Source organism: Brachyhypopomus gauderio, chromosome 6 (assembly GCF_052324685.1).
Source record: "Brachyhypopomus gauderio isolate BG-103 chromosome 6, BGAUD_0.2, whole genome shotgun sequence".
In the NCBI taxonomy this organism is placed as follows: domain Eukaryota; kingdom Metazoa; phylum Chordata; class Actinopteri; order Gymnotiformes; family Hypopomidae; genus Brachyhypopomus; species Brachyhypopomus gauderio.
The window spans coordinates 5,660,386-5,732,474 of record NC_135216.1 but is presented as its reverse complement, the minus strand read 5'-3'; the positions used below and the strand labels follow the sequence as shown (position 1 = coordinate 5,732,474).

Genomic DNA, 72,089 nt, shown 5'->3' with positions numbered 1-72,089 from the left:
CCAAGATTGTAGCACCCATACAATGGGGTATCGAAACCGAGGTTAAGCAAGCTCTTACGGGCAATCCTGGGCCTAGCGGGACTCCCCCTGGTCGCTTATATGTTCATCCTAATTTAAGGAAAAAAGTTATGAGTTGGGGGCATGACTCACCTTTCGCAGCCCATCCCGGAGTCCGTCGTACTCTTGAGCTCCTGAAAAGGAGATTTTGGTGGCCTGGGATGGACCAGGAAGTGGGCAGGTTTGTTGCTGCTTGTGAGACATGTGCAAAAAACAAAGCCTCCCATTCTAAACCCGCTGGGTTGTTGCGTCCACTTCCTATCCCGTCCAGACCATGGACGCACGTTGCCCTGGACTTTGTGACGGGCTTACCTCCCTCTCGTGGCAACACCACTATATTGGTTATTGTTGACCGGTTCTCTAAGACCGCCAGGTTTTTGGCCTTGCCTAAGCTCCCCTCGGCCCGTGATACTGCCTCCCTGTTTCTCCGTCACATTGTCCGGTACCACGGCTTCCCCTCCGACGTGGTGTCTGACAGGGGACCGCAATTTACCAGCCGCTTTTGGGGGGCCTTCCTGGGTCTCCTGGGAGCCAAGGCCAGTCTATCCTCAGGCTTTCATCCCCAGACCAACGGTCAAACCGAGCGAACTAACCAGGACTTGGAGCAGACGCTTCGGTGTCTGGCCTCCACCAATCCCTCCTCCTGGGCTGACCAACTCCTCTGGGCTGAGTACGCCCACAATACCTTGTGGCACTCCGCTCTAGGGATGTCACCCTTTGAGTGCCTTTATGGCTATGCCCCTCCTATGTTTGCCGACCAGGAAGAGGAGGTGGCAGTTCCAGGAGCTCGTGCCTTGGTGCGGCGGTGCCGGTTGGCATGGCGTAAGGCCCGTAAGGTCCTTTTGTCTGCCTCGGCCGGTTACCGTCGCAGTGCTGACAAGCACCGTCTTCCGGCCTTGTCTTTCCGCCCCGGGCAACGAGTCTGGCTTTCCGCCAAGGATCTGCCGGTCCGTGGCGGGACCAAGAAGTTGGCCCCTCGGTACTTGGGTCCCTTCAAGGTGGATAGGCGGATCAACCCCGTTTCCTACCGGCTGCTGCTTCCTCCTTCCATGCGTGTCCATCCGGTGTTCCACGTCTCGCGTCTCCGCCCGGTTTTGTGTCACATGCCCCGTGCTCCGGCCCCGCCGCCTCCCCGCATGGTTGACGGTGGTCCGGTGTACACGGTTACCCGGTTATTGGACCACCGCCGTGTTCGTGGTCGGGACCAATACCTCGTTGACTGGGCGGGTTACGGTCCCGAGGAACGTTCCTGGGTCCCCGCCTCTCGCATTGTCGACCGTTCTCTTTTACGCGACTTCCGTCGTGACAGGGCAGTCGCTCTGGGCCCGCGGGGTCTCGGGCCTAGAGGGGGGGGCTCTGTCAGGGCTGGCTCGGATTCCACACCATCTACCTCCACCAGGGGCACCCGAGTCAGCCCTAGACTACATCCATGCAATCAGCAATGATCCGTCTCACCTGTTGCCATGGCTTTTTAAGGAAGCTTTTGGAGACGGATCATTGCTGATTCGTTTTGGTTATGCCGGTACGTTCTCAGCCCTTTCTCTTGTCTCATTCTCAAGTTAAAGGTGTCTCGCCACCTTATTCTTTCTCTCTCCCTCTCTCTTGTTCTTTCACTTATTCGAGTCTCTGTCTCCTGCGCTGCTTTCTAGCCAATCTCAAGTTTTCCTCCTTCTGTTTCTCTTCCTATCCGTTATTCATTTATTTTGGGAAGGTTTTGTTTTGTTGCGGCATTTTTGCCAGTAGCCAGATTCTTCTCCTGGTGTTCTTATTTCGGTTTTACGCGACGAGTTTTTTCCGCGTCCTTTTAGTTGCCTTTATCATTTTTTCCACCCTCTCGCTACGAGTGAGTTTTGCTTTTCATGCGTCAGTCTTCCGCGTTGTTTTTGTTTCCTTTTTCTACCGAGTATCTACGGTTTAGTTTCATTTTGCGCGTTGTTTTTCCGCGTCGTTTTGTGTTGGTGTTTTTGCCACACTGTGTGTGTATGCATTAACTCCACATTTACTACTCTCGCATATTATTGTGCCAGACCGAGCCGGCACTTGGGTCCGCCTCTCAAGTATATTCACGCGGTGGTTACGTCACCATACCCGCCGCGTTACAATGACTACATGCAAGACAGCTTATTTTCACCTTCGAAACATCACTAAGGTCCGAGATACGCTCTCTCCTGCTGACAGTGACAAACCATCCATGCATTTATCACATCAAGGCTAGATTATTGTAATGCTGTTCTATCTGCTCTTCCAAAGAGCTCTATTTCTCTCCTACAGCGAGTTCAGAATGCTGCTGCAAGGGTCCTTACCCACAGGAGAAAGAGAGATCATATTACACCTGCACTCCACTCCACTCACTGCACTGGTTACCTGTCAGTTTTAGAATAGATTTTCAGGTTCTAGTGATGGTTTTAAATGTCTTCATAGTTTTGCTCCTCTTTGATGAAATGATGGTTAGATATGTTCCAGTCAGGTCTCTTAGGTCTTCAAAACCGATTGGCATGGGTGCTTTTAGCCACTATGGCCCAAAGCTCTGGAACTCTCTTCCTGAGGAGCTCAGAGGCATTTAATCCCTGCACAGCTTCAAGAAGAGTCTCAAAACCTTCCTGTTTAGATCTGCTTTTAGTTAGGAAACTCGAACTCTAAGTCTAACTTATTATTTTAATAGTTGTCCATCTTATTGTTATCTTATTTACTTTAAATACATTATTTTATTTAGTTACATTTTGTGTCTGTTCTAATCATTTTGTTTTCCCATCTTATTTACTTTATTACATTATGTTGTTTATTATTTTATAATTTGTCACTTTATTACATTATTTTATTATGTTTGTTTCCTTTTTATCTTTAATTTCTTTTAACATTTTCTTTTTGTCTTCTTATCTTTGCTTCCTTTTAATGTTTCTTTTTTATTTATTCTGTAAATCAGTTGCATGTATGTATTAAAGGTGCTATACAAATAAAGATTATTATTAAATACACACAAAAACATACAAATACATGCATGCGTGTATGCACACACACACACACACACACACACAAACACACACACACATGCACACCTAATTTGCTTCTACTTAGAATAAAATTTCATATGACTCAAGTAGCCTAGATACTGAGTAGTTGGGTCTTCACTTCAGCTCCAATATAAACCCACGTCAGTGTGTTCATTTATCATTCAGCTGTTCATTTGTCAGGTCATAAGAACGGCACTTGAGCTGTCATGTCCAAAATTGTAATGGATTTGAATGGGTTTCTTATGAACATCATTACAATCAACTACACCATTTTCAGATTCCTTGGAAAGGAACCTGTCCGTTAAACAGATGAGGTCTATATAGAAGCAGAAATTTTATGGAATACAAAGCTGTCTTTATTTAGTCTAATTTCCCTGTAAATGTCCCTCTTATTTATTGTTTTTTTGTCTTTCTAGCTCATATACACATATTCACAAATGCCTAGTTGTAAGGAATGCCACCTGATCTCCACCTAACCAGCCTCACCTGACGCTCATCACCACACCCCCCTGTATCTCTTCTTAAACGCCCACATTCCACTTCCTAGTCGCAAAGTATTGCCAACACATGCCGCGTACCAAGCCTTTCTATTACCTGTCTGCTCTCCTGTGTTCTGACCCTCGCTTACGTCCCCTGCCTAGTCCCTCTGTACCTCCTGACTTCTGCTCCCCTGGTATGACCCTGGACTGTCCTGACCACGCCAAGAAAACGCTGCTGCTACTTGTCCTAGTGCTCGTGATTCAGCTGCCTGTTTCTGTACCAGCGTCTCATTTCAATAAAAGCGGTGTTCTTCCGCATTTGGATCCCTCTCTGCCTGTTCAATACGTTACAGAAATACTTCGCCTTAACATGGATCCAGCAGAAGATACACTAAAGACACTCACCGGGACGGTCCAACAACTCATGGAAATCGTTTGAGACCAAGGACTCCAAGTTGCAGCACTCCAGGAAGCTGTTCATCTCGTCACAACGACAACCTCCACATCCGTGAGCGTCCCCGTAACCGTACCCGAACGTTACGACGGGTCTCCCGAACGATGCCGTAACTTCCTCATGCAGTGTTCAATATACTTCACTTATCACCACACTCGATTCCAAGCCAAGTTGCCAAGGGTCCATTTCATTCTCTCGTTCCTCACTGGTACAGCTGGTATTTGGGGCACCGCTGGTATTTGGGGCACCAAAGACCCAGCCCTCCAGTTTGAGAACCAGTTCACAGCATTGCTCAGAGCAGTCTTCGATCACCCTGCAGACGGTCGCGACATCGGAGACCGACTACGACATCCAGCAAGGACAACGGAGCACAGCTGATTATGCTAGGGAGTTACGCACACTGGCTGCAGGGAGTGGTTGGAGTGACTCAGCCTTGAGAACCGTATTTTGCCGTGGTCTGAGGACCGACGTACAGGTCGAACTCGCCTGCTGGGAAGAAACACTCTCTTTAGCTGAATTCGTTCAGGCAGTGATAAATGTAGATAAGTTGTTGAGGTCCTACCGTTCTGAAATAGACGACACTCCCGTTTCTCTGTCCTGTGCACCATCTCCCCGTGTATGTCAACAGAATCCCCATGGATCTGATGAGTCCTTGCGGCTAGGCAGGTCCCTGGTCACTTACCAACCCTTACTGGTTACCCAGAGGAAAAACCAAGTTAACCTACCAGTACAAATATTTTGGGGAGGCATAGACACGAACCTGTCGGCTTTGGTGGATTCAGGAGCGGCAGGCGATTTCATAGACCGGGACCTAGCCTACCACCTCCACCTTCCCACAGTACCTATGGATCCTCCCTTGAAAATTAACTCGCTAAACGGACAGCCTTTGGGCGAGGGTGTAATTTCCCTTCGTACCTGCCCCATAGAGCTACGAGTGGGCCTGTTCCACAGCAAGATGCGGGAGTTTTTCTTGATATCCACGCCCCGGGATCCCCTCATACTAGGCTTTCCCTGGCTATCAGCTCACGACCCGGAGATCTCCTGGAAGAGACGAGAGCTAGTGCGGTGGAAAACCAGTTGTCTTAGAAATTGTATTCACTTACCACTCCGGTCCTCCTCGGTAGAAAGTCCTGATTCACCCCTGTCTGATGTCATCCCCGTACAGCAGGGATGTCAAAGTCAAATACACCGAGGGCCAAAAAAACAAATTTGCTACAAGCCGAGGGCCGGACTGGTTCAATGTTTATTAAAACATATTTAAATGATTGCACATAGCCTATTGAACCAAGACCTAACACAGTGTATATTATTTAATGCTTAAATGAATAAAGCAATATTTTCTTATTTTCAAGTGAAAATATTTTTCAACAAGCAAACATGAATAAAGTAAAGGTTTGAAAAGTGCTGGAACTTAAGCTAAAGTACTTGAAAATGCTTGAAATTGTAACTACTTCGTTTCACAACAAATAACTATCTGACTGAACAGTTCTCTTGTATCTTGTAACTCCAGGACGAAACATGAGAGAACGTGAAGACGTTAATATTGGGCGTTTTGAAAATAAACAACCATTAAATAATGTGAATAAAAAGCGAATTATTTCGAATCATTTCGAATATATGTATAAATATTTAACTTAATTAAGTTTAACGTGCTGGGAAATATTGAAATGAACCTTGAAAGTGACGTACAAGTGCTTTAATTCCACCTTATAAAGATGTATGAACTGACTGTTCATTGCGCTGAGGCGCGGCGCGCGCAAAGTACAAAATTCGGGAGATGCACGACCTCGCGAATCGACAGCGCGCGAGACGCTCGCGCACGAGCTGAGCCACTGCGATTACGTTATTTTCGCCGCGCTGACCGCTTGTGCGCGCTGCAGTGACTTCGCGGGCTACCGTTGCATTGTGGGGAATGTAGTGTTTGTGCGTGCAAAACACCAGCGGGTGGCTGTGGCCTGCGGGCCGGTTCTAATAGTAATTAAATATCATCCAGGGGGCCATAGATAATCAATTCGCGGGCCGGATCTGGCCCGCGGGCCTTGACTTTGACATATGTGCCGTACAGTATCGTGGATTCGCTGATGTGTTCGACAAGGACAGCGCCTGTCGTCTGCCTCCCCATAGGCCATGTGATTGCGCAATTGACCTCCTCCCAGGAGCCCCCTTACCTCGTAGGACGAAACCTTACCCTCTCTCGCGTCCCGAAGACCAGGCGATGGAGTTCTACGTCACCGAGGCCTTACAGAAGGGGTTTATCCGACCATCCACTTCTCCGGTCGCAGCCGGCTTCTTCTTCATCGAGAAGAAAGGTGGGGGATTACATCCTTGTATTGATTACCGTGCCCTTAATGCAGTCACATCAAAGTACGCTTACCCTCTTCCCTTTATCACCGCCTCACAAGAGCGCCTGATGGGGGCGAACATATTTACAAAGTTAGATCTAAGGAGTGCGTACAACTTGATTCGGATAAGAGAGGGTGATGAGTGGAAGACCGCCTTTATAACCGCCAGGGGACACTATGAGTACCTCGTAATACCGTATGGACTAACAAATAGCCCCTCCGTGTTCCAGGCATTTATGGATGACATTTTCCGTGACATGATTGATGACTTCGTGTTTGTCTACATTGATGATATCCTGATTTATTCCCCGTCAGTCTCTGAACACGTCTGACACGTCTCAGCGGTGTTGCAGCGCCTACGGGAACACAACCTGTATGTAAAAGCAGAGAAATGTGAATTTCATCGTTCCACAGTGACCTTCCTCAGATGTACGCTCTCTCCTGGTAAAGTCTCCATGGATACCAATAAAGTCAAGGCAGTCACGGACTGGCCAACCCCCTGTTCTACTAAGGAACTACTGCGGTTCCTGGGTTTCGCCAACTTCTGTCGCCGTTTCATCCACGGATTCGGGGAGTTGGCAGCTCCTCTTACCAACCTCTTGAAAGGGGGAAAGTCACGGGAGTTCGTCTGGACTGCCGAGGAGGACCGGGCGTTTTTGCTCCTTAAGCGGGCATTTACGTCGGCTCCTGTGCTGCATCTCCCTGACCCCCTTCTCCAGTTTATCATGGAAGTCGATTCCTCGGAGGTGGGAGTAGGCGCTGTTCTTTTGCAACGACGGGTACCCACCGAAATTATACCCCTGTGCTTATTACTCAAAGAAACAAATCAGCTGCTGAAATGAATTACGACGTCGGTGACCGAGAGCTCCTGGCCATTAAACTTGCCCTCGAACAGTGGCGTCATTGGTTGGAGGGGGCAATACACCCCTTCTTAGTCTATACAGACCACAAGAATTTAGAATATCTGAAGTCTGCCAAACGACTGAACCCGCGGCAAGCCAGATGGGCGTTATTCTTCTCTCGGTTTCGTTTCACTGTAACTTACTGACCCAGATCAAAGAACGTCAAAGCGGATGCCCTTTCTCGACTGTATGAAAAGGACACTGTCGTTAAGGAACCTGAGTATATTCTGCAGGATTCCTGTTTCCTTGCAGTCATCAGGTGGGAGATTCAGGAGGAGTTGGACGAAGCCCTGCGCACTGATCCAGGTCCCGCAGAATGCCCCTAGGGTAAACAGTACGTCCCCGTACTCCTTAGGGGGCGTGTCCTCCAACTCGCTCACGACACGGCGGGCACGGGTCACCCAGGTATTTCACGTACACGACACCTCATCTCACAACGTTATTGGTGGCCATCCTGGGAAGATGACATCAGGGATTACGTGTTAGCGTGCTCTGTCTGCGCCCAATCCCGCACTCCCTGTACTCTCCCAGCAGGAAAACGCCTTCCTCTACCTGTTCCTCTCCGGCCCTGGACTCACTTCGCTGTGGATTTTGTCACGGATCTGCCCACTTCAGGAGGTAACACAGTTGTTATGGTTATCGTAGACCGATTCTCTAAAATGTCCCGCCTGATTCCTCGCAAACTACCTACTGCTATGGAATCCGCGCTGGATTTGTTTAATTATGTCTTTCGTATATAAGGCTTACCCGAAGATATTGTCTCAGACCGAGGGGCACAGTTCACATCTCGGGTCTGGAGGCAGTTCTGCAAGCTTCTAGGCATAACAGTTAGTCTGACTTCGGGTTACCACCCCCAATCTAACGGAGAAGTAGAATGATACAATCAAGAATTAGGGAGGTTTCTCTGTCAGTATTGTGCCTCCCAACATGACTGGCACAAATACCTCCTGTGGGCAGAATATGCCCGTAACTCCATCATACACTCCGCTACCAAACTCACACCCTTCCAATATGTCTATGGTTATCAACCTGCATTCTTCCCTTGGGACAAGACACCTGCTGACGTCCCGGCCCTGGACGAGTGGCTCAAGCGCAGTGCCCGCACCTGGGAGATGGCACATGTCCATTTGCGCCGTGCCCTGCATACACGCCGGCTCAGCGCGGACCGCCGTCGTCTTCCAGCCCTGATCTATCACCCAGGACAGAGGGTATGGCTGTCCACACAAAACCTGCATTTGAAACAACGTTGTAAGAAGCTTAGCCCACGGTATATCGGACAATTCAAAATACTCAGCAGAGTTAACGCTGTCTCATATAAACTCCTTATGCCGGCTCACTATCGTGTTAATCCTGTCTTCCATGTCTCTCTCCTGAAGCCGGTCCACTATAGTCCGTTCACCACTCCCCCTGTGTCCATTAGCCCTCCAGAACCCCTGGAAATCGACGGTCGGCCGGCGTACATCGTCCGAGAGCTCCTGGAGTCTCAACGTCGACGGGGCGGACTCCAGTACCTCGTAGACTGGGAGGGATATGGTCCCGAGGAGTGGGCCTGGAGTCCAGCGAGGGATGTTCTCTGCCCTACTATGTTGGCGGATTTCCACGCAGCACACCCCAACTTTCCCGCTCCCAGGCGCCGCGGTAGACCCCCGGCTCGTCGTAGAGCGTCTGGAGCCGCTCCTTTGAGGGGGGGTACTGTAAGGAATGCCACCTGATCTCCACCTAACCAGCCTCCCCTGACGCTCATCACCACACCCCCCTGTATCTCTTCTTAAACGCCCACATTCCATTTCCTAGTCGCGAAGTATTGCCGACACATGCCGCGTACCAAGCCTTTCTATTACCTGTATGCTCTCCTGTGTTCTGACCCTCGCTTACGTCCCCGACCTTGTCTCCTGCCTAGTCCCTCTGTACCTCCTGACTTCTGCTCCCCCGGTATGACCCTGGACTGTCCTGACCACGTCAAGAAAACGCTGCTGCTACTAGTCCTAGTGCTCGTGATTCACCTGCCTGTTTCTGTACCAGCGTCTCATTTCAATAAAAGCGGTGTTCTTCCGCATTTGGATCCCTCTCTGCCTGTTCAATACGTTACACTAGTCTTCCACCTTTTTTCCAGTATTTATACACCAAAAGTACACACACAGTGATCTGATCATACATGTCTGCAATGATAAACCAGTTTTGAAGAACTGAGTACTCATTCTACTTGCTTCAATCCTATTTGTGACTCAGTTCAGTTCCAAACAGTTCTGAAGAACTTTGGCACCACTTTTGATAATACATAGATTAGCAGGTATCTCTGCAAGTAAACATCTCTGCAGGTAAACATGGAAAAATAACAGTCACACCTTTCTTGGCTACATATACACATCACATAGGTGAACACATTGGAGTGGGAATCCTTTTTATGAATTGATAGTTTGAAAGTTCCTCAGATTGAGCACTCATATGAATGTTTACGCTGGCCACGCATAACCTCCATTGAATTAATGATTGGTTCAATACAGCAATTAGGTCACCCTACAATTATGGTAGCGCTGCATGAGCCTGTGCAGCATTCATGAGTTAAAGTCCTGTTCTCCATTTGGGAGTGTCTAAGTACTGCTGCTCACTCCATCACTGTGACATTATTACTCTCCACCAGATCAGGTGTGAAGCACCTCTTTTTTCCCTCTACTGGATCGTGTAACATGTAAGGAACACACAGTTCTTCCTCGTTCCACCGTGGCAGATTAGTAAATGCCACAAGACCACCTGATTTGACTTTCATTTTGTTAATTTTGGCAAGCTTAGAGATTAGGCTTTTGGAAAAGCAAGGTGTAGCCACAGACACAGGGTGAAGTTCATTGCATTCAAGTGCTTCAGAGCCACAGTAATTATTACAGTAATTAATAATAACTTCAGTGTCGCAGTAATTATTCCAGTAATTAATAATTACTCTGTGATTGCATTTAATTCAAATGTAATTTGATTGCATTTGATTCAAGATAAAAGACAAAGAAACATTGTCTACTCTGAATTTGGTTTCTAGTTTAGTTAGTTTTAAAGATATTTAATAGCAAATCTTTTAGAACTATATCTTCAATTTACCTTTGAATTTATTTAGATCTGTCCGTGCAACCTCTATGGATGGTTTACTTTAGGTGGTGATAAATGAATGCACATTCTGATGTCCCTGTGACAGTTTAATGACTGTGAAAGAGTGAAAAGAGAGTGAAAGAGAAAGGGGTTAGTGAAGCTTGGTTGAGTGAAAAGACAGATGTGATCTCTCTCTGCATGACTGTGGTCTCTAAAGGTGCCACTGAATCACAGAGTTCTCGCTGCAGAGCAGACAGGTATCTGCACAGACCTGTTCTGTTCTTTACCTCCCTTCACTCATTTGCACTGATCTCAGTGTGGGACATCACAGGCTTTCTCAGGGTGTTGGTGTGACAGGAACTTCTCATGTCCAGCATGACAAGCCTGGGGTTCCCAGCTCAGTGGACCTGCCCTCACACTCCACACACTTCACACTCCACAAAATCCTCACACTCCACAAAATCCTCACACTCCACAAACTCCACGCACGCACTCCCCACACTTCACAAACTCCACACACTCCACACACTTCTCAAACTCCACGCACTCACTCCACACACTTCTCAAACTCCACGCACTCACTCCACACACTTCTCACACTTCACACACTTCTCACAGTTGCTAAATTATTGCTCAATCTGGGCTTATATTAAACAAATGAGTCATGGGGTTTTCCAGCAAAAGATTTTTAGCAGTCTGAATCTGTCTGTTTAAAGATGTTTCTATTTATTGTAGTACAGGCAGTATCTTGTTACCACACTGTTACGACTCGCCCCTGTCTAGGGGTAGAGGGGGCAGAACAAAGAATGAAATGGTGGAGTGTAAGTGAATTGTGTGAAAACTAGGAGACAGATTACATAAAGGTGAGCCAGATTCTTTCTATAAGTGGACTGCAGACCGTGCCAAAGGAAAGAAATAATTAAAAACTGGTGTATTTAGCCATGCAGTATCCTACGTGGATGTAATAAGTCACATGGGCCCATCTAAACTGTCCACTTATTGGAGCAACAAACAAGAGAGAAAATAATGACAAAGACTAAAGAACCAAACTAAACACAATATTAAAGTGTCTCAGTCCAATATCTCAACAGTGTGCTTAAACATAACTAACAGTGTTTGACAAACACGTACACCTAATCATAATTACCTTAACGCGCCAACCCAGTACTCTCTAAATCTGTCTGCCAGTCTCAATTCTCTTTGCACGCTGTTCCAATTTAAAATAAAAGCCTCTTTTGTGCGATAGGCCACACAGCCATTGGCAGCCACAAAACGAGGAGAACTGCCAATCCCATGAAGAGTTAAATTATGTGGGTTCATACACAGATTCATTAAGGTATATGCAGTTGAGCTTAAGGGGCAGGTTAGTTAAGATTAACTTCATGTCTACCATACTATACATGTAAAGTAAGCAAGAGGAATCTAGAGTCAAGAAGAATCTTTAATTATAGTCTGTCACAATACTGTCAAAACTGTCATTCTTAAACCAAGTCATCCTATCGTATAACATTTTTATTTGGTTTGTAGAATGTATTACCCAAGAAGGCATCCACCCACCCAAATAAAATCCAGCTCATGTGCTTTGTCGGAAACTTTTTAAAAGGTCAACGAAAGGCCACAGTGCAGGGGAAGAAGGGCAGCAAGCTAGCAGATGACTTTTACCAAAATTGCAGAGTGCAGGTTTCCAGGGCTTAGAGGTCAGGCTTAGAGGTCAATGCTAGTTTCACTGGAATGAACTTTGAAACCAATGAAACCAATCCAGACAGGCATGGACCTGCTGTGTAATTTGGGGAAGGGAGTAGTGTGCTTGAAATGCAAGTCATTTTTATGCAGTACCTATATGAATTACACACACAATTCATCAACTTCTCCCTCTGAGTGTGGTGCCCACAGTGCCTGATCTCACAGTGATGTTGGAATCTCATATACCAAAATTGGTTTTCATGCAATTGTAAACATTCCTGGAGTTGTTGGTGCAGTGGACGGCACTCTGATCCCCATACACACTCCCAGCCTCTTGAGCGCAATCTACATCTGACGTAAGGGCTTCTCTGCTTTCAATATACAAGAAATATGCAACCACCAAGGCCTCTTTATGGACATTGTGGCCAAGTGGCCTAGGAGTACTCATGACTACTCATGATTCCACTACATGCACTGATATTCTTGGCAATATTGTCCCAATTTTGTTTTGTTTTTTTTTCTGCATTTGAGGAACTTCCTCGAGCTGTTGAAAACAGTATACTTTTGTTTTTGGCTCAGTTCATTCGACAGAAAGTTTCATTTTCTGTGCTTGTTTGCCATGGTTTTGAATAACGTGTGAAAGGTTAATTGTGTGCCCTATTTATAGCCTTGATATATGCCTACGATCGGTCAGAATTACAAAGGTAATAATTTTAGAGTTCTACTCATTTTTTTCTTATACTTGAAACTTCAACACTTATTAGTTGTTAGTTTTTATGATCGTCATTTTGCCAATGATACTTTTGTGTCGTAAAAATGTATGTCAATCGGTGGTTTGGTTTTCGACTAGCTGAGCTTTTCCAGTGCAGATGCAGAGTCAACAAAGAACTACTTAGAACTCATTCGTAAATCAGGAGACTAACAAGGCTTTTGCGGTCATTAAACCATTGATCAAGAAACCAAATCTTGATTCAACAGTACTATCTATAGACCCATTTCAAACCTATCATTTATATCCAAGACCATAGAAATAGCTGTGGCCCAACAATTATGTTTATATCTGCACAGGAATCACATATTTGAAAAGTAAAAGCTCTGGAATTCTGGATTTCTAATTCTGGATATAGGCCCAACCACAGTTCTGAAACACCCCTTAGTTAAAGTAAGAAATGATCTCCTTCTTGCCTCTGATCATGGTTATGTATCTATTAGTGCTTCTCAATCTTAGTGCAGTCTTTGACACAATAGATCACAAGATCCTGCAAGAAAGGTTAGAAAACTGGTTTGGCATACAGCCCTTTCATGGCTTAATTCTTACTTAACCACTCACTACCAGTTTGTAGAGCTCAATAATATTCCCTCCAAACAAACAAAAGTGAAATATGGAGTCCCCAAGGCTCCATCTTAGGAGTACTATTGTTTACAGTAGTTCAAAATGCTGTAGCTAGAGTTCTAACTATAACTAGAAATTTCAATCATATCAAGCCAATCTTATCAGCCCTGCATTGGCTCCCATTTAAATTCCGTATTGATTTTAAAATTCTTTTATTGACCTCTCCTGAGACCCAGCCATTCATTTTTGTCCTCTGTGGAGGACATTAGATTTGCAGTTATATAAAAAAAACTAATCATAATAGCATGATGATTGCTACTGTGCCTTTAAGAGCAGACCGTGGGCTTTAAAATAATGCAACATGTTTGGAGGTGGGATCTTGTGAATGTTTACTTTCTGGTCTTTCAAAATTGCTGACATCACAACTGGGACATTTTATGGACAAGGAAAAGGTAAGCCTGTAAATTTAATATTAAATTTAGATTTAATTTGAATTTTTAGATGCTTTAATTTAGATAAACATCTCTTTTACAGTTGTATCCATATTTTTGAATTGTGTAACATTTCTAAATGTAAAATAAAAGCCTATTTATACCATGTCCTCTGTAGAGGACGCCGGGACTAACTACCTATATTTTCCACAATTACTTACTTATGGGTCATTCCTGCACAGTGTTATATTCCTTACATGAAGTACACATTACACTTTTTGTATTGTTGATTCATTTCAAATTTGTTCATCTGTAAAATTTAAATAGTATGAGTAATATTTTATGTTCTGAGTCTGAATCTACTTTTATATTTATTATTCACTTGAATTGTTGATACATTTATGAATTGATGCAATTTTATGAATAACTGTATAAATATTTTACATGTATTTTATATGTGCATGTTACAATATATTATTATTTATATTTATTACATAGTCAATTTATATGTATTGAGTCCCGATGTCCTCTGTAGAGGACATGCTATAAAAAACAAATAAAAACATGTTTTCAGTTTCTAATTGATTTGATACATTTTTATGACTATTTAGGCTTAGAATATCATAGAAATAACAAAATATCAACAAGAAAAAAATTCTGGGTCTCAGGAGGATAAAGCACTGCACGGGCTTGCTCCTGACTAACTAACTATCACCCCCGCGTCCATTAAGATCACAGCGTGCTGGCCTCTTATGAGTTCCAACAATTAATAAGGTCTCTTCCATGAATCACCACCTTATCGTGGTAGAGGGGTTTGCATGCCTACATGATCCTAGGAGCTAGGTTGTCGGGGGCAATGCCCCTGGTACGGTCTCCCAAGACAAATGGGTCCTAGGTGATGGGCCAGACAAAGAGTGATCCAAAAACCCCTATGGAATTCATACATAAAAGGACCCAGTTACCCTCGCCTGGATTAGGGTTATCGGGGCCTCACCCTGGAGCCAGGTCAGGGGGAGGGGCTCCTTGACGAGAGCCTGGTGGCTGGGTTTCTACCCATGGAACCCGGCTGGGCACAGCCCAAAGGAGATACATGGGTTCACTCTCCCACCACCTGTGGGATAGGTAGTAGTAGGGGTTCGGTGCATTGTGGATTGGGCAGTGGCAGAAGGCAGGGGCCTTGGCGTACCAATCCTCGACTACTGAAGCTGGCTCTTGAGCTGGTGTGCGAGGCTGAGAGAAACCAACTAGATATAGTTGGGTTCACCTCGGCACACATTTTGGGTTCTGGAATCAATCCTCTCAAGAGAGGCTGGACTTTTCTGGAGTTGCCCAGGGTGAAAGGCGGAGGGCTGGAGTGAGGTTACTCATAGCTCCCCGACTCGCTGCCTGTGTTTTGGGGTTTTTCCTGGTAGAAAACAGGGTTGCTTCCCTGCGCCTTCGGGTTGCTGAACGGGCTCTGACTGTTGTGCTTATGCACCAAATGGCAGTTCGGAGTACCCGGCCTTCCTGGGGTCCTTGGAGGGGATACTGGAAGGTGCCCCTTCTGGGGATCCCATTGTTCTGCTGGGGGACTTCAATGCTTATGTGGGCAACAACAGTAAGACCTGGAGGGCATGATTGGGAGGAATGGCCTCTCCGATCTGAACCCGAGTAGTGTTTTGTTATTGGACTTTTGTGTTTGTCACAGTCTGTCCATAACAAACACCATATTCGAGCACAGAGGTGTCAATAAGTTCACATGACACCAGGACATCTTAGGTCGCAGCTCGATGATAGCTTTTGTAATCATGTTGTCTGACTTCCGACTGTGTGTCTTGGACACTCGGGTGAAGAGAGGAGCTGAGCTGTCAACCAATCACAACTTAGTGGCGAGTTGGATCACATGGCGGGTGAGGACAGGGTGAGGATACTGGACAGACCTGGCAGACCAAAATGTATCATGAGGGTTTGCTGGGAACGTCTGGCAGAGGAACCTGTCAGAAAGGTCTTAACTCCCACATCCAGCAGAGCTTTGACCGCATCCCGAGGGAGGCTGGAGACATTGAGTCCGAATGGGCCTTGTTCTGTGCCTCCATCGTCAATGCGGCGGACTGGAGCTGTGGCACAATGTTGTTGGTGCCTGTCGTGGCGGCAATCCCCGAACCCAATGGTGGACACCTCAGGTGAGGGAAGCTGTCATGCTGAAGAAAGAGTCCTATCGGGCCTGGTTGACTCATGGGACTCCGGAGGTAGCAGACGGGTACAGGAGGGCCAAGCAGATCGCGGCTTTTTCCGTCGTGGAGCAAAAACTCGGGTGTGGGAAGAGTTTTGTGAGATCATGGAAAGTGACTTTCAAATGGCTCCGAGAAGATTCTGGAAAACTGTCAGGCAACTCAGAAGGGGAAAGCTGTTCCTGACCAACACTGTATTCAGTGGGGATGGGGATCTGCTGACCTCAACTGGGGATGTCATTAGGCGGTGGAAGGAATACTTTGAGGAATACTTTGAGGATATTCTCAATCCCACCATCATGTCTTTCATAGAGCAAGCAGAGCTGGGAGACTCGGACGGGGGTTTGCTCAGGTGACCAAGGTAGTTGTGAAATTCCTTGACGGCAAAGCTCCAGGGGGTGGATGAGATCTGCCCTGAGTTCCTTAAGGATTTGGATGTTGTGGGACTATCTTGGCTGACGCGGCTTTGCAACATCACGTGTACATCTGGGGTAGTGCCTTTGGACTGGCAAACTAGGGTGGTGGTTCCCATTTTTAAGAAATGGGACTGGAGGATGTGCTCCAATTATCGGGGATCATACTCCTCAGCCTCCCCGGTAAGGTCTATGCAGGGGTTCTGGAGAAGAGGGTCCAGTCGATAGTCGAATCTCAGTTACAAAAGGTCCTGGTCGTGGAACACTGGACCAGCTTTTCACCCTTGCGAGGGTCTTAGAGGGTGCATGGGAGTTTGCTCAACCAGTCCACATGTGTTTTGTGGATTTGGAGAAAACATTTGAACATGTCCCTCTGGGATTCCTCTGGAGGTGCTCTGGGAGTATAGGGTATGGGGCCCGCTGCTATGGGCTATCCAGTCCCTGTACAAACGGAGCAGGAGCTTGCTTTGCATGGCTAGCAGTAAGTCAGACTGGTTCCCGGTGGGAGTTGAACTTTACCTGGACTGCCCTTTGTCACGATTCTGTTCATCTTCTGTTCAACTTTTATGGACAGAATTTCTTGGCGTAGCCAAGTGGTGAAGGGGGTTCGGTTTGGTGGCCTCAGGTTTCCACATCTCCTTTTTGCAGATGATGTGGTGTGATGTGGGCAGTCATGGTCTGGTGGTAGGGAACTGGTCTTGTGACCGGAGGGTCGTGGGTTTGATCCCCAGACCTGAGGCCATGACTGAGGTACCCCTGAGCAAGGCCTTTAACCCTCAACTGCTCACTTGTATAAAAAATTAGATAAAAATGTAAGTCGCTCTGGATAAGGGCGTCTGCCAAATGCCATAAATGTAAATGTAATGTGGTCCTGTTGGCATCATCGGGCCAGGACCTACAGGTCTCACTGGATCAGTTTGCACACTCAGTTTGCAGAGTGTGAGCCGGCCAGGATAAGAATCAGCACCTCTAAAACTGAGACCATGGTATTCAGTCGGAAAAGGATAGAGTGCCTTGAAAGAATGATATTGCAAATACAAGTGGCCGAAATTAATTTTCTCCATAGGGTGTCTAGGCTCTCCCTTAGAGATAAGGTACGGAGCACGGTCATCCAAGAGAGGCTCGGAGTATAGTTGGTCATTGCACTTAATCACTCAAATTTGTTGACAGAGTAGTGGGTGGATGCCAACATCTCAGGATGCTTCTAAGTCTGTATTACCTTCTGGTTCTGCCCTTTCAGCTAGGCTGTAATAATTTACTGCTGGAGTTGCTGCCACACTCCAAAAATGTTAAAATTTTCTCTGTCCCACATGTAGTCCCATACAGAGCTAATTGTCCCTTTTTTCCCCAAATGGCTTCCCTCCTACCCAAGAAATACTGAGACAAGCAGAGACAAGCCTTTCCTGCCTGGGCCAGCCACCTCCTGCCTAACCAGTTATGGATGAAGGATCAACCCACTGCCCTGGGTCCTCTCACCACCCCGAATTCTCCCCTGCTACAGCTGTATTTCCATGGCCCTGGACTACTATTACTGACCAAAAAGAAGCCTAGAACTCTTAAGAATAAGAATTACATAGAGAAAACAAATACTACAAATACACACAGAGATGAGAACTGTTCATCATTGTCATCACTTATTTATGTATCTCTTTAATTACTGATGTCATGGTGACCAGCGACACCCTGGGCTTGCTCACTGCAGGCTTGGACTTGAATACTTGTAAAGGTGCTTTGTGACAACAATTGTTGTAAAAAGCGCTATATCAATACATTTTCGTTGATTTGTTTATTCTTGATTGAATCCAGATGTTGTAGCGGAACCCAGTATACCTGGGGTGAGGTCACCTGGGTTCACTAATGCTATAGGATAAGAGAAGAAAAGGAATTTAAATGATCACTTAGTGAAGGACACACCCATGTACCTTATTTAGTACAACTACTCTACTCTATGGAAGGAGAACTGTTATTACTATCAACACCACGAGGTAGTATATTTGCGCAGCAGTATATGTTTACTGTTCACTTGTCATCTGGAAAACAGTGTCCTACAGCAAACTGAACAATAATTATAAATAATGGACACACACACACACACACACACACACACACACACACACACACACACACACACACAAACGACTCTATTACTCTATTATAGGTCCGAGATATGCTCTCTCCTGCTGACAGTGAAAAACTTGTCCATGCATTTATCACATCAAGGCTAGATTATTGTAACGCTGTTCTATCTGCTCTTCCAAAGAGCTCTATTTCGCACCTACAGCAAATTCAGAACGCGGCTGCAAGGGTTCTGACCTGCAGGAGAAAGAGAGATCATATTACACCTGCACTCCACTCACTGCACTGGTTACCTGTCAGCTTTAGAATAGATTTTAAGGTTCTAGTTATGGTTTTTAAATGGTCTTCATTGTCTTGCCCCTCTTTACCTCAGTGAAATGATGGTTAGATATGTTCCAGTCAGGTCTCTCAGGTCTTCAAACAGTAATCTACTGGTTATTCCTAAAAGCCGATTAAAGATTGGCGAGGGTGCTTTTAGCCACTATGGGCCAAAGCTCTGGAATTCTCTTCCTGAAGAGCTCAGAGGCATTTCATCCCTGCATAGTTTTAAGAACAGTCTCAAAACATTCCTGTTTAGAGCTGCTTTTAGTTAGAAACTCTCAATCTTATTTACTTTATTACATTATGTTGTCTATTATTTTCTAAATCTAATTATCTTAATAGTTTTATCTTATTTACTTTACTTTTTTATTATCTTTTTTACTTTACTTTTTTACTTTTTATGTTATTTTAATATTTTTATCTTTAATTTCTTTAATTTCTTCGTCACGTTGAGGACCCCGGCCCCTCCCTTTTGGGCGTGTGTTAACGTTGTCCACGTGCTTTGTCTGCGTCAGTGGATCTCCGTGGTTATGGTTATGTCATGTGATAATCCGTCTCACCTGTGAATCGTCTCGTAATCACATGGGGCTAATGTGGTTTGTCTATTTAATGTGCGTTCGCGCAGTGTCCTGTGCTCGTCGTAAGTCTACATGTTGCCGTGTCTGTTTATATACGTTACTCGTGCGCTATTGCGCAATACCAAGAGAAAATAAACGTGACGTCTGTGAGTAAAGGATTTCGTGTCTCGTCCTTCGTCCAGCCACCGAACGTCACACTTTTAACATTTTCTTTTTGTCTTTGTCTTTTTGTCTTATCTCCTTTTAATGTTTCTTTTTATTTATACTGTAAAGCACTTTGAGTTGCATGTATGTATGAAAGGTGCTATACAAATAAAGATTATTATTATTATTATTATTATTATTATTATTATTATTATTATTACGAAACCATCCTATTTGATCAATTTCAGTCTAGATCAGACATGGGCAAACTACGGCCCGCTGGCCATATACGACCCGTTAGGCTTTTTAATCTGGCCCGCCGAACTTGTCCAAATTACAGTATAAAAACGCAATCTATCTCTCAGGACAATCCGTCCATGATTTTGTGGGATTTAAAACAATGAGAAATTATTGAGCTTGAGTATTTTGTTGGATAATATGTTTTGAATGTTGAAGGTGTTCCATTGATCTTTTTCCAGTAAATGGTGATTTCATTAACTTTGCACCTTCAATTGAAATGTATAAAAATAATAAATTAAACTGCGTGTCCAAATGCTCCTGACACGACCCCTCCTCTAGATTGTAGAGCCTATGATTCTCACTGCCATCTACTGGCCACAGAAATAAACACTTGATTTGAAGTTGTAAGATGCTAAATGTTATAAATCTGTCACGTCCAGCCCCTCCCTCCTCCCTGGTCCCGCCTAGCTCCCCGCTCCCATTTGTTCCTCCCTCTGTCACGCCCTCATCGTTAGTCCCATACACCTGAGTCTCGTTTCACCATCTTGTTTCTGTGCATAAAAACCCCCTAGTGTTTTACTCCCATGTCAGTCATTCCTTGTTTGTAAGTGTATCCCGCTGTGTTTTCCTTGCTCTTTCCTGCTTGCTTATATTCATGCTATGTTCTTGTTCTTTGCCTGGTCTCTTCTGTTTATATGTGTCTGTTTTCTCATTGTCCTACCTCCCCCTCTGCGTATTCCGTCCCTGTTTAAAGTAGTGTGTTTGTGGTTACTCCTTGCCCTGCTCTCGATGTTAGTTCACTGTTTTATCCTGTTTAGTGGTCTTGACTAGCCCTGTGCCTTATGCTTCCCATTTCATGTTTCCTGGTTCAGTTCTTTAGTGTCCATTGCATGTTCTTATTTAGTTAACGTTGTCCTGTCCTGTCTAACTCCCGCTTACTTTTCTTTAGGGTTGTAGCCTTTGAATTCTTGTAGTCCCCTTGGTTAGTCTATATCATGTTGTATAGATGTTCCTGTCTGTAGCGTGTGTTTACTGTGCTTATGTATGTTGTTCCGTTTGAGTATACTACGTGTTCGATAGCTTCCGTATTGTTCTATTAGCTGTTTAGTTGCTTGTATGGTCCCCCTTGTTTACTTACTTCCTTGTTTATTAGCTCTCCTGTGTTTTGTGTCTTGTGTCCTTCTACTTAATAAATCTATTATATACCTGCGTTTGCGTCACAACTGCCCCTTGAATCGTTACAAAATGACCGACCAAAAGTATGACGCAGCAGGCAGAACCCGCTCTCGCCAGCAGCACGCTACCCCAGTTGAACAAACATTTTCAGGACAGACTAACAAATCTTCAGTCCTTCTTGGTAAGAGACTCCAGGGGCAATCCCGTGTGCCTGCCCTCCCTATCACTCTGCCCTGAGAGGTATAACGGGGAGAAGACTTCCGCTGGGATGTTTATTTTGCAGAGTACTGAGTACATCAGGCTACTCACTTGTCCTCCACCTCCTGATAACGTGCTAGTCCTGTTTTTACGATCTCTGCTGGATGGTAAGGCACTAGAGTGGGCGGACATAATTTTAGCTACCCGCTTGGATGAGGCATGGACCGTGGAGGGTTTTTGCAAATTGATGCGGATGAGGTTCCAGGGAGTTACCTCAGAACCCTCCTTCCCACGACGCTGGGTGCCCTCCACCGCAACACACTCCAAGGACGATCTTGGGAGGAACTGTGTCCGGACTTACCGGACCCTCAGGACCCAGCAGGCCGACCCCATTGGCCGTGTGGGAGTGATGAATGCCTCAAGGACGAGTTCCCCCATGGCTGTCACCCCTGCCTGCGAAGCCCAGGTCTCCACGCCCACCTGCAACGCCCAGGCCGATGGCGTTGGGCCGGCGACGCCTTCATCCGATGACTCCTGCCTGGTGGCCACGCCTCCAGATGACTCCTGCCTGGTGGCCACGCCTCCAGATGACTCCTGCCTGGTGGCCACGCCTCCAGATGACTCCTGCCTGGTGGCCACGCCTCCAGATGACTCCTGCCTGGTGGCCACGCCCCGCGACGACGACCACGGCCAGGTGGCCGCGCCCCGCGACGACGACCGCGGCCAGGTGACCACGCCCCGCGACGACGTCTGCGCGGCGGCCACGCCCGTCGCCCTGCCTCCCCGGTCCCTGCGGCCCCTCCGCCGGCCTCCCCGGTTTCCACTGTTCCTCAGCCGGACCTACCTGTCCTCCTGGACCCTCTTCCGGCTCTGCCGGCTCCCCTGGACACTCCTTGGTCTGCGCAAGCCCCCACAGTGACTGCTTTGCCCGCCAGTGGGCCTGGGACTGGTTCTGTGCCGTTCTGTTTGAATGCTGCCCCCCATGTTAATCCTGTTTTGCGTTTATCTGTATTTCCTTTGTTGCCCTGTCCCCTTCCTGGCTTCCTGTTGGTCCCTGTTCCTGTGTGCGTTTCTGTCCGTGTCCACGTGCCTGTCCCGGTGTCCGTCCTTGGTGGTGTCCTCAGAGTCCCTGTGCCCATCTCTGTTCCCCAAATTGTCAGCCACTTTGTTCCCGTCCCTGTCTCCGTCATCCTTCGCCTGTTTGCCTCTACATCCCAGTTTTCCCGACTGTCCAGTCCTGTGCCCTTGACCCCATCTTGTCCGGCCCCCTCGATTCCACCACCTGTACCGTCTCCCTGTCCTGTCCCATTTAGTCCTGTCCCCACATCGCCACTCGTTCCTTGTCCCGGTTCTCCCTTGCGTCTGGTGTCTAGTCCGTTGTATCCGTCCTGCCCCGTGTCTGTTGTCCTTGCCCCGGCCTCGCCCGCTCGTCTCCCTCCGTGTCGTGGTGTCTCTGTCCCCAGCGTCTGTCCGGCCCTCCCTGGTTGGCGTGCCCTGGAGTTGCACGCCTTGAGGGGGGGTTATGTCACGTCCAGCCCCTCCCTCCTCCCTGGTCCCGCCTAGCTCCCCGCTCCCATTTGTTCCTCCCTCTGTCACGCCCTCATCGTTAGTCCCATACACCTGAGTCTCGTTTCACCATCTTGTTTCTGTGCATAAAAACCCCCTAGTGTTTTACTCCCGTGTCGGTCATTCCTTGTTTGTAAGTGTATCCCGCTGTGTTTTCCTTGCTCTTTCCTGCTTGCTTATATTCATGCTATGTTCTTGTTCTTTGCCTGGTCTCTTCTGTTTATATGTGTCTGTTTTCTCATTGTCCTACCTCCCCCTCTGCGTATTCCGTCCCTGTTTAAAGTAGTGTGTTTGTGGTTACTCCTTGCCCTGCTCTCGATGTTAGTTCACTGTTTTATCCTGTTTAGTGGTCTTGACTAGCCCTGTGCCTTATGCTTCCCATTTCATCTGTTTCCTGGTTCAGTTCTTTAGTGTCCATTGCATGTTCTTATTTAGTTAACATTGTCCTGTCCTGTCTAACTCCCGCTTACTTTTCTTTAGGGTTGTAGCCTTTGAATTCTTGTAGTCCCCTTGATTAGTCTATATCACGTTGTATAGATGTTCCTGTCTGTAGCGTGTGTTTACTGTGCTTATGTATGTTGATCCGTTTGAGTATACTACGTGTTCGATAGCTTCCGTATTGTTCTATTAGCTGTTTAGTTGCTTGTATGGTCCCCCTTGTTTACTTACTTCCTTGTTTATTAGCTCTCCTGTGTTTTGTGTCTTGTGTCCTTCTACTTAATAAATCTATTATATACCTGCGTTTGCGTCACAACTGCCCCTTGAACCGTTACAAAATCTGTATGTGCACTTTCTTTCTCTTTTGAGAGTATTTAATTACATTTCATTTTGACCTTTCATTTTGAACTTTCACATGCCTGTAAATGGTAGCCTATTGAAAATAATAGTTTATATAATGTAGCAAAATATCTATCTATCTATCTATCTATCTATCTATCTATTAGTAAGTGTTAAATAACCACCGCTATAATTGTGACGTGCAAATTTTGGTGTACCACTATACAAGATGTAACACAATCTGGTGCCATCTGGTGGTGAAAATGTAAAAATGCATGTACAGAAGATATGAAATGTGATACAAACACTCTTTTGAAAGATCATAAACCTAACGTACAAGATACCTAATACGTTTCAAAGACAGAGACTCAGTTCCCTTGTAAATTCCCTTGTAGGCTGACAGTTATAGTAATCTGTCTCTATAATACATCCCTATTTGAAAATGAATGTATCTGTACTTTATAGGTTAGGGATAAAAATCATGTTAGTTATAAATATAATTTTGTCTCCTGGTCTTCATAATGCTTCAGATGTTTTTTTCTACCAAGGGAAAAATTCTTACACATGTCTGGGTGACTGTGAAACTAATCACCAGGTCACACATAGGTAGGTTTTGTAGTTCATTTTACTATGAACTTAGGACTTAAGACTAATGGTAAGATGTCCTATATTCAACTGCAGATTTACATCACTGGGATCACTGCACTTACAAAGCCAATCTGCTCTGAGATTTATTCATTCAAGTCACCTGACCTGTGTCTGATGACATGCTGTGGGATCACTTTATGACTGGACCTAACCAGGGCCCTCCCTAAACAGGGACACACCAAATACCTCAGAAATTAATTGATTTTAGTTTCTAAATCGGATACTATATACAAAGAAACATAGTAATACGAGACTATATGACTTTGTCTTTTGCTAATTAACTACACTTGCAGTCATTTGGAACAATCACAAGACGATTATAAAGCAGAGGAACTGATTCAGTTCATCATGGAAAAATGTTTTAAATTCTGCATAAGGACATAACTGTGAATAACTTGTGTATTAGGCCTACTTAACTTTCTATTGACTGTAAAATATGCAACAGTATATTAGGTACAGCTGTCATTGTTCCTAATAAGGTGACTACCCAGTATATGCAAGTTTAGAAAACACTGGCTAAGATTGAAATAGGCTAATACTTGTGCATTGATTAGTTACCAGTATGCCAAATGCACTATGCAACCAAAATACATTTTTCCAGTACACTACCATGGGAACCAATATGTAGTATACATAGGGCTGGACAATATGGGCAAAATTTATATCTCAATATATTTATAAATATCGGCCAATACAATATAATTCAGATATCGGTATGAACAATATAAAAGCCACAGAAAACTGCCAAGAATGCCCACAACGGATATCTGTACCTACAAATGTCTGAAAAATTAATGTTAAATATATAAAACATCTTCCTATAAAACTATATTTACTTTAGAAATAAAAATAGTACAAATAAGTCAACCTTTTATTTGTATTTAGCCTTCATATATGAACAAGAAGCACGACATCACCGTCAAATAAACAAACTTGTCGGCTTTGTCAATATTAATATCTTCCATAGCCGAACCACTTCCACACCACAGAATTAATCTTTCTCAGAGATGTCAAGTAACGAAGTACAAATACATACAAATTTTACAATACATTTTCGCGCAATTATCTGTACTTTCTACTCCTTACATTTTAGAAATAGCCTTGTTATTCCTATCTCATTTTGGCTTGTTCTCAATTTGGCTTGTCATCATTTAAAAATATATATACAGATAAATCGTGACATCCAGATAGAGCGACTATGATTGTGCTGAGATCAGAAGTATAAACACACACCACTCCCACACCCTATTGCTTTTTGCACGATCCATCGCACATGTCATGTCACACTTCAGCAATGAAATAGCAGCAGACATGAGTAGCTTACTATGAAGATGTTCATAGCAGAGACTCGAGCGAAATATCCCAATTAAGCAGGAGGAGGAGGCTAGTATCCAGGAAGCCCAGCTAACCCATACCAAAAGCGGTCCATTTAAGTTTTTTGAAATATTTGGCTTGTCATGTGTATTTGTCTTGGTAATAAATGTTTTGTATCGTGCTCCGCTCCCTAGCTGACCCGCTTAACAAAAAATAAATAAATAAAACTAAACACACACCCTGCACACCCTGCTGCTGAGCCCTGGCTGCGTGTACATAATGTAGGCTACATCAGTCACTGCATTTTGCTTTTTCAGCTCGGCCTGAATGCAATGAACTAACGGCGGCGCCCTGTTATGAACATTGTAATGTTGTAAATAGCTTTTATCAAAGTATTGAAAATGTGTTTAAAAGTCATATCACCGTTATTGAAACATTTTCTATCGCGATATATATTGATATTGAGTTATTGTCCTTTGTGTGTATTGGAACAACACAAAAAAAACAGAGGAAAAAGGCAAATTTGACAATTTCACACAAAACTCCAAAAATGGGTCGGACTAAATTTTTGGCACCTTTTCAAAATTGAGGGTAAATAAAAGGTGTGGGCAATTTAAAAATCACACCTGAAACCAGATAAGGAGAGAAGTTGACTAAATATTTGCATTGTGTGTCTGTGTGTGCCAAACTAAGCATGGAGAACAGAAAGAGGAGAAAAGTACTGTCTGAGGACTTGAAAACCAAAATTGTGGAAACATAATCTCAGAGTTACAAGTCTATCTCCAGAGATCTCGATGTTCCTTTGTCCACGGTGTGCAACGTAATCAAAACTTCTTGGCACCCCATGGCACTGTAGCTAATCTCCCTGGACGTGGACAGAGGAGAAACATTTATAAAAGGTTGCAATGCAGGATAGTCCGGATGGTGGATATGCAGCCCCAATCAAGTTCCAAAGAAATTCAAGCTGTCCTGCAGGCGCAAGGTGCATCAGTGTCAGCGCGAACTATCCATCGACATTTGAATGAAATGAAACACTATGGCAGGAGACCCAGGAGGAACCCACTGCTGAAACAGAGATATAAAAAAGCTAGACTGCAGTTTGCCAGAATGTATGTAAGTAAACCAAAATCCTTCTGGGAAAACATCTTGTGGACAGATGAGACCAAGATAGAACTTTTTGGTAAAACACATCATTCTACTGTTTACCTCAAATGGAATGAGGCCTACAAAGAAAAGAACACAGTACCTACAGTCAAATATGGTGGAGGTTCAAATATGTTTTGAGGTTATTTTGCTGCCTCTGGAACTGGGTGCCTTGACTGTGTGCAAGGCATCATGAAATCTAAAGATTACCAAAGGATTTTGGGTCGCAACGTAGGGCCCAGTGTCAGAAAGCTGGGTTTGTGTCCTAGGTCATGGGTCTTTCAGCAGGACAATGACCCCAAACATACTTCAAAAAGCACCCAGAAATGGATGAAAACATAGCTCTGGAGAGTTCTAAAGTGCCCAGCAATGAGTCTGGATCTAAATCCCATTGAACACCTGTGGAGAGATCTTAAAACTGCTGTTGGGAGAAGGCACCCTTTAAATATGAGAAACGACCAGGATTTTGCTCAAGCTTGCTAGATTTTCTAATTAGTGCAATCCAGGTAAAATGAGTGGAATCAACACAATCCAGGAACCCTGAGCAAAATCCTGGTGAGGACTTTTACTTTCTGAACCTGGATTAAACACCTCTGTTCCTGAGCAAGCTCTGCACTGCTGGTAGCCAGATCCCACAGCTAAAACACTTTTAAGTGACGGTACTGGCGCTTGCTGGTCTTTCTTGGGCGCCCTGGAGCTTTTTTGGCAACAATGGAGCCTCTCTCCTTGAAGTTCTTGATGACGCGATAGATTGTTGACTGAGGTGCAATCTTTCTAGCTGCAATACTCTTCCCTGTTAGGCCATTTTTGTGCAGTGCAATGATGACTGCACGTGTTTCTTTATAGATAACCATAGTTAACCAAGGTTAACAGAAGAGAAACAATGATGCCAAGCACCAGCCTCCTTTTAAAGTGTCCAGTGGTGTAATTCTTACCTAATCATGACCGATTGATCTCCAGCCCTGTCCTCATCAACACCCACACCTGTGTTAATGGAGCAATCACTGAAATGATGTTAGCTGGTCCTTTTAAGGCAGGTCTGCAATGAAATTGAAATGTGTTTTGGGGGGATAAAGTTCATTTTCTAGGCAAATATTGACTTTGCAATTAATTGCTGTTAAGCTCACTCTTTAATAATATTAGTATATGCAAATTGCCATTATAAAAACTGTAGACTTTGCCATTATAAAAACTGTAGACTACTGTAGAAGCAGTAGACTTTGTAAAAATTAATATTTGTTTATCATTTGTCATTCTCAAAATTTTTGGCCATGACTGTATATTTGCATATATGTAAAAAAATATGTTTGCTTTTTCTTTTTGCTCTGTTATTATAACATAAATCCTTTAAAAATGTGTTAGGTTATGAAACCCACATCAATCAAACCCTGCATCAATCAATGATCAAACTATCCAAGTGAAAGACAAACAACATCAAAGATATCACATTTATTTTGTTCGAAACTTGAGATTTCAAACAACTGAAAATAGCAACCGTGCTTCAAAAACGCTCTGAAAAAGACTTTGAAGCGCGGCGATTTCTTCAGCCACAACAAAACCAGCTTTTACTGCCGCATTGTTTGTGGTTGTGAACACATTCTGTTGCGGTCGTATTTTGTCTTTTCATTCTTTGCCAATTTGTTGTTTGTACTTTTTGACAACCGCCACCGCATCATAACACAAAAGACACACCTCATTGAAGCACAAACATGTTTTCGCTTTCCCATCTTACTTGAAACACCCTTCCGTTTCATTTGTAACATTCTCTAAACGTGAGTTTTCAATGGAAAAAAGTCACACCACCAACTGATAAAATCCATATCCAATATTAAATATATACAGTCGGGGTTTTCCATCCACCGAGTTTTTGTGCATTTTGAAAATGCGCATGAAAAAAGCTGGATGGAAAAAGACCAAAATTCGAAAAAAGCTCCAAATATCGCAAAAAGATTTTTACGCTAGGAGGAGGTGGAAAAGTTAGACTATCGCATCGCCAAAATTCGGAAAAACTGGATGGAAAAGGGTTTTTCGCATAAACGATGACGTATCATGCCTCAAGTCATGTGGTTCTGTACATGATCGCGATGTAAAGATGACAAATGCATACAAAAACAGTTCTGGAGAGAGCAAAAATTGAATTTAACTTCTCCATGTATAGAAAAGAAAAATAAAAAAATGTTTCAAAACCTCAACGTGCAAAAATGCGTAACTGCCAGATGAACGTAAAACCACTATTGTTTGGCGTCCTCTCACGTGATCTAAAGTTTATTTGCATAACTGTAATAACTGTAATGAATGGAAACAAGGCTTAATTCGCATTTATTTCTGCCGAAACTTGGAAATTGCACATTATTTTTTCGAAAGGTTTGGATGGAAACCCAAACTCTACCTTAATTATTTGTATGTGGTCATCCTTATCTATCATTGATTTGGGCTAGAGCGACTTTATCAGGTGACCAGTCGGCTAAAAATGGTTAGTAGTTTGATGCTGTATGAGACATTTTACTGCCCAACAAAGTGATTTCACGTTGGGCTTAGAGGGCAAACGGTACGATTAGACTTGATGTGTATGTGACCTGGCTGGTGGGGCACGGGAGAAGAAGTCTATCTGTGACCGTGCGTGCTGTGCTGAAGACGCTTCCTTCCACTCGCTGAACTGAACTGCTGCTGCAGCGCATCTGGTGTTAAAAGAAGAGAGAGGTCGGGTGTGTGTGAGGTGGTGGCTCATTTCAGGGCATTGTTTTTAATCGCTCAGGTTTTCAAAAGATCATTTCAAACCGACCTCAGTAAAATGTTAATAATAATAATAATAATAATATAAAAAAGAAGTTTCAAAAGGGCACTTTCGTTGATAAAGGGCAGAGTTGGTGGTGCTAATGTCTATTTCTGCATGCCTCTGGTGGGAAATGTAGTTTTTGGTCACTGCACGTATTTGACTTATTTTTTTAGACAATTAGGCTTTTAAAGTTCTCGCGGGCCACATAAAATGACGCAGGTCTTGAGTTTGACACCCCTTCAGTACACAGTAGGCCAGAGGCGGTCTTTGCATAGAGGCATTGCTAGGCAATTGCCTTGGGCCCCTCCCATTGCAGCCCACTGTAGGGGCCCCTGACTAACTTATTTCTCGCATATTAATGTTGATGGGCCCCCTAGCTAAATTCGCCTTGAGCCCCCAAATTGTTAAGTCCGCCACTGCAGTAGGCTAGTCTATTTCATACATTGCCAGAGTCATTAATAAGTGCTGATGTAGTAATAATGTAAGACACACAAACCTGCTTCTTTTTTATGTGGGCACATTTGCACAATGTGAACTTCCAACACGTATAATCCACTAGGCATGCAAAAGAGCCCAAATGAATTGCTTTTATGATGATAAGCATCCAATGATGCCATACTGAAGTAAAACTGGATCTATCTGCATTTAATATTCGTAACTAATTCACATCTAATTGACCTGGTTATTTAAAAATAACACTTTACATGCTCAATCATTTAATATTAATATGAAATATTGAATAAATGTTCAGATTTGATGTGAAATTATTAAGACAATAACTTTAATAGGTTACATTACACCTTACGTTAATATATCAGTTTTGCTGATTGTTAAAGCTGGCCAGTAAGTGGGTTTGCGTTGTGATGTCAACACAAACGTGAATTTGTGTTGCAGTTGAATTGAATGTAACATCAACTCTGCACTTTTGCATTCATGTCACTAGCACTTTTAAAGCAAAGTTACAACCATGTGTATTGTTTAATATGGCTTTTATTTTGAAAAAAACATCAAGGAACCAAAGCATTTATTATCATGCATTGCGATGGTAAAGCAGATGTATAGATTATATAGTCAGTGGATATCAGAAAGGTACCAAATATTCAACGTCAAGGCATGAATGAGACAAAAGTAGATGAGATGCGGTATTCAAACATAGAAGAGCTAGCAGTACTTTTAAGTGAAAATACTTTAGGTTTAGTGAAACGCTGAAGTTCAGCTGATTAGAATGGGTCAGGTGGAGGACAATGGTTGTCATGGTAACTAATCTTGAATTCTGAGGAGGAGGACATCTGGTGGCCGAAGGAGGGACTTCCAGCAGCGTCCCATTTACTTTTTATACTTTTATGTTGCTGTAATATTAGGCCCCTTTAATTAAATGTTCTTTTACGGAGAAAGTGTTGCTTTTGCAAATGCCATAACAATGAGAGCAACAGACAAACAGACAAACTCTCTTCATGTGTGCATTTCATAAAGTGAGAATCAGAGGGTCTTAGTACTCTCCGCCTGCTGGCATGTTCAGGTATTGTCACCAAAAAGGACAACTCACTATATTCCAGGCATTTGTAAGATATGGGTGACTGTGTCAGGCGGCATCATTGAACAATTCTTGTGAGTGAGTAGAAAACCAGGGCTAAACTTGTGTAGTGTGGACTCACCATTAGTGAAGCTTACCTTATGTATCTGGACCTCACAGAGTTCACAGAGCACCAGAAACGCTGAATCTGAACGTAAGCAGTAGCCTATGCACTAGATTTGAAGGCAGTATGTTCAGTAGGCGACTGGGCAGTATGCATACAACCTCAGACATACTACATCCACCATTTTACCTACGATACACGATCATAGTTAAATGCTCAAGTTGAACTTCAAAATGGCTCTCCATTCAGTAGGTCATCTGGTACTTTTCGCTTACTGTTTAATGCATACCATGTGTTCGGACATACTACCCTTTATCACATACTGTTTTGACATAGTGTAGACACTGCACACTGCAGATCTACGTCATAAACTTCATAGTAATGTTTACTGTTGTATGTGGATTAGCATTTTCTTTGATTGTTGCATATTGTTAGTGAACACTAGCACAGAGGTATCAGTGTGATGGTAGCAGAGATGTCCAGGAAGTGGTATTTGATGTCTTTTCTAGAGTTATAAAGAGGATGAAATCATAGAGGGGCAGTCATGGTCTAGTTGTAGGGAACTGGTGTTGGAGGGTCGTGGGTTCGATTCCCAGGCATGAGGCCATGACTGGAGTGTCCTTGATTGAGGTGCTAACCCAAACGGCTTCCCGGGCTAGGGCTGCCCACTGCTCTGGGCATGTGTGCACCACAGCCCCCTAGTGATCACTAGTGTGTGTGTGTGTGTGTGTGTGTGTGTGTGTGTGTGTGTGTGTTCTAACTGCACAGATGGGTAAATGCAGAGGACAAATTTCAATTGCGGTGAAAAATCACAATTGACAGATTTCATGTTATTTCACATCAGTGATCTAATGGGAGTCAGTTTTTAGTACATTTATGGAATGCATTTGAATTCATGTCAGGTTTGATTCTTAAATTAAAGGAGGTAAAGGTGATGTGTGTGTGTGTGTGTGTGTGGATCATGACTGCCTTCATCTGTTTATTAACGGACTACATGGTGGGGAGAGGGGCTTTATTGAATGTGGGTACTTTAAGGTCTTCATGTAAATTTGGCAAGTAATTAATGGCCAACACATTTTGTTCTTGTGTTTACTGCATTGTAAAGGATTATAAGTCAAGCTGTTTTCAAAAGACATTAATACCTAGTGTGTGTGTGTGTGTGTGTGTGTGCGAGTGTGTGTGTGTGTGTGTGTGTGTGTGTGTGTGTGTGTGTGTGTGTGTGCGCATTTTTGCTGCTCTGTACTCTACATAGCGCAGGTGTAGATAAAACACTTTGGACAAAACAGATCTCAGACAAGCATAAGTAGGATAATTAGAGCATAACTTGAACTCTTTAATCAGAGGTTTCGAAAAAAAAAATTTCAATCTGCACTTTAGGTTTTAAGGAGGCTCAGAAGACGTGTGTAGAATGTGCTTGGGAGAGCTTTTCGGAGGTCTTGTTCACAGCCTTGTTAATTGTGCTGACAGCTCTCCCATCCACCACCTCCTCTGTGACAGTCACCACTCATTTTGAATTTGTGGTTTTGGCTGTGACACTGTACAAGTGGAGAAATCGGCACTCGGTTAGAAAGGACACTGAAACATCCTATTGCTATAGACACACAAGCCATCCTTCTCTACACCAAAGCTGCATATGAATGTGCTAAGCAGGACTGAAGGAAGACTCACCTGCCACCAGCTTCTCGGTCCAGGAGACTCTTGTACTCGGTGATCTCCAGCTCCAGTCTAGTCTTGATGGCTAGAAGGATGACGTACTCTTGTTTCTTACTCTCGAGCTCAGGCCGTAACTGTGCCAGAACCTCCTCTTCACTGGTTATCTGCGTCTGGTAGCGTGCTAGTATAGCGGAGTAGTGTGCCTCCGTGTCTTCAAGAGTGGCCTTCAGTGAAGCGTTCTGTTGGCGAGAAGTCAGTCTGGTAAATGTGCACTGGTTTCATTTTAGTGGGGGAGAAAATGAGCCCGTGTCTGCTCACCTGACTGAGCAGTGACTGAAGTGTGATTTCTAGATTCTGCAATGTACGCTTGAGATCCGTGAGTTCTGTTTTATGTGACCCAGTGGATTCTGTGTGTATGGTAACTCCTTTGTTGAGGGTGTCTGTCTATGAGGGCAAAAAAAGAACATTTAAAATTACTCATTCAGACAAGTCCTTGCGTTGGTTTCAAACACTGTTTGATTCTTGTTCAAAGAACCACATTAACATTTACTTTGCTTTGAAACCAAAGCTGGGCATCCCCAGTGTTCTTTTCAATAACGCCTTCGTATTGTTGTCGGAGTTCATCCAAGCCTTTGAATAGATCTGCTTGTGGCTTGGCATTTACCACCACATTAACTTTCTCCTTGGTCATTTGGGGCTGTAGAACAAGGAGTTTCTGAAGATGGAACAACAAAATCATCAGATCAGAAATATACTCATAGATCGTATTACGCTTTACAAAGATCTTTACACATTTACCTCTGCATGGTTGTTCTTGAGCACATCTAGATCTGTTCTTAGCTCCTTGATATTCATATCAAGGTCAGTTCCAGCCAAGGTCAGTGTATCCAGTAGTTTTCTCAGTGAAGCAACATCCGCTTCCACGGACTGTCTTATATTTAACTCGTTCTTGAACCTGCAAAGCGCACACACACACACACACACACACACACACACACACACACACAACCTATTAGGATGTTCAAGCTTGTGATTTTACTGCCAATTAGTGAGGTCTTGTGTTAGTATTTACTTGACTCTGAAGTCTTCTGTTGTGATCCTGGCTTTGCTGATGTTGAGGTCAATGCTGCTGTTGACAGACACGGCATGCAGAATCTTCGAAAGAAAAATTAACATAAAATAGATTATTACATCATTTAGGTATGATAATGCTGTGGAGACAAGCTTCTAAAGAGTTGATGTCTTTCCCGTGACTTTCTCTGGTGATCTGACAGGGTCAGATGTTGGGTGTGGTAAATATGAGAAGACACTGAGAAGGCAGTGATAACAGAGAAAGCGTAGTGTAATGCCATCATGGGAATACTTGTGAAATCTGAAGAACAGAAAATACAAAGACATTTTTCTGGTGAAACACTTCTGCTTTGCTTATCTAATTTCAAGACGTGGAACTCTCAAATCATTAAAAAGAATGGTGCGCAAAATCTATCACAAATTATGACGGTATTAATGCATGTAATAAAAGAGACACATCAGTATCTATTAAGGTTATTCACTTCCCAAAAATAGTAACTGTATTAAAATGAGTTTTATTAACTTAATTATTTCTTCTTTAACTTAATTCTAATGGTAAAGATAAGTAAGGCAGTATCAGGATGAAAATATTTTAGATTTACAAATGATAATTATTCATTTTACTTCATACCAAAGTTTAACTCTGCTCAATGCCAGAGTTATTTATGCCACAAAAATACCATGCTGCACCTTGCTCTGGAGATCACTGATGGTGGTGTAGAAGGCAGAGAAGTCCGGAGACTTGAGAGAAGACTTGCCATCAAGGAACTTGCGGATCTTCAACTCCAGCTCGGCGTTGGCCTTCTCTAGTAAGTGCACCTTCTCCAGATAAACGGCCAGACGATCATTGAGGATCTGCATGGTGGTCTTCTTATTTTCAAACACATTGATTACATCACCCATGCCTTGGAAACCGAAGTCAAACGACAGACCTTGATTTGCTGCAGAGGTCCCGATGAGGGCAGGACCCCTGGGGATGCGGCTCCCAGAGCTACGTGCTGCCCCGTAGATGCTGGTGGTGAAGAGGCACCGGGAGCCCCAGGAGCCACCAACAGAGAATGATGGAGCTTTGGTGCTGTGGCTGTAATGGGTGGCAATAAGGGCCATGTTCCTTCAGCGTTTCCGTAGTTACCCTGCCCGAGCTGGGGAATAAGAGAAGACATGAAATCTGGACTGTTTTTATCCAGAAAGATAGGGGAGGGAGTAAGTTGGCGTCGGAGGAGAGGATCATCTAGGTAAGGTGGATGATTTGTCCTGACTCCTGACGCAAACGTGTAATGGCACAAAGCCATAAGTGTACCCACAACATGGATGACCACACCCGTATATTCAAAAGACAGTAATGGTTAGGTCAAAAATCCATTGCTAGATGCACTCAGCTGGTAACTGCTTGGTCAGTCATGTGGATATAACATTACTTCCCAAGTGACCTAAACTGAGTCAGTGAAGACAGTTGAGATACTTAACAAGTTTTAAAAATCTTCATAACCATGTATAAAATTTCAGGAAAAATGTGTGTTACTTAACTCTGTTACTGAAATCACAACACCCTGTTTACTTCACATGTCAAGTATATTGTTTCTGTCTAAAATGGCTATTGACATTTCTGCAGTTCTCAACAATGGTACCAATTATGTATACTAGTGTAATGACTGAAATTTGATGAATGACACATTAAGCCAATGACTGACATTTTAACCGAAAATCTACCCTGACATCTCATCTTGCAGTCATCATATGACTCTTCTTGCTAAAAGCTGTCATGGTAACCATGGTGCGATGATTGCAAGTTTGCAAGAATTCACACAGCTCATATGCATAGTTAAGATTTAGGTTACCCATGGGTGCTGCTTAAAACTAGACCCTACAATGCGATAAAGACATTTTTTTTTACATGAAATTGTGATGTTTTTTACACAGATATAGAAAGATTTGAGAATGAAAAGCTAAGAACTAATTTTGTTTATCTATTTATTTATTTATAAACTGATGTGTATTTGAGATGTATGCATTTATGCTTCAGCTGATTTTTTTGTTGTAGTATATAAAAGAATTTGTGATTTAGAAAGCAGAAGAACTGTTTCAGTTAATTTATTCATTTCTGCTACTTTTACATCATGAAATATGGATGGCAGTTTAATCTAAAATAACAGGGCAGGTCATTGCTCATAGTAAAATGTGTGCTACAGTCTCAGTGGGGTTGAATTCAGTAGTTTTTTTAACTGTCAAATAAGTTAATGTTACTTGGGTGAACTAGTGGGGTGATATAAAATACACTTATATATACATTTTATAGATGCTGATTAATACATTTTTATTATTTCTTTTCATTGCCAGAAATGCCAAAGTAGTGGTTAAGCAGTTATTAAGAAATGGAAAGATACAGGAGCCATTTGGTAATTTGGGACACTGTTGACAGGAATAGCTTGTCATATATAAACGATTTAATTTATTTTAAAGAATTCTTTTAACCATCCCTTATGTGGTCTTAAACTGTTCTCTTAATGTTTATTATAGACTTAGAAATTCTTCAATGAACTGCCGTATATTACATGTGACATTTCATACAGAACAGATATGGAAGTGTTGCACAAGGCAAGTGTCACGGTGTGCTGGTACCAGCCTCGTGACACACACACACACACACACACACACACACACTCACACCACTCTTAGACCCACTGCCACACACACACCCTCTCACACCCCTCTTAGACCCACTGCCACACACACACACACACACACACACCCTCTCACACCCCTCTTAGACCCACTGCCACACACACACACCCTCTCCCACCCCTCTTAGACCCACTGCCATACAAACACACACACACACACCCTCTCCCACCCCTCTTTGACCCACACTCACTCTCACACCCACTGCCGCACACATACACACACACACACTCTCCCACCCACTCTTAGACCCACTGCCACACATACACACACACACTCTCCCACCCACTGCCTCACACACACACACACACACACACACACACGCTGACTTGTCTTCTATAGAGGCTACAAATAGTTTGTTCTACTGCATCATCAGCCTTTTTTGTTTGTTGCATTAATATCTTTAAGACTGATAATAAAAACTACCCAACATTCCCCATCACCCCTCACCCCTCACCCCTCACCCCTCACCCCTTGCTCCCTCATCAGCGCCGTTACAGGAAGTTTGTAGTGAATATCGAATAAGATGGGCACTACAGGGGAAAAAGGCATGAACAAAGACAATTGTGTCATTTAGGAAGCAGCTAGATGAGGAGTCTGTTGCAGGCTACAATGCAAAGCACTGGAAACCAGTGGGGTTCACACAGGGAGAAGGCAAGACTGGGAAAAGCTGAAGGGAATTAACTATGTAGGTGATTTGCAGCAAGGGAGTGGTTGAGCGTGGTGATTGTCAGGAGCTTGTGAGTGTGTGTGTGTGTGTGTGTGTGTGTGTGTGTGTGTGTGTATGCGTGAGTGTGAGTGTGTGCATGTGTGTTTACTGGAGTATTTTCTTCTTCAGTTTTTAAGTCCGTTTTGACTTCTGTAATAGATTTTTTAATTATAATAATAATGATAAATTGTATTGTATAGCGCTTTTCAAAAATCAAAGATGCTGACAATAATAAGCATAAAAGGCATTATAAGTATAAGTACATAAAAGGCATTGTTGGACATGCAATGCAGAACACATATAATATACAGAACATTAGCATACAACATAACAAGACATGAGCAGGAACAGATGAAAGAGGCACTTATTTTTGAGGTTTATTACATTAAAGTGAAAAAGGCCTGCACTCTAATAGCCAACATTATTGTGTTTAACTGGTGGTCATGACTAACAGTGATAGGTCTAATAATTTTATCCTAATTATTATACCTATTTATTACACACATTAAAGATTAAAGGATTTGAGTAAAGCCCTGACAATCAGATTAAAGGAACAGTGGTTGGATTACTGTAAAAGCCTGTTTACCTCTTGCATTTACATGCATTTTTGGTGATTGGATCACTTTCAGATTTCCCTTGGCTGCAAGAAATGGCAGCTGTAAACACAGCCAAGTTGAACTACGATCACTCAGAAACACGTTCGGAGGCGATCAGAGACGTACCCTGACCTGAGTATCCACATACAAGTGTGCAACCAGAAATACATCTACTGCAGAACACAGGTTAGGTGGCGAACACAGCCTCCTGCCTCAAAACACTTTGTTGTCTGATATAGATTATTTTGCACTGATAATAACCTGTCGGTTTCAGAAAGCAAACAGTGTGTTTCCTGCTTTGCTTTTTATGTGCTGAAGAAAAACTGAATCTCATCTAGTCGCGTTGGGGATGCACTTTAAATAAAATTGTAAACAGAAGCTGGCCAAAGAAAATCCAGGCATAATCTAGATATGAAGCACATATTAATGGTGTGAACAAGCCATTTGTTCCACTTGACAGCTTCTCAGGTTGTAGATGGCCATCCTGTGCATTTTAAAGGCTCTGAAGAAATATTGTGCTGTTACTATTATTTAACACTATTTCACAGCTTTTGTTTCCATCTTATTAAAAAGTATTATTGTGCTTTGTCAGCGTTGTGTGAACAGTCGTAATACTTTTGCATGGCTTGTCTTCAAGGTGTGAACATATCAGTAAACTGGAACTTTCTGCTTATTTTCAACAGTTGAGGATTAATGCACTGCAGGTTGCAGCAGGGTCTATTTGTCACCAGTCCAGATGCTTTGGGGAACACCGCAGGCTAAAATGAGGCACAGGGGTGGGGGAGGACCAGAAAAGTGAGAGTGTCTGTGCCTTCAGGACTCCATTACTGTGACACACCCAGAAAACAAGCTAAAACTAACCTACAACTAACCTGTTGTTCAAGTATGAGAGCGTGAACTGATTTTAATGCAACATAAATCCTTCCCCTGTGCTTTCTGTTCTTAGCAAGCACAAAACAAATGATGTGGAAAAATACTCTTGTATTTAATATGAAACTAGTTACACCTATATAGTTATAACATGTACACATACAAATATATTTACACAGTTTACACACAAAGGCACACATATGCACATAAAAAAATACATTTAAAAAATGTAAGACAGGGAATGAAGTTCCAGATAATTTGTTTTTCTTTTTCTTTTATCTGCCCTCGGAATCACTTGGCTTCATTAAACGTTTGAAGATACAAAGTTTTTCCACTGATGAGGTATGATCTCTCACTCACTAGTCACAGTATCACTTTTGGTTGGACCCCAAACCTACAGCCAAAATCTGTGGAAGTTGGTATAAAAGAACATGTGTGCTTGTTTGATGAACACCAATTGTGGGAGAGAAAATCACTCTAACCTGCACCTTTTCAGTTAAACTAGACTACAGTAAAACAACAGTGTGTGATCCGTTAAACTGGACTACACCAAGACAACAGTGTGTGATCAGTTAAACTGGACTACAGTAAAACAACAGTGTGTGATCAGTTAAACTGGACTACACCAAGACAACAGTGTGTGATCAGTTAAACTAGACTACAGAAAAACAACAGTGTGTGATCAGTTAGACTAGATCAGAGTAAGACATCAGTGTGTGATCAGTTAAACTGGACTCCAGTAAAACGGCATTATGTCATCAGTTAAACTTGACTATGGTAAAACAACAGTGTGTGATCAGTTAAACTGCACTGCAGTAAAAGGGCATTTTGTCATCAGTTGAACTGGACTATAGTGATACATCAGTGTGTGATCAGTTAAACTAGACTACAGTAAAACATCCGTGTATGATTAGTTAAACTGGACTATCGTAAGACATCAGTGTGTGATCAGTTAAACTGGACTCCAGCAAAACAACATTATGTCATCAGTTAAACTGGATTATGGTAAAACAACAGTGTGTTATCAGTTGAACTGGACTACGCTAAGACAACAGTGTGTGATCTCATGCCAGTGAAAAAAAAGTTTGTTACATTTTGTATGTTACACAAATTAGACAGGATGTTCAGTTATTCTGAACTATAATTGGCAGTGTCGGTTGTGCAATTTGTCAGTATGGTTGAGTATTTAGTCATAATTAGGCTATATATTTAAAAAAAACTGTAGCAAAGGCAAAGATGACATATAAAGACCTGCCCTATCCTATAACTGTCAAACAAGCTTGTATGGAAAAATTCTCTTTACTTTTTAATCACTCCAAGACTGCAGTTATGCCGTTGTTAATTGTGGCACAACTATTTATTTAGAGTGGGTTATTTATAATAATAATAATAATAAAAATAATAATAATACCATGACATGTACCTCATTGTTTATGATCTAATATGTAAACAGTAATATGTAAACTCACACACCTACAAATTCCCTCACCCACCCTTGTGCACGAACTCATGCATGCACTCACAAATGCATGGTCACATACCCTCACATATCCTCCTACACCATCATAGTGAGAGTAAAAATGAATAAAATATTCATTTTTTCCCTGTTAATGTTGGGCTGTCTGAGCACTAGTAGAGCCCCTGGTGTTTGGTGATCTTCAGAGAACTGGGACTCTGAAACGTTGCCCGGTTGCTCCTGATCTTCTGTGTAATGAGAACGGGTGTCTGACTGGAAATAGTGTCTTAGCAAAGCAATAATCGAGGCCACCAGTGAAAACATTCTTCATTCCTCATATATGGGTGTGACAATTGCTCAACTATTGCACTGAAAGCACTTTTTCTTAGCTGCCCTCTCACCTCAATCAGTCATTCACTCCATTCAGGCCTTCTGCACTGCCTGGTTTGCTGTCAACATTCTCTTTTTTTACATTAATATCAGTGTCCTATTATTTAAAACTGGAGTGGCTTTACAGGAAAGTAGGTTAGTAATCAGCTTTAAGATTATGACTGCATGTTTCGCAACTTGCATCAAGAGTCATATACAAGAATTATTATATTATATCATGCTATAGTTTTCTTGTGAATATTGTTCAGATTATCATCATAAATGTTCCCTTTAACAGGTGAGGTCTGGATGGAAGCATAAACCTTGTAGAATACAAAACTGCCTTTATGCCTGATTGGAAAATTTTTGAAGATGATGTGTCTCATGCCATGCCTCATTTAGGGGGGCTTTAGTGGGGCCAAGAATGTTGTGACTGTACCCCCCCCCTCCACCAATTTGTGAACTGGCTTAACGTGTGGCTGCTTGTGTGTGAGGGGGCATGTCCTTCTGCCTGAGAGGTGAGGCTCAGACCTAAACGCCCTCAACTTTATTTCTACACTTTCTACACTTCTACAATTTTCTAGTTGAAATTCAAATATAGCGTGCAAAAGCTACATAAACCAATCAAAACAGCAAGCCATTAACCCTAGTGCTGTGCTCCATGTATATTCAAGCTTTGGATAGAAGTGTAAAATGATAAAGTGTTATTGTGCCTGTGTCTTGCAGCCCTCTAAGTCTTAATACACAAGACTCAGCTTCGCACCACCAGGAAACTACTGATCAGGATCTCTCAAATGCTGAATGATTTCACCTCTCCCCAGCTGGCCTATGCACTTAATCTGTTTTCTCTTTGGACTCACCTGTATTGTACCTGTCTGGTTTCAAGCCTGCATTACGCTAATGTTCTGGGTCCCAATCTGCTTTGTCTGCAAGCGTGTGTACTCAGTCACATGACTACCATGGTCGAAGAGCCATAGAACTGTGACCATATTGTATTATTCATTTAAGAATAGACCATGAGAGGGAGATTGTTATTGAGAATGTCAACACGGCTGCAATTTGGTCATATAGACACAAGCTGAAGTTGAGAGAACCCATAATTAAATAAATGCATATCAGATTTGGATTGGCATTAAAAAGAGATTAGAATGACAAGGGTTTTCCCACACAAAATCTCTACTTGGGCAGCCCAACCAGATTAGATCAAATCGTTTTCGACTTCAGGTCTTACTTTGGAACGCCCCTTGGCATCCGTGGCTGTAACCTTTACAAGCTAAGACCTGGTCTCTCCTCTCAGCCTTTCTCTCCCACCCTCTGTCTACTGTTCCATTCTCATTTTCACACGGTCACATTCTCCTGTTCATGGAAAAATACTCTACATTAATCAAAAATGTTAAAATGTTGAATGGTCATGTGTTTGATGATGAATTTTTTTTTTTTTGTCTTTTTGTAACCACATATCTTTGGCAACATTGCTTTCCATAAAATGCATGCCACACACAAAAAGCATGCGTGTTAAACGTGCCAAAATTCTGAAAATCAGCCAACCTGTTGCAGCTCTGGGAAACAGTGTTTTTCATTTAGTAGTAATAAAGTTGATTGCCTTGCTGACAGTAATAAAGGCAAAGCAGGCTAACGAATATACTGTCATCACTGATTCCACCATGGCATATTAGTAAATAGATTAGCTCATCTGGGTGCAGTTTGGCTAGCTACACGCTACCACAACACCACTTGATTTGAGTTCATTTTGGTTAGCTTAGCTGTTAGGCGTTCTGAAAAAGCAAGGTGCAGGCACAGACACAAGGTGAAGTAACTAATTTTCACATGTCACTTTTACTGCAAACAGACTGAAAAGCAGTAATTATTGGGTCACATCTGGCTGTATGGCTTTTTGAGTAATGGTAGTCTATTTTTATTTGACAATTTTAATTTTCCACATAATACTGTCCTGTGCTCATACAAAACATTTTAATCTGTAATTTGACAGATCATTCACAGGATTTTAGCAATTTAACTTCAATTCACATTTTTGGATTTAAATTCACCCAGAACACCTTTATCGATATATTGATAATTATGTTAAAGGTTTGTTTTAGTCCTTGATAAAGGAATGCACATTCTGATGTCCCTATGACAGTTAAATTACATTGAAAGGGGTTAGTGAAGCTTGGCTAAGTGAAAAGACAGATGTGATCTCTCTCTGCATGTCTGTGGTCTGTAAAGGTGCCACTGAATCACAGAGTTTTTGCAGGTATCTGCACTGAGACCAGTGTGACAGGTGTGTTCTTTACCCCTCCTGACTCATTTGCACTGATCTCAGTGTGGGATGTCACAGGCTTCCTCGGGGTGTTTTGTTTGACACCCTCATGTCTCATGCACAGCCAAGCCTGGGGTTCCCAGCTCAGTGGCCCCACCCTCACACTCACACTCATCTGAGGTACAGTTCACACTTCACATGCTGTTGACCTCTTACTGAATGCATTCTCACATTACACATTACAGCAAAACAGCAGAAACATTTCAGTAATTTGGGTTAAGGAATGAAATCTCTACCTAAGGTTATTTAATAATGGGGCATTAGTCCTTCTGCAGTATTTTACAGTATCAGTAGTAAACGTCTCAAGACTGTGAGTACCGAAGGCATGAGATATGCTATATTGCCAAAAGTATTTGCTCACCTTCCTTGACTCACATATGAGCTTAAGTGACATCCCATTCCTAATCCATAGGGTTCAATATGACTTTGGTCCACCCTTTACACCTAGAACAGCTTCAACTCTTCTGGGAAGGCTGTCCACAAGGTTTAGAAGTGTGCTTATGGGGATTTTTGACCACTCGTCCAGAAGCACATTTGTGAAGTCACATACTGATGTTGGATGAGAAGGCCTGGCTCTCAGTCTCCGGTCTAATTCATCCCAAAGGTGTTCTATCAGGTTGAGGTGCAGGCTAGTCAAGTTCATCCACACCAGACTCTTGCTTTGTGCACTGGTGCATAGTCGTGTTGGAAGTGGAAGGGGCCAGTGCCAAACTGTTCCCACAAAGTTGGGAGCATGGAATTGTCCAAAATGTCTTGGTATGCTGAAGCATTCATATTTCCTTTCACTGGAACTAAGGCACCAAGCCCAGCTCCTGAAAAACAACCCCACACCATAATCCCACCTCCACCAAACTTTACACTTGGCACGATGCAGTCAGACAAGTACCGTTCTCCTGGCAACCGCCAAACCCAGACTCGTCCATCAAATTGCAGGATGGAGAAGCGTGATTCGTCACTCCACAAAACGTGTCTCCAGTGCTTTACAGTCCAGTGGCGGTGTACTTTACATCACTGCATCCGACGTTTGCATTGCACTTGGTGATGTATGGCTTGAATGCAGTTGCTCGACCATGGAAACCCATTACAGTTCTTGAGCTAATCTGAAGGCCACATGAAGTTTTACCTCCAGTATTCACTATTGTAGAAAGTTGCCGCGTGCAGGGATACTAGTAGACGACTTTAATCAAATGAGTGAGACTGGAATGCAAAATGGCACAGTGCAGATTAGAGATCTCAGAGCTAAGAGGTCAGTGCTAATCTTCCACTGGAATGCACTCAGCCAATATATCTGTCAGCAACCCCCCCCCCCCCCCAAAAAAAATCTGGACAGGCAGGAACCTGCTGTGGAATTTGGCGACGGTATGAGTGTGTTTGAAATGCAAGTCGGTCATTTTCATACATTAGATGAATGACACGCACATTAAAGACTCCACTGATCAGAAACAGAACTATAAAAGTAAATCCAGTAAAAAATATTGCAGCCAATATTTGAGCAATCAAGTAGTACAAACTGTTGCTAATTTATGCAAAGCAAAAACAGTTAAGGTATATAAGAGCGTTAATGTGGTTACTTCAATTTGCTGTACAACCACAAATGTGTTTAATGTGACAACACACAGATAGTATCATTTATTGAATTAACTGAACGTATCAGACATATTCTGATTGAATGTATCAGACATATTCTGATTTAATGCATCATACATATTCTGGTTTAATGTATCAGTCATATTCGGGTTTAATGTATCAGTCATATTCTGGTTTAATGTATCAGTCATATTCGGGTTTAATGTATCAGTCATATTCTGATTGACTCTTCAGAATGAATAATTCCATGGAAATGACTTTTAGTATCTTTGAAGGCAGCACATTTGCAGCTGTTGCTACACTTAACCAGCAAAAGCAGAAATGAAAATGAACCGAACTTGTACATTACTTTTTTAAACACAGAAAGATAAGGGAAGGTTTTACAAGTCCTGCTTTTTTGGAGGCTTGTTTGTATGGCCCCAGGTGCACAGCACCCACTGACGTTCCTGTTCTGACCATGGAGATATTGTGCATTCATCCCCTTCTTCCTCTGAGTGTGGTGCCCACAGTGCCTGATTTCACAGTGATGTTGGAGAGGATCCAGATGTTGAAGCAGAACCCAGTGTACCTGGGGTCAGGTCACCTAGGTTCACTAATGCTATAGGATAAGAGAAGAAAGGAACTAAAATGATCAGTTAGTGAAGGACACACCCATGTACCTTATTAGGTACAACTACTCTACTCTATGGAAGGAGAACTGTTATTACTATCAACACTGCAAAGAGGTAGTAGGTTTTCACAGCAGTTTATGTTTACCGTGTTTGTCTAGTAAAGGATAGTCTGTACAAATTAATGCTCATACAGCAAAACAATATCAAAAATACTATCAAAAAAATATATAAATTTAATGATCATAGAATATTTAATTATACAAATTTAGCTAGATTTGCAGTTTGATGCTAGAGTATCAAGAAAATTATATTTTCAATATGAGAATAAAACAATTCCTTTTTATATTTTGGAGTGCTAAATACAAAAAAGGGGGAGGTATATTAGTGCTGAATCAGTGGACAGATTAACATTCATTTTGAAATTGATTAGCCCCCTTTAGCGCATTAGTGCTTTTTTTAGCACCAGGGCGGGCACCATTGATTTGATGAGTTCTTTATGTCATTCACTGCCATCTACTGACCAAAGATATTATCACAAGATGTAAAAGACCAATTTCAAAAAGCACTATTGTAAGTTCCTCCAGAAAAGAACATGTATAAATGTAAATCTAAATTTTTTGGATGTTTGAATTTGAAATTACAACCTCTGATTTGTGGTTTAGATGTTTGCAAGAACAAAATACCTGAAAATAATGGTAGCTAATAAAAAAATTGCTTAATAAATAAATGAGTAGCTGATAGTTAAATAAAAGCATCTGTCATTAACCAAATGCGACCATCTACACTGCTGTTATAATTATTCTATTTGCAAACCTTGGTGAACACAAAAAAAATTTAATACAATATCGCCATCTGGTGGTCTAAATGAAAAAAAAAAGAGGATAGGAACAGTGGGCCTACAATGAGGTCCAATTTTAAAGACAAGATATTCAGATTTTGCTTTCAGAACATTCTGGTAACACTGACCATTAATTTCCTTTACTTAATTTTTTCATTAGTTAAAGTGAATGTTTTTTTTTTGTTTGTTTGTTTGTTTGTTTTTTCGGGGGGGGGATGTTCTATACAAATGAATAACATACATAATATTTTTGTATAATACACTCCTATTTGAAAATAAATGAACATCTATGTTGTAAATATCATGTTACATATAAATATCATGGTATTTGTCATGACCCGCCCCTGACTCCTCCCTCAGGCTGTCATGTGTAGTATGCATGCACGTTGGTGTATGTATGTTGGTGCTTCCCAACTGCATACTATTTACTAATACTAATTTATTTTTGAGTATTTAGTATGCCATGTCAAACTTGAGTATATTCAAAAATTCAATATGCATACTTAGAGCTGGTAAATTTTTTATTATGGTTTGAATGGACACTATTGTCCCATAAGGCAATACAAACAGAAAAGGAGGAGCAAACTCGTGTCTGGAAAATGTAGAAAAAATGGCAGAAAACCTAAAGCTGTTCACCAGTGACGGCTGCAGTCCAGTCAGTGTGTGTATAAATGCACATTGTACAATTTGGATTTTTTTTTCAACTGCAATAATTAACAAGCATAACAAATAGTTTATATTTTAGTAAGAAATTTTTTTGAAATGCATGCTAATATAAGCCAACTGATGGCACCTAAATTTAATTTATCTGTATTTGTAAATAAGGTAGAATATTAGCATTTATTCATTTAGGTTAATTGCCAGTTTAAATGTAATATATTTTAAACTTGTTCTGATATTATTATATACAAATATTATATGTAACATTGGGGAGCGAAGAGACACAATCTCTGAGAGAGAGAGATTTAGTAAAGGGCATTCCATAATCAGGGTCGAATAGACAGGTGTGGGTCAGGTCCGTAAAGGAGTCAGAAACATGAACATAACCAACATGAAGAGACATACTGATTACAAAGAACAAACAAGCACAAACCGTAGTAGACGGGGCTGTACAAGGAACATACGATAATGAGCCCCCTACTGGTCGCCTCCGTCTACAGCAGCAGCTTGTCCTGTGGGTGTGGTGTTGTGTTCATCCCTCAGGTGGGCGGAGCCCGCGATCCGTCTCACCTGAGGGTCGTTTGTTCATCTATATTAGTCTTGTCTTTGTACCAGTTGACCGCTGGTTATTATATCCTTAATTCGGATCAGTTCACTGGTTTTGGTTTGCGCACTTTACATATTAAACCATCCTTTTTCCCTGAGACTTGGCGTGATCGCTTCCATTTATTTTCGCTCACCCTACCCGTCACACACAGGGTATAAATACCCCATACTAACCACAAAACACCTGAATATGATAACGAGGGGAAAGGTTACAAAACATGATGCGGAACAGAGAAATGCACATGGCTAACAAAACAAAATGACTCACAGGTGGAGGAGGGGGAAATTGTGAAATCAGATCATATAGGTATCATTCATTTTCATTTTTTATTTAAAGAATAAATCCCTATCATGTTGTAGCTTTCAAAGACATAGCAATGCTTCACCATTTTCTGTTAACACGAAACAGAGTAGTACATTAATATTTAGTGTACTAACCTGCCAACCCTGTTAAGATCACTGTATAATATATACCTAGCATTATCAAATCAAATCAAATCAAAGTTTATTTGTATAGCGCTTTTAACAACTCAAGTTGTCGCAAAGCAGCTTTACAGGGTTTACAAGGTTAACAATACTATGGGTCCAGAACCCTAATGAGCAAGCCAAAGGCGACAGTGGCGAGGAAAAACTCCCTATGATGGTGGGGAATAGGAAGAAACCTCGGGAGAACCAAGACTCAAAAGGGAACCCATCCTCCATTGGGCGGCCCGTTAACACACAAATACACAAGTCACACATAATTCACACAATCAGACTAGGTAAAAGGTAGAATTGAAAGTTCTGGGTTTTGATATTGTCACTGTAAATGTCTGTTGATGAATGCCAGGCTTTCATTCCGTGTCGGAGCAGTGATGCTGGTATTGTAGGCTCCGACTGCAGTGTTACTCCCCAGGTGAACCCCGGTATCAGCACATCCACCGGCAGCCAGACCATCCCCCAGGTGCTTGCAGGTGCCTGTATCCAATCGTCTTGGGTAGAGCCATGCAAGAAGATAGATAATACAGACTGAGTGGACATGAATTTAAACCACCGTTGATTTAAATGTACGTAGCTCACGTGCCAGTGATCAGCATGTGGCTCCGGCAGACTAATCTATAGCAGCATAACTAAAGGGAGGGGTTCAGAGGTGACCACAGGCATGAGGGCTCACTGAGACATTGCTTTCCAGTCAAGTCATAGTCACAAATAGAGTGATGCCAAGACACAGCTGGATGACAGCATCAACATCTCAGATCACCAGAAATCTCAACGTCTGGGGGCCCCCAAGCCCCTACACCTTACAAGGGGAATTTTAGGTGAAGGCTTGACTAATCAGGTGAGTCTTAAGTCTAGATTTAAAGATTGGAACTGTGTCAGAGTCTCGTTAGTGCATTAGTGTGTAGTATGCAACTGGGACATGCCGTATGTGTTTGTTAGCCTAAGTGCTAGTCCATGTGTGTGCATTACACACTTGTCTTGTCTCATATGTGTATTTAAGTTAGCATATGTGCATATGTGTATTTAAGTTAGCATATGTGCATATGTGTATTTAAGTGTGCTTCTGTGTTGTATGTGTTGCTCATCGTTGTTCCTTGTGCCTTGTGTGCACAAGCACTATGTACTATCACTACTTGTTAAATAAACGTCTGTGTTTGAAAGAAATGCTTTCGTCACCATATATATATTTAGATTTAGATTGTAATATATATATATATATATATATATATATATATATATATATAACAAGTAGTGATAGTACATAGTGCTTGTGCACACAAGGAGAGTCCTGAGGAGAGTCCATCATCAGACCAGGCACTATGTTAAATAAGTTCCTGTAGAAGTTAGCTGGCCTCTCTCTCTCTCTCTCTCTCTCTCTCTCTCTCTATATATATATATATATATATATATATATAGAGAGAGAGAGAGAGAGAGAGAGAGGCCAGCTAACTTCTACAGGAACTTATTTAACATAGTGCCTGGTCTGATGATGGACTCTCCTCAGGGAGGCAGACATAGGCAGACATAGGCATATAGGCATAGTCTGTTGGTTGGAGCCCTACACAGCATGCGTAGTGAGTATATAGGGCATGCTGGCTCTGCTCAGGACTAATGACTAAATGGTTAATTAGTTATCCTATTGAGTTGTTAGTTAAACTCGGTTTATTTTATAGAATAATCTAAACATTTAACTTTGCAACAGGCTTTTTCTGCCTTAACAAATCTTGTAGAACCTAATGTTAATTATGTACTAGATTTACATCTGTACATTTATATACACACATTTTAATTGCATTTCAATAACAATGTAATTATGCATTGTATAGTTATATGATGTAATAACAATCTAATTACAGTGTTATTACAATTTGTAATTCCACATTTAGGGTTGGGTATCGAAACCTGTTTCCAGTTCAGAACAAGTTCCAAAACACCAAGAACCAAGTATCTGTTACAAAAACTTATTGGTTATTACCAACACATATGCTTCAAATATAGCACCATGTTTCATGCAAAAATATGTGTATAAGAAGTCACCTATCTGCCTGGACCATCATGTAAAACATTATCATGTAGATTTGTGGTCATACGTTCCTCTATAGGAATAGCTGAGGATGGACCGCTGGAAGCACTCAAAAGTTTGCCTACATTTTGTGAGAAAAAACTAAATTACAAAGTGCAATGTGTGTGGAATGTTGACTTGCTTAAAAAGAGACTATACACCTAATATGGCAAAACATCTAAGGTATTAGTATAATAATGTGCTTCAGCAGTGTACCGTGTTCAACTTACTGGAGTCTCCTAGCCTAAATGCTTCTTTAGTCAGCTTCACAGACAGAACAAGCACCAACAATTTAAATACAGCCAAGCCGTGATACCATTTTCTCTTTAGCATTGAGGGGCTAACTAACCAGAGTGAAAATCAAGTGACACAGAGTGGTGATGGGATTGTAGTAAAAGGGCTAAAGCCTTTAACTGTTGAGTCACCATCCCTATTGAATATTGAATAGCATTACTAAAGTTGTATGTACAGAGAGTGTATGGCTTTTTTAGGGAGATAATATTAATAAAAGATAATAAAGATATTCTTTATAGCTAAACATTTGGAACCTTGTTTCATCACTTGTCACATCTGGCTCCACCCCCATTTGTCAGTACTGTTGTGATGTTCTGTTTAGTCCCTCCTCTGTGTGTCTTTTGGTATTCCATGTGCTTATGTTTTGGTTTTCCCATTTGTTCTAATGCTACACCTGTCATTTGTAACTCCACCCTCTCATCATTGCTTCCAGCTGTTTTGTTTAGTTCCTTGTTTAGACCTATATTTAAACCATGTGTTTTGTCTTCCTGGTTAGGGTTCATTGTTTGTCTTTGGCCACTAGCATTGTTAAGTCTTGTAATTCTTGTAATTCTTCAACCTGGTGTTGGTTTTGTTTACCTCTTCGTCATGGCTTTTGTTCCTTGTCTGATTGCCATGGCAATATGACCCTGAATGACTCTGGTTTTGGATTTGCCCATAATAAATCTCACTCTACTCAACGAATGCGTCCGCCTACTTTTTGCTCAACGCCCATGACGTTACACCACTTAGGAATCAATAATAACCAGAATTAATGAGCAGAATTTAATAATAATGTCAACATGTTTTTTATAAATAAATGTTAAATGCTTTTAATCAGGGTCGGAGTGGGCCCCCTTTTCAGCCCGGGAGTTTCATGCCCAAATCCGGCCCAAAATTATTTTTCCCTCCCAATCGGCCCAAACTAGTGATTGACATGAGCCGGCCCATCGGGAGTCCTCCTGAATCTCCCGATTAGCCACTCCAGCTCTGCTTTTAATATTGTATCTGGTATGCTTAATGTTCACAGACTCTAACTTATGCATCTCAAGCACCCAAATAATAATTTAATAAGAAGTCCACCCTGTATACATTTCCATAATATAATCCATAATTTAAATATTTAACAATACCTTATATACTTTGTGTCTGTCTTTCCATCCATCTTTTTTTTACATTTGAATGAATTTTAAGTGCAATGACTAAGTGAATAACACTGAATATATAATTAATTTAATTAAGTTCTAAATAAAAAGATTCAAATTCCACATTAAAAGTACTTTAATTACCACCTATTTTATGTTGAGAATGTCACGGTGGGAGCGAGGAGAAGCCAAGAGAAAGTTAAATTTTATTGTCCAATGTAACAGAAATTTAAAAAAAAAAAATACACATGCTGTTAATCCTTATTAACTCTGCAAACTAACATTAAAAAACATACAACACATCTGCCATCTGCCATTTTTTAAAAAGGAGTTATTGGGAGGAAAGACCCAAAGGTCCTTTGGCGCCCCTGGGAAATGGGAGTTTTAGGAACATGGAGGTTTGGGTAGATAAGTGAGTCCTGTTTTGTGTCATTGTCTAATATGGTAGATCCAAATGGAACCAGTACACTGAGCATGCATTAATACTACCAGTTGAGGCTGGATATGACCTTGTAACCTGGGAGACCAGTATGAATCCACAATGTGTCACAATTGGCACCTCCCTAGTTCCTTATCATTCACTTCCTTGTTTTTGTCTCCATATGCTAGTTTGTTTTGGTTTCACTTATCACACCCAGTCACTCAGTTCTCTTCTCTTTGTTATTGCTTTCACCTGTTCCTTGTTTGTTGCTTGTTTTTGTGTTGTGTATACATTATATTTTCCCTCAGATCTTTCCTGGTCACTGTATGTCACCTTATTGTATAAATTTTCATCTTGTTCATCGTGTCAATTCGTGTTAATTTTGTTTCTGTTTCTGATTGCCCTCATTCTATGACCCCGGCCCCACCCTATGTTTAAATGACTCTGATAATGAATGGTCCCCTTAATCTCACTCTTCTCAATGAATGTGTCTGTGTTACACAGTGTTGTGGAAAGCTTTGTGATGTATTAGGTAAAATCCATGTGGAACTGGCGTTACTGAGTATTAACAATGCAAGTATTTCTGGGTATGGCCTGGGGAGTCGTTGGGGAGGCTCATGTGTATTTTTCAGGTTAGGAAGCAACTGACTGTGTAACAGCGTAGTTGTGTGACCTATTGTGTGGCCTAGATTGTAAAGCCCATATGGAACTGGTGCTACTGAGCATGTGGTGTCAGATGGACTGGGTATGACCTTATTCACCCGGGAGGCCAGTTAAGGCTTATGTTTAGAGAGGTGCTTTGGATAAAGGTGGATTTGTTTCCTCTTTATGAGTATAAGGTCATACTAATAAACAGATGGTTAAAGAAGAAGAAACTTTCACATTAAATTAAAACGAGGCTACATATGACAGGTGCTACAGTATCAACGGGTTAATCTGTGATACAACATTGATAGGAAAACACCTGACGTTATTGTGTGGGTGTGCTATTCTGATGAGTTGACGGTCGCCAACTAAGCTATGTCTATTAAATCCAAAATATTTTTTTCAGCGCTTCTGATAATTTTCGGTAAGTGTTGCGTAATTCGCGGGCGGAGTCGACCGCGTCACCGTGACGGTGCGGTGTCGGTGTCGAGGAGGAGCTATAAAGAGATGTTTTCGACGTTTAAAACAAGCAATCGCCATTTTGTACAGCTTGTTAAGCGCCAGGAGCTGCCGGGTGAGAAGGCTCAGGATCACCACCAAATTACACAGGAGAGAACCAACTGCTTGACTACCCGTTATCATCCGAAAGGAAAGGGAATCTTATCGTATGTCCGCTATCCAGAACCTCCAAACTTTTGGTAAGGTTGTCACGGACGAGTTCGTCGATAACGAGCGATTTGACCATTGTTCTGGCTGTGGCTAGCTAGCTAAACGAGCTAACCGAGCTAGCGACGAGCGAGTGGGGGAAGGGCGAGGGGAAAACTGCGATTATTTAAAATTAGCTAGCGAATGGTAGCCAGCTATTTAATGGCAGGGTTGTTTTTATTATGTTGGTGTACCCTTACTATTTGACTTGCCGAAAAAAGTAAACCACAGATCTCTTTCGATCGAGGGTCCCTTCGTGATTTGGGGTCTCGGACTGTTATGATCGCTAGCGATCGAAAGTTGTTTAGCAAGCGAGAGGCCTCGACCTTTAGCATCTATGCTAGCTACTTTTTTAAAAATACAGGCTTAACGATTGGATAATTACGCGGTCATGAAATTAGACATCTATTGTTACTTTGTGTTTTTGTTACCTAGCTAGCGATATCCACGGCTTGTTCGTTTATCGTATTTTGAACTAATTCGTTACATGCGCATACGACGAAGCTACGAGTAATTATTTATAGCCGAATAGCGAAGTAGATGTAGCCTGCTGTTGGCTAGTGAGCGCTTTAAACCGCTCGAGTCCCAGTGTCGCTTGTCGGCCTCATCACAAAATGGAAGCTGGCTCCTCTGACAACTTATATTTAGCTAACTGCCTTTGCGCAATCGCTATGAAATATGATCCTAGTTTTTTTAGTGTGTGTAGCGGCAACTAGCGACGTCGGAGAGCTAGATCGGTAACTGTGAAATCCAAAATAAGATCTCGCCTATTCGGGTTGTGTCGAGGTGGTTTACCGAGGTTAAATTGGTCAAGTTCTCGACTCGCCCTTGATTCTAAACAATGTAGTGGATGTCTACGTAGCTAGCTGCCTAGCTTGGTTAGCTTGGCGTGGCCAGAACACGTGACTTCACCGTCTCCTCTGGTTCGTTCATTGTTTACATCTGCCTCCCCTGTTCTCTCATGTCAGACCCCTTTGCTGATGCAACTAAGGGTGATGATCGGCTCCCAGCTGGGACTGAGGACTACATCCACATAAGAATTCAACAGCGGAACGGCCGCAAGACTCTGACTACTGTTCAGGGCATTGCCGATGACTATGATAAGAAGAAGCTAGTCAAGGCCTTCAAGAAGGTTAATGTTTGTCTCTTTATTTACACATTTTTGCAGATTATGAAAATGAAGGTTTTGGAACGAAAGCCTTTGTTTACATTTGCAGAAATTTGCCTGCAATGGGACCGTGATTGAGCACCCCGAGTATGGTGAAGTGATTCAACTACAGGGTGACCAGCGCAAAAATATCTGCCAGTTCCTGACTGATGTAGGTGGATTTCAGATGTTTATCAAGTTGCATTTAAACATTAATGCTGGTCCTCGAATAGTGTTAATTCAGAACGTTTATCCTTTTTAATACATCTCTCTTCCAACAGATTGAACTGGCCAAAGAGGAACAGCTCAAGGTCCACGGTTTCTAGAAGCTTCTGTGACCCACCCCCACCCTGACCCAACACTCAACCCAGCCTCCCCTTTGCCCACACACTTCCCCCGAGCAGCCCCCACCCCATGTAGCAAATGCTGAAAATAACAATGATTGCTTCTGATTTGAGACTCTTCACCAGTACGGCTTCCTTATCAAAGGGCCCAGTCCAGTTAAAACATGGACAGACTGAGACAAGCGATGCAGGATGAATGCTGATCTTTGTTCTCCCTCTCCATGACCCCTTGCCCTTTTAGTTGATGTTGTGCTGTCAGGCACAGTTCCATGTATTTGTTTTGTACAACACGTTTCAATAAAATCCTCAGATGCTACATTTTGCACAATCCTCAAGTTGCTGGGTGGGGAGGGAGTAGGGTAGTGGTTGACTGCAAGCATGGTTCCCTATGTTTTTAATTCGCCACCGTAGTGGAGTTGCTTTTGTGATGTGGGCCAGCCTGCGTCAGGGTTACATTGGGGTGCTGTTGGGGCACCAAGCATGGCCAGCCCACCTTAACGTTAATATTTTGCTTCTGATCTATTCTTTCCTTCTTTTTTTTTTTTAATATGCATAATTTCAATTTTCTAAACTTGTAATACCACTTTGTTTGGACTGGAATAAACTAAATATCCATTACTTGCTGTGTAGTGTTGCAATTGTGATTAAAGGTCGAGTTCTTCAGGTCCTTCATGACATTGGTGCTTGTCTGGGTGATTTAGACTATAAAGTATTGAACAAATTGTTCTAATAGGTGACCTCCAACAGCAGATGTGTGACTTTTCGCTTTGGTCTTTGTCAGCTTAGTTTGTTGTGATTTCTATTTAGCCATTTGAATCTTCATGTGTTTATATACTTTTAGTATAAATTGTGGTTATACTGTTAGCTTTTCCATTATCTTGTATGTGTGTATATATATATATATATATATATATATATATATTTATATATATATTCCCTCTTACTATGCAGCTCTTTTCATAGTGTAATGTATGCTCTTTTGCATCCTGAATTCTGCTTCAGCATATAAGCATCTTGTTGCTTGTCAACACCTGATTGTTGATACTCAAATCCAGGTGATGACTGAGGGATGCATGTCATACTTAATTCTGAGGGTTATAGCACAAAGTTTCAGGTGGCAATGCTGAAGTTGCTTCTTCTAGCATATCTTTTGATAATTCATGCAACTGCAAAATGTGAAGCTTCTACAGAGGTCCAACACTTGTCTCCTGTCCATAAGGTAAAAGCAGAGAACACAAAATGAAAATGCATCAAAGCATTCGTGGTAGTTTATTGTGGTTGATTTATAAATACAAAGTACTATAAGTAATAAGGTAAGGTAATGCCTAACTTGTGTAGAACTCACATTTCTTAAAACTGTTTACACAGTTTGGAGATTACACCCAAATCTCTAAACCATATTTTGCAAACTGCATCAGACATAACATTTAAACATTGTGTTCATTTAGAAAGCACTGCCAATGAAAACACTTAAATGGCTCATGAAATACACGTGCAAACTCTAGTGACCGCAGACAACCATCGTAATCACTCTGGATAAGAATGTCTACTCCATGCTGTAAATATAAATGAAATAGCTTATTTGTTCACTTAGAAATAATAGCCTGAACAGTGTAAAAGGGACACATGAGCTGTACTGATAAATGAGTGGATGACGGCAGTCTCAGATAAGATTTATGACCATGATAAACAATGACTTGAGTTTGAAAGGCGCTAGACAGTGAGGTCAATCCAATCTGTGCTGCTTCACCGTTTCTTTCAGACATTTAAAAATCAAACAAGTAATCTACACTTGAATATATAATTGCACTGTCCTATGTAATTTAATTTGGTGTATGTGTAATAACATGCACAATAAGTGAAATCAAATCATCGCTTTTACAATGTGTTTGTATATATACATATATAGGCTATATATATAGCCTATATATGTATATTTATGTATGTGTGTGTGTGTGTATATTGTGTATATATACACTGCTCAAAAAAATAAAGGGAACACTTAAACAACACAATATAACTCCAAGTCAACCACACTTCTGTGAAACCAACCTGTTCAGTTAGATCAATTTCACCTGCTGTTGTGCAAATGGAATAGACAACAGGTAGAGGCAATTAGCAACACCCCCCCCCCCCCCCCCCATAAAGGAGTGGTTCAGCAGCAGGACTGCTACCTCCGCCCTTGTGCAAGAAGGAACAGGAAGAGCACTGCCAGAGCCCTGCAAAATGACCTCCAGCAGGCCACAAATGTGCATGTGTCTGCACAAACGGTTAGAAACCGACTCCATGAGGATGGTATGAGGGCCCGACGTCCACAGATGGGGGTTGTGCTCACAGCCCAACACCGTGCAGGACGCTTGGCATTTGCCAGAGAGCACCAGAATTGGCAAATTCGCCACTGGCGCCTTGTGCTCTTCACAGATGAAAGCAGGTTCACACTGAGCACATGTGACAGACGTGACAGAGTCTAGAGACGACGTGAAGAGCGATCTGCTGCCTGCAACATCCTTCAGCATGACCGGTTTGGCAGTGGGTCAGTAATGGTGTGGGGTGGCATTTCTTTGGAGGGCCGCACAGCCCTCCATGTGCTCACCAGAGGTAGCCTGACTGCCATTAGGTACCGAGATGAGATCCTCAGACCCCTTGTGAGACCATATGCTGGTGCGGTTGGCCCTGAGTTCCTCCTAATGCAGGACAATGCTAGGCCTCATGTAGCTGGAGTGTGTCAGCAGTTCCTGCAAGATGAAGGCATTGAAGCTATGGACTGGCCCGCCCGTTCCCCAGACCTGAATCCGATTGAGCACATCTGGGACATCATGTCTTGCTCCATCCACCAACGTCACGTTGCACCACAGACTGTCCAGGAGTTGGCGGATGCTTTAGTCCAGGTCTGGGAGGAGATCCCTCAGGAGACCATCCGCCACCTCATCAGGAACATGCCCAGGCGTTGTAAGGAGGTCATACAGGCACGTGGAGGCCACACACAATACTGAGCCTCATTTTGACTTGTTTTAAGGACATTACATCAAAGTTGGATCAGCCTGTAGTGTGTTTTTCCACTTTAATTTTGTGTGTGGCTCCAAATCCAGGCCTCCATTGGTTAATAAATTTGATTTCCATTGATGATTTTTGTGTGATTTTGTTGTCGGCACATTCAACTTTGTACAGAACAAAGCATTCAATGAGAATATTTCATTCATTCAGATCTAGGCTGTGTTATTTGAATGTTCCCTTTATTTTTTTGAGCAGTGTATATATCTATTCACTTGATAGCATGTCATTAAAATGTTTTATTCAACTTTGAGAAGGAAAGCTAAAGGTCAGAAAAATGGATCTGAACCCTCGTTTAAAAGCAGAATACACAAGCGCTTTTATCTTTAAGACACAAATAATGATAATTCACTATAATTCACAATACATTAACGTGAATATAAACTGAACAATTGTGATGGAAACACTGAACAAACAAAAAATCAGTATCAATTTAGAGGGTCCATGACACAATAACATTCCAAACTGCATTATTAGTTTCGCAATGCTAGACAGTAAATCCGTTCTTCTAGATCCCAGCTGAGGTTGTTTAAAGTCTGCATAGCAGCATTCAGTTTCATGCGTATTGCTGATGAACAGGCATTCTATGATTTTCTACAAATCATGCTTTGATACATGATATAGAAGGCATGCTTCAGGACACATTTCTACAGAGTGCAGTAGTTTTATTAGGTTATGTTTAAAGAAGGGCACACATAGTGACTGAACAAAAATTGTTTGTCCAGAAAATGATGCACAGAGTTGAGATGTACATAATCCAGTCTAAACATTTTGGGTAAACATAAGTAAACAGGAGTCTAAGCGGTGTGTACTGCTCTTGGTCTCTATGATGAGTCAGACTATGACTGAACTGATCTGATGTCAGTGCAGATTTGCTCTTCCTATATAACACTGATCTGAGGTCAGTGTTGAGGAGATGCATTATTCATGACTGAGGTCAGCATCTGACTAATTTAGCACAGTTTTGAGTTATACAACAACCATATTTCAAAGAAAACTAATTACCTTAAATACACACTGCATTATAGTTTATCTATCTACAGTGCCATGCAAAAGTATCATCACAGTGCAGAAGACAATTTCTGTTCACTGCTTTAATAAACACTAGCAGCAAACAACACACAGAAATTGGAGGGAGGTTAACTAACCACTCCAACATATGCACACAATTTTACCATTTACAAATACATTACCAGTCCATTTAACCTAAAGCGAGTATGCGGAGAAGCAAACAGAATTCTGGGAGTGCTCACTGTACCGCTCACCTCTCTTGCACTGCCCAAGTCTAGTGGCAGATACTGCAGGAATTCACCCTCTTAAAAGTCACTAGATATCTTTGATTAGAAATGACATAGAGATTGTTCCATATAGTACTCTTATTTCAAACCAATATGCCAAGTTACATTTAGAGTTAGGCTTGCAATACACAGCATTTAAACACTTACATTTACAAAGTAAACATTTAAATACTGTTTGAATGCAAACATTAGTCATACAAAATATTTTGAAAAACCATATACATTTATTGAGCATCATATATTTAACATAAAATATACTGTAGCAATAATCCTATTTAACAATATAGAAATATTTTGTCATTTTAAATCCAGACTTTGGATTAAATACAGAAATACTACAATACATTAGATTTTTATATTAGGATTTATAATATGTCAGGTCATCAATAGGTCTGTATGCCCATTGGTTATATGTTCTCATTTGTAAAAATGAAGGATACTACATTTCAAGGTCAAGAAAAGAACAACAATGAATATTTGAATATGAATATTACAATAAAACAATGTTTTATTACAATAAAAACCATTTGTGTGTCATTCCAAGAATGGGAAACTGCAGTTCGGAGTAGGCTGAGTGCAAATAGCCAAACAAAAATAATTTTTCAGGACAGTCCTGACACAAAACCTGAGACTTTACCTGCGTGGTCTGGTTCAGTACATACTTACAACCTTATCCTCTAGAGGGCGTTGTAGTTGTTTATGATGTCAGAAGAATGGACCTCAGATTCATATTGAGTGTTTTCCATAAATAGGAAGTCCACCAGCTATATAAAAGGACAGAGATGCTGAGCTATGTGTCTGCGAACGTTTTAAGAGAACTGGGGCAAAGTGAAAATGTAACACCAATAATTCTCAAGAATGACCTCTTGCACAAATATTCAGTAGCTCACCAATCTTTCTCATTTTCTTATCTCTGCTTTCATGTTTAATACATGTAAGATGCCTCAGGGAGGAGATGATTATGCAAAGTTGTTTACAGTAAAAATATGCACACCTGCAAATTATCTTATAATGTTGCCTTACCTATTTCCCTTTTTCTTTACATATTAATGATCTTTTCATTAAAGATAACATTTAAATGTGAAATGTGGTTGAGCTGAAGACATAGCAGAGACTAAAACATCTTTAGGCAATTTAGACCCTCCACTAAATTTCAAAGTTCAGATATCCCATCATCCTGCCAGTATAATGCATGCACTTTGTAAGTGACATTTTAATGCCACATGGTTTATCGTTTTTAAAAAAAATTGTGTTCTTTTTCAACATTCTATGGAAAAAGGTGATGAAAGAGTCAATTTGCAAGCTAAATGAGAAATGAGAGTTCACTTTGAGACACTTAGGCTTAGTGTCTGACTGAATGTCAGACAGTGAGAGGGCATTTGTTGTGGACCAATCCACTGCACATTGTGCCTTTTTCTCAATAATCCATATCTCACAAATTACCTGAGCATATCTTGTAAATATTACTCAGTTCCTGGAGGTTTTTCCATTACCACTATCACCTCTACAGCACGACTCCTTCCATAATCAGTACCAGAACCCATTGAGGGGGTACTGCTTAGTGGAGACTAGTTCAGTCAGTGGAGAAAGTTCAGTCAGTGAACTTTGAATGGGTCCTGTCATGGTGCCAAAGTGGTTACTGGTCTGATAGAGGTCCTGCCGTTTTTACTTTCAGACGTTTACCATAATTTGTCAGCGCGTCTTAGTTTGACATGAAAATGTTCCTTTAACTAAAGTGTGTGAATTCATTTATCTCTAAACAGAGCAAAAAGCTTGAAACTGTTCTGTAGCACTTCAGTGAATGAATGTCACTTAGAAAAAAAGGAAAAAAGTGTGAGAAATGCCCAAGAACGTAACAAACAAAGTACGGAGTTGAGTGTTTGTTTGCTTTCATGCAATGCCTCATTTGTGGCTCCAAAGTCCATTTCATCCCATCTGACAGGAAGGAAACTGGCAGTGCTCCCTATAATCTTGTCATCGTGCTAAAGCTCCTGTTGGAGATCCAGGCCTGGCTCTATTTTGACTTCCTAAACATTGCTGCGGCAAAGCCTCTTAGTACCATGGCAACAAGGAGTTCTGGTTCCAGAGCTAGTTCCGAGATGCAGGGAGCTTTGTAACCATGTACAATCACTTTCCTTCAGATTGGTAGCAAGTGTTTCAGAACTGCTGAGGTGCTTCTTGGCATTGCCGAACATCCCAAATAAAGGCAGGCTAAATTTACCCCAGTTCACGCTTTTAGGATTCAATGTAATCTCGACCAGGTATACAATCATTTAAATTAAATGTAATATACTCAAAGACCTTTGTATATAGAAAGGTCTACTGAAGAGGTTTTCACTTTACAAATGGAGATATCTGCACCAAATGTTCGCACAGTGCTCTGTGAACAGTATATATTTTGCTGTCATTTCATTACATTCACTTGTCTAATAGTATGATGTATTTATTTTGGTTGGGATGAATTGTATATTTATTTGTTATTGTTATTTTTATTCATCATGACAGTTCTATCTTTGACTTGCTTTGACGGGCTGATTCTGGCACACTATGTTGCGTATCACTACAACAATTGTTTCACTGGTTTCAAAATATCCTACACCCTCAGTTTAGCATGTCCTGAAGTAAACTATGAATATTCACTACATGCCCTTGTGTGTCAGTATTTTAACAAACGCACATTATTTGATGTCCTCAGTTACAAGCCATTGTTGTAAACCTAAGAACACTAGGAACTCATAGGATCCAGCTGAACAGCATGAATGCACCTGCACAAAGATTCAACATTACAATAGAATGATTCACATGCCCAAATCCTGTAAACTAGCGGTCATTAAACCTCTGATCAAGAAACCAAATCTTGATCCAACTGTATTATCTAGTTATAGACCCATTTCGAACCTATCATTTATACCCAAGATCATAGAAAAAGCTGTAGCCCAGCCATTTTGCTTATATCTGAAAAGTTCCTGGATTTAGGCTCCACCACAGTACTGAAACAGCCCTAGTTACAGTAACAAATGATCTCTTTCTTGCCTCAGATCAAGGCTATGCATCTCTATTAGTGCTTCTCAATCTTAGTGCAGCTTTCGACACAATAGATCACAGGATCCTGCTAGAACGGTTAGAAAACTGGGTTGGAATCTTAGGTACAGCCCTTTCATGGTTTAATTCTTACTTAACTAATCGCTATCAGTTTGTAGAGCTCAATAATATTTCCTCCAAATGCACATAAGTGAAATATGGAGTCTCACAAGGCTCCATCTTTGGACCACTATTATTTACATTATACATGCTACCTGATGACTAATCCAGTTTAGGAAAAATTGAGGCCTGCGTAAGAGATGTTAAATACTGGATGTAGCTAAACTTCCTCCAACTTAATGGTGACAAAACGGAGGTTCTCCTTCTGGTTTCTCCTTCTTGGCATCATACTCGACTCTGACCTATCATTTGATGAATACATATAATACTACTAGGATAACTTTTCTATATCTCTAGAACATTGCCAAGCTAAGAAATGCATTATTCCAGCATGATGCAGAAAAATTGGTACACGCCTTTGTTAACTCCAGATTAGAGTACTGTAACTTATTACTGTCAGGATGCTCAAATAGGAATCTAAATAAACTTCAAGTAGTTCAAAATGCTGCAGCCAGAGTTCAGACTTGAACAAGAAAATTCGATCAGAATTCCAGAATGGTGTAACGCAGCATACGCTGTGGAGTGAGGAGGCACGTAGCGACATACTAAACACAAGGAGTACTTACAGAACCAGGAAGGGAAACAGAACAGGCAGGAACAAATGCTTGAATGGACAAATGAACAAACCGAGTAAACTCACAAGGATCACAATTCATAAAACAACAGAGATCGCAAACTTCACAAAATAGCCGACAAGGGACTAGGGAAACACTGGGACTATAAATAAACAGAACTAACGAGACACAGGTGGAGACAATGACTACACGGGAGTGGCAGACAGAGGGAAACCATGGAAACAGACAAGCAGGGAATACAGACACGAAGAACAGGGAACCGGAGTGACAGCTAGATGAGGGGGGCGTAGCCCTATGTGACAAATGGGTCTGGGACTCTGACACAGTCTCAATCTTTAAGTATAGGTTGAAAACTTACTTATTTAGTTTACCGTTTGGTAATTAATTTGCCCCCTTAGATAAAGGTACAGATCCAGGGGTTCATAGGTGAAGGGTTTTATGGTAAACTGGGGCGCTGGTGCTGTCATCCTGTCACTGCACGTGGTCACTCAAGTTTGTTGACAATGTCTCAGGATGCTCCCAAGTCTGTGTTACCTTCTGGTTTTGCCCTTTTAGCTAGAGTGTAATAATTTAATGACGGAGTTGCTGCCACACTCCACAAATGTTTAAATTTCCTCTGTCCCGCATATAATTCCATACAGAGCTAATTTTCCCTCTTTTCTTTTTCCAAATGGCTACCCTCCTACAGCTATGAGGAGAGACAAGCCTTTCCTTGCCACCTCCTGCCTAACCAGCAATGGATGAAAGATCAACCCACTGCCCTGGCCCTCACCACCCCGAATAGCTGTATCTCTGCGGCCCTGGACTCCGATTACCAACCATCAAAATAGGACTTTTTAGGACAGTTTAGGACTGAATAAGAATTACATAGAGAAAACATGTATATAAATACACACAAAGATGAGAATTATTTATCATTCCCATCTTTTCTTTGTTTATGTATCTCTCTAATTATAGTGACCAGCGCCAAGGAGTCTTGGTTCCTCTCAAGGTTTCTTCCTCATGCTCCTAGGGAGTTTTTCCTTGCCACTGTCGCCCTTGGCTTGCTCACTGGGGGCTTGGACTCTGACAATTGTAAAGCTGCTTTGTGACAACAACTGTTGTAAAAAAGCGCTACATAAATACATTGTGATTGATTGATTGAACATGTTGGTGTCGTGGTAGGCTAGTCCCAGACCTCAGGGGAGACGCCCACTCCCAGACACACCCTCACACAGGCACTCCCTTGCTCACAGTACCTCAATCCTGCTCAATCAGCACACACCTCATTATTCTGCTGGTCCTGCCATTCAGTGGTGTACATTCCTCGAGTATGTCCTGAATGAGCCAAGCCGTGCACCAGACTAAACATGCCTTCTTTCATTCTTCGCGCTGACTGGACTTGTGATTGTTTAGCACTCATGCGCTGTGAGCTGTTATTGTAGTGCTTATGCACCTTTTTGTTTGTGTGTTGTTTGTGTGCTTCCCTGTTGATATGGACATTAAAGACTTCACAGCTGCACCCTCGCCTCCAGCTGCTTCTGCCTCATTACAGTTGGATGTTTTAGACAGAAATGTTGCACCACATGGAAAAGGCTGTGTTTTGCAGTTGCTTCCAACTGAACTGATTCAGTCTTTCTGCTAACAGACATTTATGTTTCATCCCATAGATGATAGAGGGGACTCAGCTCGGGGCTCTTTAAAGGCCACTGAAGCAGTGCAAACGTTTGTCACATCCTATTCAGATGTTCCTTAAAAGCCATCATGAATGCCTGGAAAACCTTCTCCAACCCATCAAACTGCCACCCCTGACCTGTACTGTTGACACCAATGAGGATGGGTCCATGCATTTATGTTTTTTGTGTCTAGTTCTGATCCATTCATCAGCATGATGGAAAAGGAACCCAAGTTCCTCCAATCAGGCGACTTTTCTCACCTATTAATGGTCCAGTTTTCATGCTTTTGTGCGCACTGGAGAGGTTCTCTCTTATTCTTTGACGACAGCCTTGGTATAGCCTTTGGCTGCTGTAGCTCATTCAAACCAAAGTATTTTAAGTGGTGTATTGAGATTACATTCGGCACACCAGTATTGAATTTGGATGTGTTTAGCCTCGTGTGCTTGCGTGACTCTCCCTTTCTCATTTGACCCCTCTTATTAACAAGAGGAGTCTGTCTCGTATAGACTGTAAGTCACTACTAGAAATTATTTAAACTTCTACTCAGTAAACCTTCGAAATGGTTGTACACAAAAAGTCCAGGAAAACAACCATTTGAGAGATGCTGAACATTTTTGTGTAATCCAGTTTTCTATTGAATCTTAACAGATATTCCTAACCCTGCTGTGCATGAATTAAATTACAAATTTCAGTCACAGGTCTTGAATAAAACATTTGTTTAAAACTGAGGGGAAAATGAAATGACATCTCAATATACACTCACCAGCCACTTTATTAGGTACACCTGTCTAACTGTTCATTAGTGTAAATGTCGAATCAGCCAATCACATGGCACATGGCATGCATTTAGACATGTAGACATGGCCAAGATGATCTGCTGCAGTTCAACTCGAGCATCAGAATGGGGAAGAAAGGTGATTTAGTGACTTTGAACGTGGCATGGTTGTTGGTGCCAGACGGGCTGGCCCGAGTATTTCAGAAACTGCTGATCTACTGGGATTTTCATGCATAACCATCTCTAGGGTTTACAGAGAGTGGTCAGAAAAAGAGAAAATATCCAGTGAGCGGCACTTCTTTGGGCACAAATGCCTTGGTCAGAGGACAATGGACAGACTGGTTCGAGCTGATAGAACGGCAACAGTAACTCAAATAACCAGTTGTTACAACTGAGGCATGCAGAAGAGCATCTCTGAATGCGCAACATGTCGAATCTTGAGTTGGATGGGCTACAGCAGCAGAAGACCACACCAGGTGCCACTCCTGTCAGATATGAACAGGAAACTGAGGCTACAATTCGCACAAGCTCACCAAAATTGGACAAAAGAAGATTGTAAAAACGCTGCCTCGTCTGATGAGTCTCGGTTTCTGCTGCAACATTCGGATGATAGGATCAAAATTTGGCATCAACAACATTAGAGCATGGATCCTTCCTGCCTTGTATCAACGGTACAGGCTGGTTGTGGTGGTGCAATGGCACACTTTGGCACCAATTAGTACCAATTGAGCATCGTGTCAACGCCACAGCCTACCTGAGTATTGTTGCTGACCATGTCCATCCCTTTATGACCACAGTGTACCTCTTCTTCTGATGGCTACTTCCAGCAGGATAACACGCCATGTCATAAAGCGCAAATCATCTCAGAATGGTTTCTTGAACATGACAATGAGTTCACTGTACTCAAATGGCCTCCACAGTCACCAGATCTCAGTCCAATAGAACACCTTTGGGATGTGGTGGAACGGATTCACATCATGGATGTGCAGCTGACAAATCTGCAGCAACTGTGTGATGTTATCATGTCAATATGGACCAGACTCTCTGAAGAATGTTTCCAGTACCTTGTTGAATCTACGCCACAAAGAATTAAGGCAGTTCTGAAGGCAAATGGGTGTCCAACCTGTTACTAACAAAGTGTACCTAATAAAATGGCCAGTATACTGTAGATTCAGTTCAGAGCTCTGCTCAGAACTCATATACTAATGTATTCAGTATAAGTACATCCAGGAGTTAGCAAATTCCATTACAAATTCATATACTATTCAAGTTAGCATATGTACATTCAGAAGTTAACGAAGTTCACTCAAAATTCATATAGTAGTCAGTGATTCTCTCGTGAAAGTAGGGGGACCCGACAACTAGTGGCTGTATCTGATATGCGAATCCCGTATGAATTCACTCTTCTCAGAACTACTTAATGTGCTCCCTCAGGTGACTACCGAAACCCTCTACCAACCACTCCATCCCACACACACACACACACACATACACACACACACACACACACACACACACACACACACACACAGTGACAGCTGCACCTGCCTCCTCAAAGTCGTGCCATAGTCGGAAGGCAGTTCTGTGCATTTCAGCATTTCATTGCAGCCTTTTTCACAGTAGCAGCAAGCTGTCCACAGATTAAGTGCATCATAGTCTCTTACAGGCCTGAGGGGAGAAACACAGCATTGGGATGGAACAGGCCTTAAGGGCTGACTAGGGAAAAACAACTCTTAAACTGGGTTATGCCTAAATTGGTCCCTGGTGAACTTTGAAGTTTAGGTGACAACAATTCATATTAAAAACATTATTGTGTTAAATGCAGACATTAACATTAAAATGATAAACGCATACTACACCAGACATATTTTACATTTTGCAAATAATATAACATCTCCCCATAACCAGTAATCCGCATTACTATTGGTATAACGCGTACACATTGCCCATCTCTTTTGTGTTTTCTGTTTCATTTTAGACTTCACCATTGTGCCACCACAAAATGTTACCCAGAATGCCAAGCTTAAAGACTTCTGCATTCCTCAGCCTCCTACATGCCCTTTCAATTAAACTTTTCAAATCTGTTTAATTTCCTTCTAATGTGAGAAGGGGAACAAGCTCTTCATTGAACTGTAAATTTCTCAGCATGTCTAAGAGGTCTGTCAGCAACTCATGTAGGCTATTATTGGACATGGGAAAATGTTGTTCTAGACTATGGAAACCAATGTGCTTAACTTACTTTCTGTAACAAGAGCCATACATTGTTGCCGTCTGTTTTTTACTCTAGATCCGCAGCACAATATCCTTGGTTTTGCATCGGTACTTGTATTCATGCTTACAACCTTTTCATAAATATTATTAGTCTTCACAAATCAAGATCTCATGAGTGGTCTGAATGACATACATCTGGATCTAGCAGGATTTCAGTATGGAGCAGTAAGCAGAGATATTGTAGATGAATGTTTCTCAGACTTCACCACTCTCTGAGATCTTCCCAGCCAACACAGCCAGCAGGAAATGAGGGCTAGACATTATATCCTATTTCTCCTAGCACCACGTAGCCAGTTAAATAGCTCTTTAGGTAATCTGATATCCGTTTTGCTATTTTCACAAAGATTATAAGGGTTATTAAAACATAAGACGTTGCAACATACTAATGCCAATTTATTAAAATCATAATGAACATAACACTGATTATAGGCTACATAACTGACCCTGGAGAGAAGCTTATGTATTTAAAGGTAAAATCAAGGCTGGCTCTTTTTTATTTTTGTTAAAGTCAAATGTTTTTTAGGCCATTATATTGGCGTGTTGATGTCGGTGGGTTCTGCTAATAGTGATTTGGGGTTGTGGAAATGCAAAAGCTATAAGGTGAGAGATGAAAGTTGGGGAGAAGTAGTCTAGGTCCACTAAATCCCAGGCCCTGCCCTCTCCATTCAACTTTTATTCCGATGCCCCTCTCTCTTCGTCCTGTTTGTGAGCTTATGAGAGTCCCTGCACTATGCAGTTATGAACTAAATCCTGAGGGAATCAGGGACTGTGGATTTTCAAATAGAACTGCTGTCGCCCTTGGAAACCATGAGTTCCATGAACAGGTTTAAACTGAAAAAGTGCATTGGTGACCTCCATGTATGGTGTGACCTTATAAACCATAAGGACACCAGCCACTCATAAAACAACACCTGAAATGCCAATCATAAAAGTAGGATGGCTTATATTTTTATGCTTGAAGCTAGGAAGGTTTAGCATTACAATGGAAAATAAAGGGTTTCGTCACGTGTAAATATAGATGTATAAACTATGATGTATGGTCTTATTGTGAAATATTTTGGGACCTGGGTTACCTTACAGATTAAAGCATACATAAAGTCCAGGATACTGTCTTTATTAAGTATTTAAAACAGTATAAATCCAAGAGTGTTGCATCTGTGGTGCAAGTGTGGTTATGATGGTGTACCAAATGCTGCCTAATTTTTACAATAGCTTTTATGTCTCTGAAATAAGCTCCTGTATGAAGTGGTGTTACCACATTAAGTATTTACACAAGTAATAAGTAGTTAGTAAGTATTTTTTTGACTTAACTTATGTATGAAGTACACCAGATTTTGCTAAATGAGATTTAGTCCACTGATGATTGCTAATTTACAAATAAAGTTAACTTTATGTATATACCAACAGGTATTGTTGTTATCACAATCTAGTTGTACACAAATCTTTGTTTGAATCCCTCATTTGAATTGCTCATTTGAATTGCATCTTCATGAACAGACTGAATAACAATGGTGTTTTGGTGCCCACTCCTCCTCTTTAAAATAACAATTTTGTAGCTAGAAAACCAACCAGATATCCCAAATACTGCTTTTGTGCTACTTAGGAAATTCAAATTGCATTTTTGGCAATGAAAGATACTTTCAGCTAATCTTGCTATTTTATTTAATTTCATGTCCATTTCCCATTCTGGAAAGAAACCATTTAGTTTTTACAACGCTCACACACTCTCCCTCTCAAGGAATGAGAAAGTTCATCAATATAATGGACTCTCCTCATACAAAATAAGATTCTGTTGACCTTCCCTCAGTATATAGTACAATCATACAAGCATCATTTCACCCTCCAATCAAATCTACAAGGTCTTGCATTCATGCTCAGTTAATTACCTTTGTTATGGATCAATTTTTAATTAGGAGCCATTTATCTATGAAAGGGCTTTCATCTCATATGCTGAACTAATACTGTAAGGCCTCCCAATATTTAATAGAAATGTAAATGTCAACACAATGCAATAAACTGCTCATAGTCCTTAATTATTATAAATCTTCCACTGTCAATAAGATCTTAAAGTGAATCTTCTACTTACCAATTTCCTTCATGATTTTTACAGTGCATTTGCTTCCATAGCTATTAGGTTTCCTTGTATCAGTGTATTAATCCACTGCTGTGAGTTCCTTTTACCTTTATTTGGCTGGACTCAGTGTGCTGGCACATGACGTGGGCGCTGGATTATCATTTTTTAATAAGATAAATGGTAACGTCACCTGTTTTTGGCACAGTTCTTGGGGAATTTTATTGATTTGAATACTTTGCAGTGTGTTCTCAGAGTGATCGGTCTGTTCTCATTTCAGTTGACTGTCATGCACCTCGACATAGATCCCAGTTCGGGGACTTGCTTCCTAGAGCATGAGTGCAAAACAAAATAAGGGCTTCATAGATGTTAGAAGAAGCAAATGAGACTGAAGAATGTCAGAGAGAGTGGGAGCTGGATTACGCCTTAAGCAGTCTCTTTAGTTTCATTAGAGCCGTATGCTTCTGTCTTGGCATGAGGCAAAATGAAACATGCCAGAGGCTGAATTTTGTGGCCTTTAATGGAAACGTTGATGGCTGCAAACGAGGGACAGGTGTGAGTGATTATTGATTAAAAGTCTGGTGATTCGGATGGGGGGTGGGGGGGGGTGAGTTGCTGTTGCTGTGATGAGGAGGAGGGTGTGCTAGTGTGTGTGTTTAGGTGTAGCCCTGGGTACTGACCAGACCCAGGATTTTGTAGAACTGCCACTGCGGCTGGAGTAAAGGTTTGGGAGGCAGGAAAACGTAGTTCCCTTTCAATCTGGTATTTATCAGAAAACAACCAGGAAACGGTTCCAGTCTGTTTCAGCAGTAGATCTTTGTGTGAGTGGACATACTCTCTGGATCAGGCAAGTTACTGCCTGAAAAGGCAGAAGCTATAAGTAGGCTTCTGTTAACCACACACAGGTGTGAACAGTTTTAATTACCCGTGGATTTATCTAGACAATCTCTCTGCTCCACAGACATCACTCAGCCACGCCCGCACTGCCATATCCCCCCACCTCTCAAATCAAGCTGGAGAGCCATTTGGCCCAGAAACCACCACCAGGCGAGAGAGGCAATTGGCCACTGCCATCTGTGCCCCCCAGTCTGTGGACCAACTCAAAATTTCAAGGGCCAAAGTGCCAGATACCAAAGGATGAACTGCCTGTTGGAATCCTTCATGTAGTGGAGCCACTAGAGCAGGCTGTGGTCTGAACAAATGAACAATGGTTCAAAAAACATTCCAAAATTTCAACATTCTTTTCTATGGTGCTGCATTTTGTCGTGCACAAAGTTAGCGTCCAGTTGATGCACATCACCATCCTTGCTCCTCCACCTCAACAACCTGGGATAAGACCGCCTCCATTTACCTGTCTGAGGTGTAACAAAAGGTAATTAATCGTCATCTGATTGCAGCAATGGTTCCCTCACCGAGGCCTGGTTAAAAGCATGTTAGCACCCGCTGCTTCCACTGAATTGGTCACTAAGTTTTTAAGGAGAACAGTCAGTGTGATAGTGATGTCCAAATAGTTATGCACAAGCCTATGATAATAGCCTGGAATCCCTAGAACTCTTTCATAGTGTTTATGGTCTTGGGTATAGGACATGAAGCAATTACTGTAGTCTTGTAAATTTGGGAATGGACCCATCTGTGACGAATCCTAGATTCTTTGGATTCATGGCAAGGCTGGCTCATCTCAAGCACTTCAGGACAGACATCAAGTGATGCATGTGTCTCTGCCAGTTATTACTATAGATGATATAATCTAAGTAGGCAGCAGCATATGTGCAGTCCAGCCTGAGGATTCTGTAAATGAGTTGCTGAAGTGAACTATAAAAAGTCTGAATGGAAGCAATGCACACCCATTGGTATTGGGGAGACGGGGGGGGGGGGGGGGGGGTTCTGTCAATATCCCTTTGTCAAATCCAGTGCTGAGTAGAAAAGAAAGCAGAACCAGACCTGTCAAGCAGCTAGCCAATACTCGTGACATTTGGACATCTTATTGACTTTTCTAAAGCTTCATTGGGTTTGTTAATAAGAATTATGGGACTTATCCAGTCACAGTGCAAGTTTTCAATTGTCTCTATTTCAAGCTTTGCCACCAAATCTCTGAACCACATGCTTTTTTCATTCAGATAAGTGGTATGAGTGGCAGCAGACGGCCACCACTGGACGGTCAAAATGGTCACCACTGTCCAAGATGGCTACCTTTTCCTAGTTATGATTATTTACCACAAACATGGAATACATCCTAAAACATGGAACAAGAAAAAGCTGAATGCAATGAACCATAGAATATCCATGTTGCAAGTTTTTATCGAAGTGCACTATCTACTTGTCCATGTCTTTGACCAACTTCAACTGAACATAATATTGTATGTCTTAGCCCTGAGCTGCAGCGGCACAGACCAAAGTGCTAAAATGACAGTCCATGACATTTTGACTTGCATTCACACTTACTAAAGGCACTCTACAACAGGTAAACGTTCAGTCCTGAAGATCTGCCACAGATCACCTTTCTTAGTACATTGTGAATCAGCTCTTCATTTTTTTTAATGAGTTGCATACAACACTTGCTGTAGTCAGTTTGCCATATTGATGGCACTGGCACTGCATTGACCATCTTGTTGTTCATTTATCAATGTTGTGAGATTAACCTCATAGCAATATGATATACACACACTGCTGTATGAGATATGTTACTAATGGCCTACACATAGCCCAGTTATTCAAAGGGTGCCAATTATGTCCCTTGCAATCTGTACACCATCCAGGTAAATACACGATGTTCATTCAAAACACTCAATTATTTTTCATGCTACCTTGCAATGACACACACTGTCAATTCAAGTGTAGCTACCTAACTAGGCTTAAATAATCTATTAACTAATTAATAACTGGTTATTAGCTGATATAGGGCTTATTAGCCCTTATTAGGAGGTTAAGTAAACCACACCACCATTATTGCTAGTCTACTGC

General features: G+C 41.8%; 3 protein-coding genes and 1 long non-coding RNA gene across 7 annotated transcripts; 2 read left to right on the top strand and 2 right to left on the bottom strand.

The window, feature by feature from the left end:
* Nucleotides 1-6,606: 6,606 nt before the first annotated feature.
* LOC143516561 (uncharacterized) lies at nucleotides 6,607-9,032 on the bottom strand. Of its 4 annotated transcripts, none has more exons than XM_077008237.1 (4): nucleotides 8,583-9,032; nucleotides 8,275-8,474; nucleotides 7,993-8,103; nucleotides 6,607-6,714 (listed from the first exon to the last, which is right to left on the bottom strand). In XM_077008237.1, the coding sequence occupies exons 1-3, from the start codon at nucleotides 9,030-9,032 to the stop codon at nucleotides 8,061-8,063; spliced, it is 693 nt and encodes a 230-aa protein (XP_076864352.1). In that variant the 3' UTR covers nucleotides 6,607-6,714; nucleotides 7,993-8,060. The 4 variants fall into 4 exon arrangements, with proteins under 4 accessions (XP_076864352.1, XP_076864354.1, XP_076864350.1 ...); XM_077008239.1 differs by having other exon boundaries at nucleotides 8,351-8,474; XM_077008235.1 differs by lacking the exon at nucleotides 6,607-6,714 and adding an exon at nucleotides 7,797-7,854.
* A 23,256-nt stretch (nucleotides 9,033-32,288) lies between these two features.
* LOC143516188 (keratin, type I cytoskeletal 13-like) lies at nucleotides 32,289-34,856 on the bottom strand. The gene is made up of 7 exons (XM_077007761.1): nucleotides 34,399-34,856; nucleotides 33,710-33,792; nucleotides 33,436-33,592; nucleotides 33,188-33,352; nucleotides 32,956-33,081; nucleotides 32,653-32,876; nucleotides 32,289-32,519 (listed from the first exon to the last, which is right to left on the bottom strand). The coding sequence occupies exons 1-7, from the start codon at nucleotides 34,813-34,815 to the stop codon at nucleotides 32,489-32,491; spliced, it is 1,203 nt and encodes a 400-aa protein (XP_076863876.1). The 5' UTR covers nucleotides 34,816-34,856; the 3' UTR covers nucleotides 32,289-32,488.
* A 5,589-nt stretch (nucleotides 34,857-40,445) lies between these two features.
* On the top strand, nucleotides 40,446-41,928 carry LOC143516187 (uncharacterized). The gene is made up of 3 exons (XR_013131591.1): nucleotides 40,446-40,543; nucleotides 40,686-40,905; nucleotides 41,114-41,928. It is a non-coding gene; the product is annotated as an uncharacterized LOC143516187 (long non-coding RNA).
* A 10,635-nt stretch (nucleotides 41,929-52,563) lies between these two features.
* Nucleotides 52,564-54,547, top strand: eif1 (eukaryotic translation initiation factor 1). Its single transcript, XM_077008233.1, has 4 exons — nucleotides 52,564-52,733; nucleotides 53,709-53,872; nucleotides 53,958-54,059; nucleotides 54,169-54,547. The coding sequence occupies exons 1-4, from the start codon at nucleotides 52,703-52,705 to the stop codon at nucleotides 54,211-54,213; spliced, it is 342 nt and encodes a 113-aa protein (XP_076864348.1). The 5' UTR covers nucleotides 52,564-52,702; the 3' UTR covers nucleotides 54,214-54,547.
* Nucleotides 54,548-72,089: the final 17,542 nt, after the last annotated feature.

What these genes read in the sequence shown, in the direction of transcription:
- LOC143516561 (XM_077008237.1), bottom strand. Translation starts at nt 9,032, where the DNA reads ATGGAATGTGGGCGTTTAAGAAGAGATACAGGGGGGTGTGGTGATGAG. An exon ending in AAGACAGGATTAACACGATA is followed by an intron (nt 8,475 to 8,582) that starts GTGAGCCGGCAT and finishes TTTCAAATGCAG; the next exon opens with GTTTTGTGTGGACAGCCATA. An exon ending in GTCCCAAGGGAAGAATGCAG is followed by an intron (nt 8,104 to 8,274) that starts GTTGATAACCAT and finishes CTTCTCCGTTAG; the next exon opens with ATTGGGGGTGGTAACCCGAA.
- LOC143516188 (XM_077007761.1), bottom strand. Translation starts at nt 34,815, where the DNA reads ATGGCCCTTATTGCCACCCATTACAGCCACAGCACCAAAGCTCCATCA. An exon ending in TTCAGTCACTGCTCAGTCAG is followed by an intron (nt 32,877 to 32,955) that starts GTGAGCAGACAC and finishes TCTCGCCAACAG; the next exon opens with AACGCTTCACTGAAGGCCAC. An exon ending in GACCGAGAAGCTGGTGGCAG is followed by an intron (nt 32,520 to 32,652) that starts GTGAGTCTTCCT and finishes CCACTTGTACAG; the next exon opens with TGTCACAGCCAAAACCACAA.
- eif1 (XM_077008233.1), top strand. Translation starts at nt 52,703, where the DNA reads ATGTCCGCTATCCAGAACCTCCAAACTTTTG. An exon ending in CCAGAACCTCCAAACTTTTG is followed by an intron (nt 52,734 to 53,708) that starts GTAAGGTTGTCA and finishes CTCTCATGTCAG; the next exon opens with ACCCCTTTGCTGATGCAACT. An exon ending in TAGTCAAGGCCTTCAAGAAG is followed by an intron (nt 53,873 to 53,957) that starts GTTAATGTTTGT and finishes TTACATTTGCAG; the next exon opens with AAATTTGCCTGCAATGGGAC.